Below are 60948 nucleotides of genomic sequence, written 5' to 3'. Positions count from 1 at the left end.
TTCATGCAAATCCCACCAGGCTTCCCTGAAATCTCATCCCTCTTGGTTTCTAATAGAACAGTAGTGTTCCATGACATACATATACCACAGTTTGCTAAGCCATTCCCCAATTGAAGGACATTTACTTGATTTCCAATTCTTTCCCACCACAAACAGGGCTGCTATAAATATTTTTGTACAAGTAATGTTTTTACCCTTTTTCATCATCTCTTCAGGGTATAGACCTAGTAGTGGTATTGCTGGGTCAAAGGGTATGCACATTTTTTGTTGCCCTTTGGGTGTAGTTCCAAATAGCTCTCCAGAAAGGTTGGATGAGTTCACAGCTCCACCAACAGTGTAATAGTGTCCCAGATTTTCCACATTATCCTTTCTGGTCATATTGGCCAATCTGAGAGGTATGAGGTGGTACCTCAGAGAAGCTTTAATTTGCATTTCTCTAATAATTAATGATTTAGAGCAATTTTTCATATGGCTATGGATTACTTTTGATCTCATCTGTAAATTGCCTTTGCATATCCTTTGACCATTTGTCAGTTGGGGAATGACTTTTTGTTTTAAAAATATGACTCAGTTCTCTGTATATTTTAGAAATGAGTCCTTTGTCAGAATCATTAGTTGTAAAAATTGTTTCCCAATTTACTACATCTGTTTTGATCTTGGTTACAGTGGTTTTATCTGTGCAAAAGTTTTTTAATTTAATGTAATCGAAATCATCTAGTTGGTTTTTGGTGAAACTTCATCTCTCTTAATGTAGCCATGGGGTCATTGTTACAATAGTGACATACTGAGATTCCAACAACTGGAAATTCCCAGGTCTCTTTCAGAATTACTGCTTTCTAAACATGTTTTCCTCTTCTGTTACTCATAAAGTTGATTGTGTCATCTGCTTCACCTTCTCGGTCCTTGGGGTCTTGAAATTTTCTATTCTCCATTGTTTTATTCTGTGAGACAGAGGGAGTGGGGCTTATGTTTTGATTACATGAGGCCAAGATGCTGCAGACTCTTCAAGGATCCTTGACTAAAAGCATACCTGAGGCAATGAAGGTGAGGAAGAGACTCATGAGAAACAATAGAAGTAAATCTCTGCTGTGATTCCTTTATGATTCAGCATCAAAGCTGGGGGAGGAGGAAGGAAGTCTCCCAAGGAGAACTGCATTGGACTGTGATCAGTTCACTACACTTTTCTGAACATCCATTTCTTAATTTGTAAAGTGGATATTCTCAGTTTCTATCTCATTGAATCATTGATAATTGTTAATTTTCTCCAATACTCCAAATCACAGAGAGAGAGAAAATCAAAAGTACAGAGCCAGTCAGACAGAAACAGAGACAGAAAGACAAAGAGACAGAAAAGACCAAAAGAGAGAAACACACACACACACACACACACAGAGAGAGAGAGAGAGAGAGAGAGAGAGAGAGAGAGAGAGAGAGAGAAATAAACTTTATTAAAGGCTTGCTATAAGTTAGGAAATATCTTGCTAATTGAAATAGAAGTAAAAAAGATAGCCCTACTTTCATGGAGTTTATATACTTATGAGTGAAGACAATACATGAATGATAGTTGATGGGAGAAAGGGTACCTATGTGAACATGAGATAGAAAAGGCTGGAGAATCAATCAGGAATAGAGCCATGAGATAGCTTGAGCACCTCCTGAAGTGATGGGTCTTCTCCAACTGGAGAACAGGACCTCAAGGGCAAAGACATCTCCAGGTGAGATCATTCATCTCTCTTCACATTTTCTTAGTAAAGAATCTGGATAGGATAGTAAGGGGTGAAATGGAAACAAAGAGACAGGAAAGGGAGAATAGAAAAAATACCCTCATTCAGGATACTGACAGAGTACTACTGGGGTTCAGTATGGAGAAACAGGATGACTCTCCTAGAACAGTTCATGCTGAGAGTGTTCTACCTTTTTCTTCATCCCTATCTTCCTTTTCATTTCAGGTTGCTGTCTTATATTTCTAGACTCTTTTGCTTTTGTCTTCTGCTTTAGGTTTATGGTTCCATTTTTCACATCAATCATGGAAACTCCTTCAACATGGAGATGCTAGTAGTCTCCTGGTCAGACTATCAGACTGTTATTACCTGACCTCAGAAACAGGTAAGTCCAGTAGGTACCAAAGTATTAGAAAGTGGTCATTTAAGTAGATAGATTTCTATTAATAGAAAGAGAAGCCTTCCTTCTGCTACCTAAGATTACGTGGAGTTGGTTCAGATGTGTAAAACAATTAGAAGCTCATCTACAGATTTAGATTTAAGTTGACAAAGATGTTTTTTACTCCCTCCTATTTTACAAAACTAACAAACTTTTCCACTACTGTGTCATTGTTTCTTCTTGCCACTGTGCCTAAGGGAAATAGTTTCATCTCTTTTTTTTCTTGCCTATATATAATCTAGGCCATGGAAAGAAAGAGAGAGAGAAAAAGATCAACAGGACAGAGAGATCAGAAAAAAAGAATAAGAGAGATAAACTGAGATAGACACCAAGAAACCGAGGCAGAGACACCAAGAATGAGACAAACCTGACTCTTCCTCCATACTTTAAGACTCACCCCTGGTCTACCATGTGTATTGTAAGAGACCATTAATGTGAAAATTAATACTTTTTTGCTTTCTGATGCTAATTAAGCATATTAGACTAATTAGATTTTTTTTTTGATATATTTCCTTTGGAAAACAGTCCAAATTTTAAAGGATTACTTTTGCTTGGTTGAAGGCTTAAATGTTGATGTTTATTTTTTGCTTAGTCCAAAGCCTCACATATATTTATTTTGAAAATGTTGATTGATTGATTGATTAATTGATGGTGCCTATTATATAGTCACTCCTCTGAACAATACAGGTTTCACATTCCTTGAATACTGGTATCTAAGCAGCTTACCAAATCACATCATTGGAGCTCAGCCATATTAAGATTTTTTTAAATCCCATTTTCTTATGTATAGAATGAGGCAATCAGGCAAGACTCATTCCACAGTAAAGGATGATATTTAAGGTCAATCAACTCTTTACAAAGGAGTTTTCTAGTTCTATGAGGAGAATGTCATCCTTGGAGATTGATGAGAAAGAGAAAAAGAACTCAAAATATGTGAGAAAATAGCTTTTAACCTTGTCTTTTAAAATCCTTCTGCAGTACAACAGAGGGAAGGAAAAAGATTCTTTTTCTCTTTCCCTCCTAGCCACTTTGACAATAATGTCTTGAAGTAGAGTAGTTGCCCCAGGAAGAGTCAGTAGAAGGCAGTCTTAGGGACTCACTCCACCAGCTTCACTCCATCAACTCTGCAGAGATGCTGTTCCCAGGCCAAGCAACCCAAGTCCATGATTCAAGAAGAAGCAACAAGGAGGTTCAAAGTCAGAAACCAAGACATGATGCCTGGTATTCAGCTCACAGTGGAAAGGAGCAGGTCCTGCCAAGCTAGAAATGATTCTAATGGAAGCCGAATGGTGGATAGATTATGTCTTCCATTTGGGGACAAAGAGATCTAAGTGTTGAAGATAGGATCATTCCCTGAAACTTTTCAGTCAGCAAACATTTAGTTTATTCTTGATATTTACTGGCCAGTAAGACCTTTATTTTTATTTTATTTTATTTTAGTTTGACCTATTGAGGGAGGGTTGTTAACTGTGGGAAAGGAAGAAGAGCACAGAAGAAAGTTGAGATGATTAGAAGTCTTCAGATAAACAACTTCCTCACATTCCTCTGTTTTGCATCCTAAGGATTTAGATGGGATATTGAAATACAATGCACAGACTCTTAGACATGGAGTCAGCAAGCTCTGAGTTCAAATCCAGCCAGAGTCACAGATTAGATGTGATTTTAAGCGCTATATATTATTGTTTTTCTCACTAAATTTTTTTTTCCTGTTTTAATTTGATTCTTCTGTCACAACTTGATTACTTTGGATTTATGTTTAACATAGTTATGCATGTATGACCAATATTACATTGCTTTCTGTCGGGGGATGGAAGAGGGAAGGTAGGGAAGGACAAAAATGTGAAATTCAAAACTTTGCAAAAAAAATGATTGTTGAAATCTTCCACTGTAAGTAGTTGGAAAAAAATATTAGTAAAATATTTTTTAAAAAATTGGAATTAGAAAAAAACTGAGCCATGTGTAATGCAGTAAGCTAGTTACTATAGGAGATACAAGGATAAAGATAAGATCACTTTCACCTAATGAAAGTGATAGTCTTGTGGTAGTCAGCATGTGTAAACAAGGGATAAAATTTACAAATTCAGTAACAAGTTATTAAGAAAAGTTAGGGACAGATAATTTCCAAATTGGAGTGGGGGGAAGAAAAAGAGGTTTTCTGAAGGAGGTATCAGTTGAAATGAACTTTACAGGATAGAGAAGCTATCCATAGAAGAAAATGGGAGTGAGGGGGATGTTAGAGGAGGGTTTTTTTTTAGGGAAGATTATCAGTTTAGGGAATATGAGTGGCAAAGATCTAAAAAGGGTAAAGAACAAGACATCTTTGGGAACAAGATGTGAAGCAATGTTTTCCTTGCAGTATAAAAGACAGTTTCAACCCTTCCCTGTTGGATGTTTCCCATGCTGAACTTGTGAGTAATGACTGGAACTATGGGCAGAATGAGAGGAGCCTGAGATTCATCAAACGCTGCCTCCAAAATTTCCCTGGATACTGTCTGTTGGGTCTAGAAGGGAGTCCCATCTCTTGGATGATAATGGAACAAACTAGTGAATTGAGAATGGGCTATACTCTGCCTGAATATCGAAACAAGGGCATTGAAAAGCAGATGGTGAGTGTTTTTAAACAATCTCTTCAACAGAATTAACATACCATTTTGTAGCCATACTGAGTTGAATATGTGTTTCCCCCAAATACCAAAATCTCTAGGTGTTCATGTTGTTGATTGTGGTTGCCATGAATGGAAATGTGTGTCAACTGAGCTTCTTTAACTCCTATTTTTCTCACTCAACTAACACAATTCCTAAATTCTATTCTTAACTCTTGGTGCGACCATGGGAGACATCTTCCATCAGTGTCAACTAACAATTATTTGGATGTCAACAATTAATTCCTCTCAGTAGATATAAATAAATGAAGATTACTAGAAAAGACTAGCCTTAGAATCAGAAAGGTCTGGTTTGAGTCTTGCTGATTTCCAATAAAATGTATGACTCTGGGCACATTACTTCACCATCCCTGGGTCCCAGTTCCTTAAACTATATAATAAAGGACTTAAACTAGTTAACTGACAAACCTCTTTCTAGCTCTCACATTCTGAACTTGACATTGACAGTGTGGAAGTAGAGTCAGGAGGTGGAGAGAATGGTTTAATTTGTTGCATTGTCATAGCTCTAAGCTGAAAGATCTCTTAATCCTCTTATATATCAAGCCTACAATTTGAAAACCAGTTCTATGCATATAACATAAAGCAAGTCTCTATTAAAGAGAATTGTAGCATAACTTAAAACTTTATTGCTTCTAGTAAATATTATTTATGCCTATTGTTCTATTGAGGGATGGTTAGGTGGTGCGATGGAAAGAATACCAGATGTGGAGTCAGGAAAAATCATTTTTCTGAGCTCAAATCTGCTCTCAGATACTTATTAGCAGCATGACCCTGTTCAAGTCACTTAACCCTTATTTCTTCAGATTTCTCATCTGCAAAATGAACTGGAAAAGGAAAGAGAAAAACACCCTAGTATCTTTGCCAAGAAAAGTCCAAATAGGGTCAAAAGGTCTTAGACATTACTGAAATGTCAGAATATTAATCAACTTTTCAAGGAATTGACATTTTGACAGCATGACCACTTAGTACACCAAAGCAGCTTGAGGAGAGGATTTTTATTTCTTTCATCTTCCCCAGGGGAGCTCATCAGGGTGCATATTCTGTTCAAAATGGTACTTCAAAAAGGAGTTGGGTAGAGTTTTGTCATTGTCAAGATGTTCATCTGGAAATACATCCCTCAAAATTGGCAGGGTCAAGTCACGCTTTCTTTAGCTCGTGACAAAATACTCTAGGGTCTCAACAAGCATCAGAAGAGACTCAAAGCTCTCTTGGAAGTGAATACTGCTATCCTTGACACCTCCATACATTGCCCTTCCATAGCAACAATAAGTCAGACTTTACAATATTTAGGAAAGAATGCCAGGTTTGCATTCTGATTATTTAATGGCTAAAGTATTAGGGCTCTTCTTGAATGAGTAAGAGATTGGTAACACTTGAAATTCCAGTCAGAGAATATAGGCTAAAACTTTGCTCAAGATAGAAGATATTGTTATATCATTTTTTGTGTTTTTTTTTCTAGGCAATGGGCTTAAGTGGCTTGCCCAAGGTCACATAGCTAGGTAATTATTAAGTTTCTGAGCACAGATTTGAACTCAGGTCCTCCTGAGCCCAGGGTGGGTGCTCTAGCTCCTAGACCACCTAGCTGCCCCAGGATAGAAGATATTGAGGAAAAGGCCAGGCTACATCTTCACCTACATTGCCTGCATTTTTTATATAGGTATGACTTAGTTAACTACAGAAATGTATTCACTAAGCTGAAAAATTTCAGATTTTTGCAGTTCAGAATAAAGGATTCTAGGGCTAGGAAAAACTCCAGAGATCATTCAATTTGCTCTCTTTATTTTATATTCAATGAGAGTTCAAACCAGGAGAGAAGAGTAACAAGTTTTATTAACAGGCCACTACATCTCTGCATTTGCAAGCAGACAGTCCTTTTTTATACATGTAAGACTACTCTATCAGCCTCTTTTAGGTATGCAAAACAATCTCATTCAAAGATCATTCCAAGGCTCCCCCCACCCTTTTTTTTAGGTTTTTGCAAGACAAATGAGGTTAAGTGGCTTGCCCAAGGCCACACAGCTAGGTAATTATTAAGTGTTTGAGGTGGGATTTGAACCCAGGTACTCCTGACTCCAAGGCCATTGTTTATTCACCTAGCCACCCCAAGGCTTCCTCTTTCACAATAGATGTTCTCTTTTCTATCAACTTCAAAGGAGTAAGATAATGGTTAAGTAAAGAAGGATCAGGACTCCTTCCTGGGTGCAGAGCACACTCAGATATTTGCTGTTATCAGAGCATTCTGACCTTGTGCAAACATCTGGGTCTCATGTTTTCTCAAGAGAACTTCCTGGCCAACATTCTTAACTTTAACCCTTTACATTGAAGGAATTAGAATAGGTAATAAAGAAACAAAATTCTCACTTTTTGCAGATGATATGAAGGTATGCTTAGAAAATACTAGAAAATCACTTCAAAACTTCTTGAAATGCTTAGCAACTTTCCCAAAGTTGCAGAATATAAAAGGAAACCACGTAAATCATCAGCATTTCTATATATTGCCAGCAAGACACAAAAGTAAGAAGAAAGAAAAATTCCATTTAAAGTAATTGTAGACAACATAAAGTACTTGGGAGTCTACCTACCAAGACAAACTCAGAAACTATATAAAAACAATTACAAAATACTTTTCATACAAAAATATCAGATCTAAAGTAGGCAATTATAAATTGTTCATGCGTAGGCTGAGCTCGTGATAAAAAATGATAATTTATCTACATTAAATTAATTATTCAGTGCCATACCAAATCAAAATTTAATTTATTGAACTCAAAAAATAGTAAAAAAAAATTATATGGAGGAAAAGAAGATCAAGAATATCAAGGGAATTAATGAAAAAAATGCAAACAAATGTAGCCCAGCCATAGCATTTCTGAAATTATATTATAAAGCATCAGTCATCAAAACTGTTTGATACTAAGAAAAAGAATGGTGGATCAGTGGAATAGATTAGGTACAAAAGCAACTGTAGTAAATGATGACAGTAATTTATTGCTTGATAAAAGCAATGACTCCATCTTCTGGGCAAGAAACTCTTTGATAAAAACTGCCGGGTAGGAGCAGCTAGTTGGCACAGTGGATAAAGCACCTGGGTTCAAATCCGGTCTCAGACACTTAATTACTTAGCCGCGTGGCCTCGGGCAATCCGCTTAACCCCACTGCCTTGCAAAAACCTAAAAAAAAAACCTGCAGGGAAACTTGGAAGATGATGTGGCAGAAAATAAACATAAATCAATACCTCACACTGTATAGCAAGATAAGGTTGAAATGAGTACAGCATTCAGACAGTTGGGAGAACAAAGAATAGTTTATCTGGGAGATCTATGAAAAGAGAAGCAGTATATAACCAAAAAAAGAGATAGAGGACATTATGGAATGCAAAATGGATAATTTTGATTGCATTAAATTAAAATGAAGTTTTTACACAAATAAAGCAAATGCAAACAAGATTGAAAGGAAAACAATAATTTGTAAAACAGTTTTTATAGGCACCATTTCTGATAAAGGACTCATTTCTAAAATATATGGAGAACTGAGTCAAATTTATAAAAATGAAAGTCATTCCCCAACTGATAAATGGTTAATGGATATAACAAATAGTGCTCAGATGAAAAAAATTAAAACTCTCTATGGTCATATGAAAATTTACTCTAAATCACCATCATTTAGAGAAAAATGCAAATTAAAATAACTTTGAGTTATTACCTCACACCTATCACATTGGCCAATATGACAAAAAAAATGGAAATTATCAATGTCGGAGGGGATGTGGAAAAATTGGAATAATGCATTGTTGGTGAGAGTTGTGAAGTAATCCAAGCTTTCTGAAGAGCAATTTGGAATTTTGCCCAAAGGGCAATAAAACTCTGCGTACCCTTTAATTTAGCAATATCACTACCAGGTCTGTATAGCAAGAAATCACAAGAAAGGGTAAAAAACCCACATGTTCAAAAATATGAATAGAAGTTCTTTCCTAATGGCAAAGAAGAGGAAATGGAGGAAAATGTTCATCATTGGAGAATAGTTGAAAAACAAATTTCAGCACATGAATGTGATGAAGTGCTATTGTTCTGTAAGAAATCATGAGGGACAAGACTTCAGAAAATCTTGGAAAGAAGTGAATGAACTAATGCTTAGTGTAGTGAGTGGAAACAGAAAAAAACATCATATACACTAACAGCAACGATGTGGTCTGGTCAACTATGATGATGAATTTGCTCTTAGGAGCAGTACAATAATCGAAGACAATTCTAAAGAATTTTTGATGGAGAATGTCATCTACATCTAGAGAAGAACTGTGTAATAATGAGTGCAGACCAAAGCTTACTATTTTCAATTTTTAAGATTTCTTTTATGTATTATGGTTTTGCTTTTCCTTCTCATATTTTCCTCCATTTTGATTTGATTCTTCTTTCAACACAAGAATAATATGAATATATATTTAACATAATTATATACATTTACAACCTGTATTAGATTGCTTCTGTGAGAGGAAGGGGAAAGAAAGGAAGGGAGGGAGAAAAATATGAAACTCAAAACCTTATAAAAATGTTTGTTGAAAACTATCTTTGCATGTAATTGGAAAAATAAATTAATAAAATTAAAAACAAAAATAAAAATACATTGCTTTGCCTTTTAAAAAATCATAGGAGAAAAGCATTTTCATTCCATGCTATGCAATTACCTTTATATAAAGATACACATAATGAACTCTTTTAATTAAATGCCAAAAGAAAGTTTGTCTTTTGCTATGTAAACCTGCAGTTTTGTTTTTGTATAAATCATGAATGATATTTTCAAAATTGCTCCTATTTTTACCAAGTATGTCAGATCATACACAGCCAGAATCAGTTCCAAAGGTTGTATTTAGCTAATCTCATTACTGAGAGAACTAAAACCATCAAAGTGGATCATATTGCAATGTTGCAGGGTTTTTTTTTAATTAAAAAAGTATCCTTCAATCTGTATTCAGACACGATCAATTCTTTTTTTGGGGGGGGGGGGATTGGATAGCATTCTTTAATATAAGTCCTTCGGAGTTGTCTTGAGGCACAGCGCTGCTGAGAAAAGCTAAGTCATTCACAGCTGATCATCTTATAATATTATTTCTTTGTATACAGTACATTTCACACTGCATCAGCTTAGGTATTTCTAGGTTTTACTGGGGCATTCTGCTCATCATTTCTTATAGCAGAATAGCATTCCATCACATACCACAACTTTTTCAGGTATTCCCCAACTGATGGCTATCCCTTCAATTTCCAATTTCTTGCCACAAGAAAACATTGCTATAAATATCCTTATCCATAAAGGTTCATTTCCTTCCCATTTTTCATCTCTTCAGGAATATAGACCTAGTAAAGGCATTGCTAGGTCAAAGAGTATATACAAGGTTTTATAGCCCTTTGGACACAGTTTCAAATTGCTCTACTGAATGGCTGAATCATTTCACAACTCCAGCAATGCATTAATGTCTCATTTTCTTTACATCCCCTCCCATATTTATATTTCCCTTTTGTGTTCTCTTAGCCACTTTAATGGATATAAGTTAGTACCTCAGAATTATTCTAAGTTGCATTTTTCCAATCTCTAGTGAGTTAGAACATTTTTTAAAATATGATCATAGAAAGCATTGATACTCATTTGAAAATTGTTCATTTCCTTTGATCATTTATCAATTAGTTAATAATAATTAGGTAAATAATAATAAATAAAATTTTTTATTTAATCTGACTCAGTTCTGTATGTTTGAGAAATGAGGTCTCAATCTGGAAAATTTGTTGCAATATCTTTTCCCCAAATTTGTTATTATTAACTGTATTTCCCTCCCATCACCATTTATTCTAATCTCTCTCTCTCTCCATGCACCCATTCCCTCTCCCAAAAGTACTTTGCTTCTGACTATTCCCTCCCACAATCTGCCATCCTCTCTATCATACCCTCTGCCCCTTTCTCACTATTCCTTTCCCTTCCTCCTTTCCTCTAGATTAAGATAGATATCTATACCCATTTGAGTTTGCATGATAATTCTTTTCTGAGCTAATTCTGATGAGAGTAAGACTCACTCCTCTTCACTGCCCCCATTCCATTCTACTGCAAAAAACTTTTTCTTGCCTCTTTTATGTGAAATAAATATTCCATTCTACCTCCCCCTTTCCTTTCTCTCACTCATAACTCCTTAGCTCCATCTTTTTAAAATCCCTTCATATTCAACACTTACCTGTGCCCTGTGTATACACATTCCTTCTTATAGCCCTAATGAAATAGCTCATATAAGTTATCAGTATCATCTTCTCATGAAGGAATGCAAACAGTTCAACATCATTAATTCCTTTATGGTTTCCCTTTTCTATTTCCCTTTTCATGTTTTACCTGAGTCTCATATGTGAAAATCAAGTTTTTTTGTTCAGCTCTGGTCTTTTCTTCAGAAAAGTGTGAAAGTTCTTTATTTCATTGAATATACATTTTTCCCCCCCTGAAAGAGTAGGCTCAGTTTTGAGAGGTAATTGACAGTTTGTTGTAATCTAAGATTCTTTGCCTTCTGGAATATCATATTTTAAGTCCTACTATTATTTAATGTAGAATTTGCTAAATCCTGTGTAATGCTGACTGGCCCCACAATAATTGAATTGTTTCTTTCTGACTACTTACAATATTTTCTTCTTGATCTAGGAGTTTTGAAATTTGGTTATTATATTCCTGGGAGTTTTTATTTTGGTATACCTTATAGGATGATTCTCTCAATTTCTATTTTACACTCTGGTTATCAGGGCAATTCTCCTTGATAATTTATTGAAAGATGATGTTTAGTTTCTGTTTTTTAATTGTGGCTTTTGGGTAATCTACTTTTCAGGTCAGTTGTCTTTCCAATAAGATATCTCATATCATCTTCTAGTTTTTCATTTTTTTGGTTTTGTTTTTATTGTTTCTTGACTTCTCACAGCCATAAGATTCCCTTTGCTGAACTCTTTGTGTCCTAAGGATTTTCTTCATTGAACTTTTATACCTTCTTTTCTATTTGGTCAATTCTATATTTTACATCCTTCTCCTTATTGGATTTATGAACCTTTTTTCATTTGACCCAGTTTGGTTTTTAAGATGCTATTTTCGTCAGTAGCTTTTTTTTGGTGCCTCCTTCACCAAACTACTGATTTATTTTACATGATTTCCCTGCACCACTTTCATTTCTATTCCCAATTTTCTCTACTTCCTTTACCTGATTTTCAAAATAATTTTTGAACCCTTCCATGGTCTGACAGCAATTCATATTTTTCTTGGAGGCTGGAATGTAGATGCTTTGAGTGTTATCTTCTTCTGAGTGTGTGTTTTGATCTTCTCTATCATCATAATAACTTTCTTTGGTCAGATTTTTTTTTTCTCTTTTGTTTGTTTATTTTCCCCAGCCTAAGACTTGCTTCTCACTCTCTGTTAACTGTCTCAAAATTTTGGGCTTTTTTGCATCTCTTTTCAGAGATACCACCAGAGGGACCTTCAAGTTTTCAGTTCATCCAAGGTGGTGTGATTGAAGAAAGGATTTTTACTACTCTCCTGGCCTGTGCTCTGATTTATGGATGACAGCAAGCACTGCTTTCTCCCTGGAACCATGAGGAAGTTCCTTTGCCCTGCTGTGGCAAAAAGCTCTGTTGTGTTACTGATCCTCCTTTTCCTGGAACTGGAACCTGGAACTATGACCAGAGCAGAACATGGACAACGAAACAGAGTACTGACTCAGTGACAGCAAAGAGACCCTTGTTGGAAGAGACCTTCCCACTATGTTATCATCACTGGGTTGAGAGTTGCCATGGCTGTTGATTCAATGACTTCCAAAGACTGTTACTGATCATCTGGGGTAGGATATGTGCTGCTGAAGCCTGCCCTGGACTATGCTCCACTCACATCATAATGTGACAGATTTTTCCTGCTATATGACCTTGTTATCCTTGGCAGTCTCTGAACCGAGAGATCTGGAAACTACCTCTGTTGTCACTGACTGCTGAAGCTAAATCAAGGCACTCTTGGCCAAGCCACTCTGAGCTCCTTTCTCATTTGGGTGCCACAGACCTTTTCCTATCTATATTCCAAGTTGCTTTGGGCTGCAAAATTGTTTTATTCCAACTTTTTATATATTTTGTCACTCTAGAATTTTTTTAGTTATTATTTAAAAGTTTTGGGAGAAATTTGTGGGAGATTTTGAGTAAGTCCCTCTTTGCTCTGCCATCTTGTTTCTGCACCTTTGATTTTAACTTCAACAAAAATCACAATCACCACTTAGTCATTGATCACTTGCTTTTATACATATGGAAAAATAAAATATATTAATGCTTTGCATTTGGAGGGATGTTTATTTCAATTTTTCCATCTAATATTCATTAATAATATTGCAACTTATCTATTCATTTGTAAGTTATTGGATCCAGTATTTCAATTTTTCTGTAATGGCTCCCTCTCCATCACTGATTTGGTTTAAGGTTTCCTTCAATACCCAGTTAAACCACATTTCCAGAATCTGAGCATTGGGTACCATCTAGTTCATTGGCTAGCTAAAAAAAAAAAATCTCTAAATCAGATCCAGTTACTGATTATCCAGCTTTTGATTGACAATTCTTTTTTTTTCTTTAGGTTTTTTGCAAGGCAATGGGGTTAAGTGACTTGCCCAAGGCCACATGGCTAGGTCATTATTAAGTGTCTGAGGCCGGATTTGAACTCAGGTACTCCTGACTCCAGGGCCGGTGCTTTATCCACTGTGCCACCTAGCTGCCCTTGATTGACAGTTTTAATGAGAAATATTCTACCTCTCAGGACAACCTGTCCTTGTAAAGAAACTCTTATGTCAAGCCTAAATCTGTAACTTTGAAACTTCAATTTAATTTTCCTCTCTGCCCTTTAGAGACAAGAGGAACACTTGTAATCCTTCAACATGATATACTTCCTATTATTTGAAGATTGCTACCAGAAATTCTTTAACCTTCTCTATCAAGAACTAAAGAAATGTTTACAATTCCTTCAACCCAAGGGTCTTATCACCCATTCATCATATTCACTTTCCACTGAATCCTTCATAGGTAATTAATGTACTACTTAAGATGTGCTGCCCAGAACTAAATAAAATGCTTCAACAGTATGACCAGAAGAGACCATGATTTTACCTCTCTAGTTCAGAATATTATTCCTTTCTTGCCTGTTCTATCAACTTTGACCCTAATTAAGGTTACAGCCTACTTAATAGCACTAGTCCCTTCACAAGTATTATCTAGACCAGAGAATCCATACATGTCCAAGTTTCATGCTGCCACAACACACATAAGGGTCTTACATTTTAAAAGTGTCAATATGAAGTCCACAAGGATTCTGATGTATGCTTTAGTGGTTACCATTTTTTTTTCCCTGAGTTTGGTACTCACTAGCATAGATCATTTTGTATTAGTGAAGCTGATTAATTATGTCAAATAGTCCTTTATCCATGTCACTACTTTTAAAAAAAGTAAAGCTAAATGATCATGGTTCAAAGACTAATAATATTTCTTTCTTATTTGACCTGGACTCAGAATAAGACAACACATATTTGCATCCTGTAGCAGCTCATTCTGCAGTGTAAGCCTTCCGGGAAAAAAAAAAAACAACATTTCCTTCTCTGGCAATTTATAGTTTTGAACATGAAGTTCTACAAAATCCTTTCTATCTCTAACATTCTGTAACGTTGAGCAGTTGGCAGCTGTCCTTTAGGTTTGATTATTGGAAAAGTTCCAAATCCATCTAATTATATTGTTTAGATGTTTTTCCTCTAAGAAAAGAGAGATTGTGCCAAAAATCTTGCAAAACAAAGTAATTCACAGATCTAGTATTATCACTTATGACATTCTCAATGAAGTTATGATGGCTCTGTGATAACCATTCCCCTTTCTAGATGTTCACTCATCATCCTTTTAATGTGTTAGGTTAGAATTTTCCTAACCAATTGAAGTCAAATTTTTTGGTATATTTGATGTAGATTCCATTCTTTACTTTTTTTTTTTAGGTTTTTGCAAGGCAAATGGTGTTAAGTGGCTTGCCCAAGGCCACACAGCTAGGTAATTATTAAGTGTCTGAGACCGGATTTGAACCCAGGTACTCCTGACTCCAGGGCCGACCGGTGCTTTATCCACTACGCCACCTAGCCACCCCTACTTTTCTTTTTTAATAAGCCTAGTGCTCTTTTTTCTAGTTCTATGGTAATTGCTTGGTTCTCCACAAACTTTCAAAGACCAGTGCTGGTATAATGAGCCACATATAAGAAAAGATCTATCAGCATACAAAACAAATTCAGGACTTTAGAAAGAGGAGTCTAAAAGGTCATCCCGAGGGTTTTCAGTCATGTTTGCTCTTGAGGCATAACCATCTAAGGGTTGCCCAGGAACTAGAAAATCAGGGAGCAATGTAGCAGAATTGAGAACTGCCCAGGACTTCAGGGTGATAATTTCTTCATGAAGTAAGGTCAAGTCATAAGTGGTAAGTTTGTGATCTGAGAAGGCTTAAATTTGGTGTTGAAGTAAGAGAGTATCAACTTCATGGGGGCGCTGAACTATTAAGGAGGCAATTCAAACTAAATCATAAGTCTTTTCTACCAAAAGGCTTCTATCAAAAGTGCTTGGAGAAGAGCAGTTCTCCAAGTGTCCCAGAACCAAGTAGAGTTGGATAATTAGCTAAAGGACATAGACCAGGTCTGAATTGGGTAGTAATGAAGCTAAATTATAGGATATTACTTCTCACCTGATGCAGTGAGATTACCAAGCCTCTTGTACCATTGACCTATGTTTGCATACAAAAAAGAGAGAAAACAATGCAGATACATTTCAACATGCTGTTTTGAGAGTTAAGAAAGTGGTGAAGTATTTGTGGAAAAGCTGCAAAAATTCTGGATCAATGTCTTTGGTCAGTGGTACAAGGGACTTGGTAATCTCATTGTATCAGGACAGAAGTAATATACTATAGTATAGATGTGTTACTTTGCACAATTAAAAAAATGTGCTTACTGGAAACTGGATGTTGGTTACAAAAGGCAATATTCATACTAAATATATTCATATATAGCACAAGTTAACCAAAGCCATGTTTAATACACTATACTGATCAATACTACTCTTTTCCCCATATGCAAATGCAAACTGTGATATTGTGTAAATCTTGTCATAGTCTTGTCATAAACTGAAGAGTTCCACTTCCATAGTGAATTGCTGACATCTTTAAATGTTCTAATTCCATATTGTCTGTAAGGAAGATGTTGTTTTAGGGTACATTGTCCAATAGGAAAAGTCCATGGGCAGCTAGGGCTAACTAGTTTTTCTATTATTTGGAGTTTCTATCTCCCTGAGATCTCCAGTCTGTGAGTAGCAGGCGGAAAGTTGAGTCTCCAGATTGAGGTACTGTTAAACCTTTAAAACTTCCTTTTTGATCCCCAATGCCAAAGAATGCCTGGAGATAGGGCAAATCTGGATGGCATACTGCATTGCCTACTAATTCCGTTTTGAATCCTGACCAAGATCATTTTCACATTGATTATCCAGTGGAGATCTTTTCTTGGATATCTACCACAGATGGGAAATTTTGGATGTCTGATCCTTGGCTCTTCATCCTTTAATTCCTTTTCACTTGTTAATCTGAGCATTTCCCTCATGGGCATCGAGTAAGTGCTAAGTATCATCTGTTTAAGACTTCTACCACTTCATACCACTATATTACAGACTAGCATATTTTCTAGTTTCCTGATGTGGTTTTAACTTGTTTTACCAACAATTCACCAACATTCATTGAGACTATCACCCAACTCTATGTCCCATCTGAAGTTACTGATAGTGCACACGAATATTGAGATATTGTTTATTCTGACATCTTTTTTTTCAAAAGTCTCTCAAGTTCTCATATATACTCATTTTTCCATTCTATGATATTTCAATTCATAGGAGCTAATAATTTTTCCTCACATTTCATCACGTAAGGTTTAGATCATATTAGTTACTAGGAATATCTTACTATAAAGTTTTCTAAAACACTTTAGACATAATAATTCACATGATTCTAATGATAACTAGCATGACAAGTTATTTTTACTATTCCTATTTTACAGAAGTAAAATATGAGATTTAGAGAGGTTGTGAATTGCTTGTGGTAATACACTTAACCAATTTCTGGTCTTCCTGACTAGTGGTAAGTACAGTGCTCTAGTCACTTTTCCACACTGCCTTTCAAAATTTGTTGGATTATTTCTTGGTTTGTTATAATGCTTCTATGAGAAATAACATGGATTGCCTTTATTTCTATTATATACACTTACCAGTGTTCCCAGCCTATTAAGCCCGGGTACCATTAAATCCTCCTGAATGAGGAGATTGGCTTTTGGGCTAGTGACAATTTTTAATTCCCCAACAGGGAATTAAATTTGGCCCAACAGGTCAAATATATTTCTCTGAGTAATTTAGTCTCAAAATCTCTTCCCTGATCAGTCATTCTGACTGAGGAATTCTACTCCCAAAACTCCTTTCCAGTAATTTGTCTCACCAATTCTGTGGTGTTATGAGTATACACATTATAAGTCCATGGCTAACAAGGGATTGATTAGACTTGGATGACTTTTTATACAATATGGGGAACCCATCCTTTTTTTTTTCATTATTTGGACTATCCCTCTGTCATGAAAGTTAGACTCTTGTCTTCATTTTACCTTTCTCCTAAAACAAAACTATACCCACTAATTAACCATACATGCTTCTTCTATAGAAAGAAGAATTTAAGAGTCTGTAAAAACTTTTTTTAGTTTAGCAATGAACTTGGCCACATTGTAAAAAATTGCAGCACAAGCACTTGAGCCCACAGGGAAATCTTTAGCTCAGTGACATGCAAGTATATTAATGAAATTAAAATAAATTTTTATCGTCAACAGTGTGAGCTGCTTATAATTGCACCTGATGCCAACATTTAGCCCAGCATTGTAAAAGTGAAATTATGGTTATATTATCAGATATTTAATAATAAATCCAAACCATAGAAAGTCCACACATATTTCTACCAAGTGATTTACAATGAATGGCAATCAAAATCTTTCTGTAATCCTGAAGGAGTATTCCTGTTCAAGGGGAGGTGTGATTATTTTCTGAATTCCACATAGGCTTATCTCTCATTGTTTCTGATTGGTAAGCTCCAGAGAGCCTTTAGGATGATCTTTATTTACTTTATATAGCTTCTTTTACTTAGATTAGAATGTAAGATCCTTGTAAGTAGAATTGTTTCATTTTGTAGACTTGTAATTTCAGTGCTCAATACCATTAATTAGAGTAAATGCCTAAAAACAGGTTACTGATTAAATGAATCTATAGAATGTTCTACTCATAAATTACAAAATTAGATGCAGGTGAATTGAGTAGGGACTGAGACATACCTCTTCCTCCTTTTCTGTGATCCAGTGCAATAGGTTTTAGCTATCTCTTGAGCATATCTACTTGGACAGTACCTAGTAGAGATTATAAAAATAAACCAGCTTTTCTACTGCCCTTGTTGAATGGTTGAAAGAATGCCAGATCTGAAGTCAGAAGAATTAGATTGAAATTCTAGCTTCACTGGCCAATGAGTATAGGATCTTGCTTTACTTTTTTGGATCTCAGGCTCCTTATTTGTAAAAAGAAGAGTCTAGAAGAGTCAACAAATATTTATTAGAGTATATAATGGCTACTATGGACACCTCCATTGACAATGGCAAAACAGACAGTTAATATAGATCAGTATCCCTTTGAATTCAATTATATTCAATTTATTTTTTTAAAAGAGATCATTATATGCAAGATACTATTGAGATACAGCAATATTAAAGAAAATAAACATGTTCCCATCTTCAAGAAACTTATTCTTGTGAGAGACAGCATATTCACTAAAATTTGAGAAGGAAGTTGGAAAGAGAGACAGAGACAGATAGAGAAAAGAGAATATCTAGAAGAGACAGGAATGAGGGAAGACCGGTGACAGAATACAGAGAAGGCGAAAAGAGAGAGAACACCATAATAAACCTTGATTTCTTTAATCAAATAGGAGGCAAGATCCAGTATTGTGAGTGGAATGGCCAGAATACCAAGAATGGAGAAACTAAAAGGAGTAGCAGGATGGGAGACACATACTAGCGTAGTGTGATGGTGTCAAAAATAAGAGAATAAAAATTACCTTATATTTTGTTATTAGACAAATTTGTAGATTACCAAGTTCACAAAATTGTGCAACCCTGCTTAAGAGTCATGGGAAAAGAAGTGGAGAAGCTGGAAGAACCTCTGATTAGAGTTGGAATTGTATTAGATGACAAAGAGTCAAGGTGTTGAAAGAGAAATATTTGTCTAGGTTTTAATATTAAGAAAATGTTATTTGTACCCAGTTGATGTTTTCTGAGGTCTCTCTTGGCTACAGGGGTCCTATTCAGATGTACATTACCTCCTACTGTTCAAGATAGCTCCATAGTTAAATGTAAATTCACCAAGATAAGAGCAACCTCACCTCATCCATCTACCCCTTCTCCAATTTATAGTCTTTCAGAATAAATACTTGACCTTAATCACATAGGGAGGTGGTATTCCCCTCTGCCCACTTTTCCTGTGTCTTCTCTGTCCAGGAAGTGGGCAAGACTATAAAAATATGGTCTAAACTCTCCTTGTGGCAGGACTCTCTGAAGTCTAAGCCCAGCCAGCTCATATGTCTCTTTTCTTTTCTCTTTCCCTCAGGCACTCTTGTCTAGACCTTTGTTATTCAGCTTGTCCTCAAAGAGTTTACTGTCTCTCCAGGAAAAAAAAAAAGTTTTAATCTGTGACCTTTGCAGACTTGTGAAATAAAAATCCTGATTTTATCCAACTCCAGGGTTACTCCGTGAGTTTTTCACTTCAAGAAGTCTCAACTTTGGGAAGGCACCACCAACTTTTCCCAAGTCAAAGGAACTTAAGAAAACTGAACTGGCCAAATTGGGGATCAAAAACTGTGATAAGAAGAAAGTAAATTTGACAAAACAGTGAGAGATGGGGTTGTTATGAGAATAAAGAATGGGTTACAGAGTACTGTGAGAAAGGGAGAGAAGAAAGGGCAGATAATTGTGAGTGGTAAGCTTTAGAATCTATGGTCAGTGCTGACAATAATGAGTTCTGAAAATGTAAATGAATGGTAAAAGTGTGAAATAAAAAAGTTAAGTATGAAGGAGAATACATTGATAAAAGTGGATTCCAGAGCTCAATGGGAAGGGAGAGCAAGGCAGGATAGGGACTCCAAAGAGAAAGGGAAAGCCTGATAGGGCAGGTAAGATCTGTAGACTGAGAAGAAGGAATTAGTTAATGCCTGGAATATAATAGCTGAGTCACAATTGGAAGGGGAAAAGGCAGATTATCATATCCAAACCTTATACAATTTCATTAAAGCTGCTTTCCTTTGGGGTCCTGGTCTCCCTCCAAAGATCAAGATACTGCCCCGACCTGTGGGACAGAAAAGTGGGGTGTCGAGGAGGACCCAGCCTGAAAAGGAATGGGTGAGAATAAGGAGAGTGAGACCCAAGGATGGTGGATAAGGTCTGAGTTTATTTGAGAAAGTACATGCTTATATATTGTAGAGAAGGAACAAGGGGATTAGTTTAGGGGTGGAGTTGGTATGCCTTGGCCTGAGAGAAGGGATAGTCTGTGGTCTGTTTGTTCTTGATAACGGAGGGTGAGGCCTCTTTCCTTTATCTTGGCCCTTGGTATGCCTGGAATTTTGTTTGCTCTTTTCTTATGGGGCTTCTTGGCCCCTGGCAAGATACAATTTTCAAGTTCACATGAAACTCACCAAGCTTTCACTTATTCATCTCTTTTGCCTCATCTCAAACTGGAGGGGATTGCACACACCCAGAGGTTACTCTTCATATGAAAAATACTATCAGATCTTGCTTAGGGTTGGTGTTTGAGTCTGCTAGAAACAGCTTCTAGAAGCCAGCAGCCAGGTCTCTGAATGTTTGATAGTTCTGGAAAGCCTGAGGGCTAAGGTGGTTTGAGTAAGGAGAGTAGAGCGTAGATGGAAGGGAAAATTTAGTCCTTGAGAGAAGTTCCACCCTCACAAGTCTAGTTGTGAAAGGACAAATAACAAAAATCTGCCTAGCTCTAACTCCCAGAAAGTTGTACAGTGAAGGAATGATTATTTTCTCAGACACATGTGAAGAATATATACTACTGTTGTGATATTATCGTTCAGACTAGGAACTCTCTAAACTGAGTACATTATAGAGATGGGACTTCAAATCCAGTTGACCCTCTTTGAATGAAATAGTGAAAAGAGCACTGGGCTGAAAGTAAGGACATTCTGAGTCTTCTATTTCTTTAGTACATATTTTGGGGCACGTCAGAACACTCAGTTTCATTTTTCTAATCTACAAAATGAGATAGGCTTAATGAATTCTAAGATCCCTTATAACTTTAGAAATGTATAATATGGTTATCCAAATCCAATAATAATATCATTCATCATTTTATAACTTTGCAAAGTACTTTACATTGTTTCATATTCTTTTTTTTAAATTTTTAAATTTTTTTTATTTTTTTAGGTTTTTGCAAGGCAATGGGGTTAAGTGGCTTGCTCAAGGCCACACAGCTGGGTAATTATTAAGGGTCTGAGGCTGGATTTGAACCCAGGTACTCCTGACTCCAGGGCCAGTGCTCTTATCCACTGCAGCACCTAGCTGCCCCCATGTAATTTTTACAACAAATTTGGTAGACAGGAAATTATCTCTATTTTAAAAATGGGGGAATTCTACCTGTCTCATTGGTGAAACAAATTTGCCATGGAAATATGATGGAAATTCTCAACCTCTGAGCTTGGCACATTTAAGAGAATAGAAAAGCACTCAGAAAATGTTGGCAAGGGTATATCTCTCATTGCCCTTGTGATCCAAAATTACCCCTGATTTGATTATTTTGTGCCTAAGTCCTCGACAACTTTCAGAATAGTCTTCCTAGCTCCTGACACATACAAAATAGGGGAACTTAATATCAGAGGGAAAAGCCATTCAATGATCAGACATATCTACCACTCCATCTTGATTCTACTGGCAATCATATACACATCCTGTCAGTTCCGACAATCAGAAGGTGATTCTATTAGTCGATTGATGAGCCAACACTTTTTAAGTATCTCATTAGGATAGGTCATGTTTTCTAACACTTGATGAAAGAACATTAAGAAAAAAAGAACATTTCCATATACCCACAGATCTTACTAGCAGGTTAAACAAGCACCTTTATAAATAAAAACTAAATATATTCAAAGAACATTATTAGAGGGAGAAAGTACTAGTAGCTAAGGAATGAAGAAAAGTCTCATGCAGGAAGGAGGGTGAGCTCAATTGGAGCTTGAACTGAGTTTATAAAATAATCGAGAATTCTAAGAGGAAGAAGTAAAGAGAGAATCCTTGCTGAGGATTGGGGGATGGCCAGTGTAAAGTATGATAGGATTAGAATTTAGAGGACCACCCTAAGTGTTCCCAGGGCTTATTTGTGTCTAGCCTGTGGCAGAGCATACAGAATTTGTATTGATCTGATCAGCCATAGTCAGACACACCATAAGCTGACCCTAACATATAGTCATTTTGGTCCTTTTCAAGAATTAAAGACAATAATTTTATAAGGAAGAGAAGAAAGAGGGACAGTTTGACAGGATCATAGAATGTAAAACAGGGACCTGAATGTATACAAAATCTGTAAAAGTAAGGCTCAGAGATTCAGACCTGAAAGATATCAGTGAGGGCATCTAATCCAACACAGATTTTGCCATTTATATATTTATGTATTTAGGATGTATATATTTATGTATATATTATACAAATTATACAAATCTATCCAATGTGATCAGGAAAAAAGTAGGGAAACTGGATGTTTCCATTCTGAGTCAATTTCATGTTGGGTTTAGTCTAACTTTATTCAGAAAGCAATGCAAGGTAATAGCAAACTATAAAATGCAACTCTTCCAACATAATCTTTTTGACTAATGTTTTTACTGAAATCTTGATTTTCTCACTTTTAGATAAATAAAATAAGTTACATCCTAAAAATTTATGAAACTTGATCACAAATACAGAATGTCGATAAAATTAATATTATGTTGACAAAAATAATTGTTCTTAGTTCTCCATATATATATATATATATATATATATATATATATAATATATATATGAAACAGTGATGAATGAAGGGAAAAAAGGCATGCAGAATGTGCTTATACAGGTGCAGTTTTCAAATATTCTGTGAACAGTTTGGTTGGAAAGTGGTCTGGAAATAAATTGTGGTATAAATATAAAACTTTAAATAATTTTGCAAGCAATATATGGCAGTACTTTTTTTTTAAAGATGAACTGTTCAAGGCTTTGATTAGCTAGGAATTTTTATTTATTAAAAACTGGTAAAATGTGAATATAGGGAAACACCCTTGTCAGAAACATGCATGACTAAATAGATCCTCTTTGAAAATTACAGTGGAGCAGAAGGGTATTGTGGTCTCTCAATTGATTTTCATGTGACTATTTTAAGACTTAAGAGAGTAAGACTGGAAAAATAACTTTGAGATAATAAAATGAGCACTCTGGTCTCATAATGGACATTTGTTGAGTTTTGCTTCATAAATAAAGGCTGAGACATTGAATATCACAGTGTTTTTATTTCAACCATTTAAAATAGTGAATTAAGAATGAAGAGAGTTTGAAGAAGTTTGACTGGAGTGAAGTGGGAGAATGAAGAGTCAGCATTAGGGAGAAAAACCAACTCTTTCGGAGCTGTGTAGAAAAACTAAGAATAGTAACAGTTAGCTGAAGAGAATTCCAGTTCAGCTGTTGCTCCTCAGCATCATCTGCAATTTGAGTAGTCTCTCAGAAGTGTGTGGCTCTCTGTAGCACTATTTTGAAAGTGAAAAACAGAAAAGTGAAAGGTTTTGTCACAAATTAATTGTATAGAAACAGGTTCTGATATCAAATTGGACAATGCAGAATCCTGTTGAGTGAAGAGTTGGACACCTTGCTCAGAGAATTAACCTGAGCTATTTTACTGTGTCCAACAAAATGAGTGGACAGTGCAATATTTTGGTGAATGAACAACCAACTGAATTTGCCTTTTTTGCCCAGATAGAGTTGTTCTGATGAACTATAGAGTTCTCTGACTTAAAAGAAGTAGGTTTCACAGAGCTGCCAAAGTGATTTTTCAATTCAGGTATGGCTATGTCACTGCCATACTCAATTAATTCCAGTAGCTTTCTATTACTTCTAAAATGTAACAAAATCAATTCTGTCTGACATTTAAAGAACTTTACAATCAGATCTCAACCTGACTTGTCTTTTTATTTATCACTAACATTCTTTTTTAATTTTTAAATTTTTTTTCTTTTTTTATTCAAGATTTTATTTGTTTTACAATTTCCCCCCAATCTTACTTCCCTCCCCCCACCCCACCATGGAAAGCAATTTGTCAGTCTTTACTTTGTTTCCATGTTGTACATTGATCCAAACTGAGTGTGATGAGAAAGAAATCATATCCTTAAGGAAGAAACATAAAGTATATGAGATAGCAAGATCAGACAATAAGATATCTGTTTTTTGTTATAAATTAAAAGGAATAGTCCTTGGTCTTTGTTCAAACTCCACAGTTCTTTCTCTGGATACAGATGGTATTCTCCATTGCAGACAGCCCCAAATTGTCCCTGATCGTTGCACTGATGGAATGAGTGAGTCCATCAAGGTTGATCATCACCCCCCATGTTGCTGTTAGGGTGTACAGTGTTTTTCTGCTTCTGCTCATCTCACTCAGCATCAGTTCATGCAAATCTCTCCAGGCTTCCCTGAATTCCCATCCCTCCTGGTTTCTAATAGAATAATAGTGTTCCATGACATACCTATACCACAGTTTGTTAAGCCATTCCCCAATTGAAGGACGTTTACTTGATTTCCAATTCTTTGCCACCACAAACAGGGCTGCTATGAATATCTTTGTACAAGTGCTGTTTTTACCCATTTCATCATGTCTTCAGGGTATAGACCCAGTAGTGGTATTTCTGGATCAAAGGGTATGCTCATTTTTGTTGCCCTTTGGGTGTAGATCCAAATTTCACTCCAGAAAGGTTGGATGAGTTCACAGCTTCACCAACAATGTAATAATGTCCCAAATTTCCCACAATCCTTCCAGCAATGATTGTTATCCTTTCTGGTCATATTGGCCAGTCTGAGAGGTGTGAGGTGTTACCTCAGAGAAGCTTTAATTTGCATTTCTCTAATAATTATGATTTAGAACAATTTTTTATATGACTATGAATTGCTTTGATCTCCTCATCTGTAAATTGCCTTTGCACATCCTTTTACCATTTGTCAACTGGGGAATGGCTTTTTTAAAAAATATGACTCAGTTCTCTGTATATTTTAGAAATGAGTCCTTTGTCAGAATCATTAGTTGTAAAGATTGTTTCCCAGTTTACTACATTTCTTTTGATCTTGTTTACAGTGGTTTTATCTGTGCAAAAGCTTTTTAATTTAATGTAATCAAAATCATCTAGTTTGTTTTTGGTGATGTTCTCCATCTCTTCCTTAGTCATAAACTGCTCCCCTTTCCATAGATCTGACAGGTAAACTAGTCCTTGATCTTCTAATTTGCTTATAGTATTTTTTTTTGTAAAGGGTTAAAGTTAAGAGTGCTGGCCATGAAGTTCTCTTGAGAAAACATGAGACCAAGATGTTTGCACAAGGTCAGAACACTCTGATGACAGCAAATATCTGAGTGTGCTCTGTACTTAGGGAGGAGCTCTGGTCCTTCTTTATTTAACCATTATCTTACTCCTTTGAAGTTGATAGAAAAGAGAACATCTATTGTGAAAGAGGAAGCCTGGGAGTAATCCTTGTGTTATACTGTTTTACATACCTAAAAGAGGCTGATAGAGTGGTCTTACATGTATAAAAAAGGACTGTCTGCTTGTAAAGGCAGAGATGTAGTGTCCTGTTAATAAAACCTGTTAAGCATCTCTCCTGGTTGAACTCTCATTATTGAACATGCTGGTCATGTCCGTTTGGCTCCAAGAAGACCTTGGAACTAAGGTAGGACCCGGTTGCCCAAAAGGAAAAGTCAAAGGACTTTTCATTTTTTATGTCTAAATCCTATATCCATTTGGATCTTATCTTGGTATAGGGTGTGAAGTGTGGTCTAATCTAAGTTTCTTCCATACTAACTTCAAATTTTCCCAGCAGTTGTTATAAAAGAAAAAGTTTTTATCCCAATAGCTGGACTCTTTGGTTTTATCAAACAGCATATTACTATAATCATTTCCTGCTAGTGCACCTAGTCTATTCTACTGGTCTACCACTCTATTTCCTAGCCAATACCAAACAGTTTTGATGACTTGATGTCTTATAATATAATTTTAGATCAGGTAGGCCTAAGCCCCCTTCTTTTGTGCTTTTTTTCATTAAATCCCTGAAAATTCTTGACTTTTTATTTCTCCATATGAATTTACTAACAACTTTTTCTAACTCATTAAAGTAATTTTTTGGTATTTTGATTGGTAGGGCACTAGGTAGTTTAGTTTTGGTAGAATTGTCATTTTTATTATATTAACTCTACCTATCCATCAGCAGTTGATGTTGCCCAGTGATTTAAATGTGATTTAATTTGTGTGAGAAGTGTTTTATAATTGGTTTTCAAAAACTTTATGAGTCTGCCTTGGCAAATAGACTCCCAGGTATTTTATATTTCCTGAGGTTACTTTGAATGGGATTTCTCTTTCTAGCTCTTCCTGCTGTATCTTGCTAGACATATATAGAAAAGTTGAGGATTTATGAGGGTTTATTTTATAACCTGCAACTTTACTAAAATTGCTAATTGTTTCCAGTAGGTTTTTTTGGATGATTTCTTGGAATTCTCTCGGTAGACCATCATGTCATCTGCAAAGAGTGAGAATGTTGTCTCTTCCTTCCCCAATTCTAATTCCTTCAATTTATTTTTCTTCTCTAATTGCTGAAGCTAACATTTCTAATACAATATTGAATAGTAGTGGTGATAATGGGCACCCTTGTTTAACCCCTGATTTTATTGGGAATGCTTCTAGCCTCTCCCCATTGAATATAATGCTTGTTGATGGTTTCAGATAGATACTGCTAATTATTCTCAGGAACAGTCCATTTATTCCTACACTCTCCAGTTTAATAGGAATGGGTATATCAGTAACATTCTTGAATCCTACTGATTAAGAAAGATGACTTTGGTACACTTTACACAGGTGGGTCAATCCATCACCCATCTCTGAGCCTTTTCTGCATCCTATGCTGAACCTCATGCCTACAAGACACTCTCTTCTCATCTCCCTTCTTTCCTCACTCCTTCCCTTTTGGTCTCTCTCTATCTCTGACTCTGTCTTTCTGTCTCTTTTCTTTTTTTTCCCCATATTCCCCACCCCTCTCTTTCACTAACACCTTACCATCTAAAAGACTTAGCTCAAACATCATATTCTACATGAAGCCTTTCATGGTTCCTTCAAAGTCCAGTTCCTTTCTTCTTAACACTATTGAATAGGGGGTGGCTAGGTGGTACAGTGATAGAGCACTGGCCCTGGAGTCAGGAGGACCTGAATTCAAATCTGGCCTCAGACACTTAATAATTACCTATCTGTGTGGCCTTGGGCAAGTCACTTAAGACCACCTGTCTTGCAAAAACCTAACAAAGCTCCCCCAAACCCATTGAATAATATTACTTTTGTATATAGTTTATGTGCAGTGTGTTTAAGTAAAATCCTGCACTATTGTAGCTTACTTTACTACTCCCCACTCCCATAGACAAATTAAGTTTTTTTAAGGTGGTGGACTACTTCTCTTAGTGTTTTCTCATCAGGTAATACTTAAGGTACTGGTATTTCTAATGCTATTTACTCATGAACTCCCATGCAGTATGCTTCTCTAATATAAATCTACTAATCACTTAGCTTTCACAAGAAAATAAAATAATAACAAGCAGATTTACATCACTATATGACAAATATCATAAAAACTGATCAGGTAGGATTTAAAGAAAAGTTGAAAACTTTTCCATCATAATCTATTTGACTAATCTTGATTGTCTCACTTTTAGATAAACAAAAAATTACACTTTAAAAATTAATAAACCTTGATCAAAAACACAGAAAATGTGAGTCACATTTGCATTAGAATATGGGTACCTAATATAGCAATCTACCAGTATCAATCTACTAATCAGCTAGCTTTCACAAGACAAAGTATTAGTAAGCAGCTCACATCATGATATCACAAGGATCATAAAGAGTGACCAGGTAGGATTAATATCAGGAATGCAGGTTGTTTCAATATTAGGAAAACTTTCAGCATAATGGAACACATTAATGACAAAAAAGGAATCATATGATTTTCTATCTCAATAGATGTTGAATAGACTTTTGAAAAAATGCAGCATTCATGCCTGTTAAAATCCTCAGAGAAAATAGGAATAAAGGAAATTTTCCTCAAAATGATAAGTAGCATCTTTCTAAAACCATCAGCAAGAATTATCTGTAATGGGCATGAAAAAGAAGCCTTCTCAATAAAACCAAAGCTGAAGAAAGAATGAACATTATCAGCACTGTAATTCAATATTGTACTAAAAATGTTAACTCTAACATTGGGAAAAAATGAAATGAAAAGAATTAAAGTAGGAAATGACGAAACAAAACTATCACCCTGCAGTTGATATAATGATATACTTAGAGAACTCTACAATTAGCAAGGGACATAGGACCAAGAAGGTGAGGTAATGACAAAATAAACTTTATTATTAAAGGAAGGGGGAGCCATAATTATCTGGGAGGTTTCAGGTGCTGGAATTTCAGTATATCAGTTTTGTGATGTGGCAGAACCCCAAATGTAATGACAGTGTGGCTAAGAGAGATGAATCTTCCAGTAATGATGTGGGAGAGTGGGGAGCGAGGATGATCATTCCACTGTCCTCCATCTGTATCAGATCTCATTTGGGGTGTTGTGGCAGTTATGTACACCAGAATCTGAAAGAGTTAGTAATCTACTGAGTGTCCAGAGAGGGCAACCAGGATGGTGAAGAGCTTTGAATCCATATCATGTGAACATTAATTGAAAGAACTGGTCAAAGAACCTGGAGAAGAGGAGACAAAGGGAAAAGGAGGGTGGAGATATTTGACGTATTTTTCATGTGGAGGAGTGACAAGGTTTTTTCCATCTGATTTTTTTTTCCTCTTGGAAAATTTCCAAGTAGTTAGGCATTGGATCATATGTATATTTCCAATATGAATAGTTTATGTTTTACCTCCAAAGAGGTGGAGCCCAGAGGAAACATAACTAAGCCTAGGACCTATATAAAGCTGAAGTAGTAAGAACTTCTAGAAATTTGACCCTTAGCCTATTCAAGTCATCCTTTTGAAAAAGCTTGAAGACTCTGCTCCTTTGTTCCCATTCCTCTGGTGAGCCAAGAGAATTCTCCCTTTAAAATTTCCTTCCTTGCTAACCTGAGTCTGCCTATTTGTCCTCTCTTCTTTTCTTTCTTGTCTTGACCTGCCTTGCCCTTTTTTCTCCTCTCCTCTCCTCTTTTCTATTCTTTCCTCTTTATTTCATTTACTTTGTTTTTGTCTCTTTCATTTTTCTCTTGACCTCTCTGATTTATTTCCTTTCCCTCTGTCTATCCTCTCCTTCTATTATGAATTCAGATGATGATCCTAATTTACCTTGATTCTAAACAAGCCACAGAAATATTTGTAGACTTCATATGTTTAGAATATATTTTTATATTTAATAGAATATATTTATATATTTAATTCATTACACAGACCTAATTTCATATTTGCAATTGAGGATGCTGGAACACTTCTTGGCATCAGAGACTATTCTCTATAGCCCTCACTGCTGATGATTAAAAAAATTCTTCATTTCATAACTGATATTCTTGCATGTTGCTGAGATAATGATTTCCCTGTTGGCTCAAGTATTTATAGTTCAATATTTACCATATTACCATATTCATTATTGAGCTAAAAATCTTTATAGACATTATTAAATACTTCTTTTTCTAGGAAAAAAAACTGTATGGTTATTTAGTAGATGTGGATTAATAGTTGTTGTAAGATAAAGCCAAAGATGCATGGAAATATGATTTCCTGATAGATGGAAAGTTCAACCAAAATCACAGTTTATGGAAATAGAAAGTAGGTTTTGGTCTAGTTCCTAGAATTGTAAAAAGGTCATCAGAGCATGAGAAGACTCTGGAAGGCATGGACTTCTAATGTCTTTAGTTATGTCCAACCCCTGGCCAGGGTGATAGGGAAGAGAATTTCTCAGGTGATGACTCCTCAGCCATGATGCCTGATCAGGGTAGGGGTTTTGACAATAGATAACTCAAAAAAATTTGACCTGCCATGAACTAAGAAATGTATGTCTATAAGATTACCACAAAAAGAGGTTCCCAATTTAGAAAGTTTTAGTGGCAGGTTTGGGATACTGGTAAGAGTATAATTTAAGTGGAGACTTCATGCATCATCTTTCCATAGAAGCAATTTAATATCTCTAGAAATAATGCCATATTAGGGACAATGAGGAATAGAAGCTAGAGTTCTGTGGTTCAACTCTCTAGCAGGAAGAGCTGGGTTCAAATCATGCCTCAGAAATTTATTAGCTGTATCACCCTAGGCAATTCACTTGTCTCTGAATCTCCATTATTTCTTCTGTAAAATAATAATAAAAGCAACCTGTCATATTAAGTTTTTAATAGGATGAGTTAAAGAGTTTTGCAAAATTTTAAATTTTATTTAATTGGTAACAATTATTAATCTACACCATATTTGATGACTAATGAGAGATAATATTAACTACCCATTGAGCTGTGACTTGAAATATAGAATGTAAGAGATCTAAAAATTCAAAATGAGTCAGACATACAACCAAGTTAAGAGATGCATGAAAAAAAATTAGATCAGAATAAACCCTTTGCAATATTCCTGTTCACTACCAAGAAATTTAGATACAATAGAGTCCTATTATATTCTTGGTGACAAAACAAATGTTGGAATTTCTAAGCAATCAAAAAGAAAATGACTTTAGAGAATGTTAAGGCTGGGAAATATAACAGTCTATAAGAATAGTGATAAGTAGGGGAAGTCCTGCACAGGTGACACAGTGCAATTCCTTGTTGCCTTTGAAGGAAGTGCTTGAACTATCAAATAAAGAGTCAAGGATTCAGATATCCCAAACCTTCCCATTTGTGGTATGTAGCCTAGTAAAGATGTTCTGGGGATAATCAATGTAAAAGGTAACTTGGTCAACATTCCAATATGAGAGTGAATCTAAGGATATTATAGACAATTTAGAATGCCAGCTGACTTTACTCAAACTCTAGGTAATCTTTGGCATTATGGGATTAAGGAGGAAATTTAATAGATTTAATAGAAGTTAAATCTGTAGGTATCCAACTTTCTGTCAGCTACTTGCCCATTGGAGATCTTAGAGTGGTGGAAACTCTCTATCATTTTGCCCTTGTTGCCCAAGGAGCTAGACTTTATCTGTTTGTCAAAATACCCTAAAACCACTTCTTAACCACTCATGTTGTGGAAATAGAACATTTAAAGGTGGAAGCAATTTATAGCAGAATTTTAACATTTCAGCTAGTGAACATTTATAAGACTCCTGGTTTGTATGCAAAGAACTGAAGGGACCAAGGACTTAACCTCCTTACTTCCTTTTTAGTAAAATGGGGGATTAGACTAGTTGACCCTTGAGGTCCCTTCCTCCTTTTTGACCATGATTCTGTAACCAGGTCTTCAATAGAGGAAAATGTCTCTAAAATTGCTTTATCTGAGAGTAGACAACTCTAGTGATCAGATAGGTTCAAACTGGCAGACAATCAGAACTTGGGCTCTCCACAGACAGGAGCAAATTCTGTTCATTTGCTATTTTCAACATTGTTTGAAAGCCAAGCTTCTCTAGACAAATATAAAACTGATCTTGATTGCTATTGGGTGTGTGTCTTTAATTAAAAGCAGAGAATAAATGAAGAGTCTGTAAGTGATTACTGTTAATGCAAAGAATTTTAATTAGATTTGCAATAAGCTGCACCTCTTTCCAAAGAACCAGGATCATCATCTTGGCTTGGGGACTCAAAGGAATCATGATAACATTTATTATTATTAATCGTTGATAATAAGCATCATAAGAGATAAGAAAAGGGAAACCTTGTGGACTGGATTGCTTCTAGATCACATATTCTTAACCCTTTTGTATCAAGGATCCCTTTGGCCATCTTATGAACCTATGAAATCTTTCTCACAAGCATTTTTTTAGGCTTTTGCAAGGCAAATGGGGTTAAGTGGCTTGCCCAAGACCACACAGCTAGGTAATTATTAAGTGTCTGAGGGTGGATTTGAACTCAGGTACTCTTGACTCCAGGGCTGGTGCTCTATCCACTGTGTCACCTAGCTGCCCCCATATTTTTTAATATACAAAATAAAAACAGGATTATATTAAATAAACAGTTATATTAAAATACAATTATCAAAATATAGTTTTTAAAAGAACAAACACACAGATCCCCAGTTAAGAATTCTTGAGGTTAACAGGAAGCAATTATCTTACTGAAATGTGACTGGTCAAATGAGGATCCCCTAGTTAGACCTTATCCTCAACCCAAGAGAGTAGAAAGAAACAACAGAACAAAGGGAAACTGCCTTAGTCACTTCAGTGGGAGGAGGCATATTGGTCTATGGGGAGGAGTGAAATCTTCATAGAAAATACTACAGAGACACTTATTGGCTACAATGGTTAACAAAAGCAGTAAGTGTAGAGATAACTCCTTTTTCTTCTTGTTCCATGAAGAAACCATGTGTCATGAGGTGATGATTCTTTCTCCTCTAACACATCTGACTTCCAGTGATCTAAAACTTCTCTTTAAAAATATCCAGAGGAGAGACCAACTAGCTCTAAAGGTAGTACTTTTAATTTTTTGTACATTGGAATATTTTGGAATATTTGCTGACATCAAACCTAAATTTGCCTCTTTGTAATTTTCATATATTACTCTGAATCCTCTGGAATCAAACAGAACAACCTTATCCCTCCTCTGCATGATAAATCCTCCAAATATCTAAACAGAGCTCTATCCTCCCCCAGTCCCCACTATCTTCTCTAGGTTAAGTTTCCCTAGTTATTTCAATAGATCCTTAGATAACATGGACCCAAGGTTGGTCACTCTCCTAGCTGCCCTTCTCTGTACACTCAGAAGATTTCTTCTGGTTTAGTTCTGGTCCCCAGAACTAAACACAATACTCCACACGAGATCTGATATAGGTTGAAGACAGTGGAATAATCATCTTCCCTCTTCCCATTCCTGGGGAATTTCTCTGTCTAAACATAGTCAATGGTTCATTGCAATTTTGAGACTGCTACATTACATTATTGAAATACTGAGATTCCAGCACCCCAAAACACCCATGCCTCTTTCAGAACTACTATCTATCTAATTATGGCTCCCTCTCCCTTTATTCATTTGTTTTCTGCTTCACCTTCTAGGTCCTAGGTCCCTTGAATTCATCTGTTCTCCACTGTTTTATTCTGAGAGCCAGAGGAAGTGGTTCATATAAAATGATTAGATTACATGATTTCAAGATGCTGCAGATTCTGCTTCAATCCCTGACCAAAAGCATTCCGGAGTCATTAAAGGTAAGAAGGGGAGAGAAGCATAAAGGGCAAAGAGAGAAATGCAGCTCTTCTATGATTACTTTGACTTTCAGAGAGAAGTGGCATCAATTCTGGTGAAGTAGATGGCAGGTCTCCAGAGGGGAACTGCATTGGACTAATTGGTTTGTCAGACTTTTCCGAGCCTCTTTTTCTTAATTTGTAAAGTAAGTACTCAACAATATCTGTGTTCGAGCGCCATGATTATAATTGTCCTAGACTCTAGATCTTGGGGGGAAAGAGAGTCAAAGCCACATATGGACATATAAACAGAATCACAGCCATACAGAGCCAGAGATAAGACAGAGACAGAGAGAGAGGGAGAGAGAGTTCTATTTAGTGCCTGCTCTATGCCAGAATTCAAATATAAGGAAAAAAGACATCCCTTCTCCTAAGGAGCTTAATATGCTAAGGAGAGAAGAAAATACATGAATAATAATTGGTGGGAGAAAGACTATCCACATGAACACGAGCTAGAAAAGCCTGGAGAATCAGGAGTAGAGCCATGGGATGACTTGAGCACTTTGTGAAATGATGAGTCTAAGCAGGACCCCAGTGGAGGTAGGAGGCGACCTCAGGGACAAAGACATCTTCAGGGTAAGATCATGCATCTTTCCCTATATTTCCAAAGGATAGAATCTGGATGAGATGTGAAGGGCTGTTCTAGGATGCCAACAGCACTATTGAGGTTCAGTGTTGAGTCATGGGATGCCACTCCTAGTACATCTCATCCTGGGAAGGTCCTATCCTTTTCTTCATCCCCAACTCCCTTTTCCATTTTAGGTTGCTGCCTTACATTCCTAGACTCATCTGCATTTCTCTTCTGCTTTAGGTATATGGCTCCATTTTTCACATTATTCGTGGAAACCCCTTCAACCTGGAGGTGCTAGTAGATTCCTGGCCAGATTATCAGACAGTCATCACTCGACCTCAGAAACAGGTAGGTTCAGTGAGTAGCAAAGTATTAGAAAAGGGCAATTAAGAAAGAGAGATTTCTACCACTAGAGACAAAAGCCTTCTTTCTGCCGCCCCAAATTACACAAAGTTGCACCAGATTTGTGGGACAATTAGATCTAGTTCATTTTCATATTGAGGTTTTGCTTGATTGTGAGGCCCTTCTGACCTCTTCTTCCTTTACACAACCAAACTAACAAAATTCCCCATTATTGTCCATTGATTCTTCATTACTTCCACTCACCTTAATGGATACATTCTCAACTCTTCTTTCCTACCAATCTGAATTTAGCTAATTACTGTCAATTATCTTCTCTGATTCTATAGCTTCTCAGGTCTTGTAAAAATGATTGTTTTGGTTAATACAGTTTGTTCTTCTATCATATTCATTTCCATATATATATCTCCTTCTCCTTTGATACCCAAGAAGCCATCCTTTGAACATGATATAAGATGACAAAGAAAAAAGTGTTGCTTATCAAACCAACCAATACATCAACCATGAAAGAAAGTTCTATAGATATCATTATGGTTATCTATGAACACATACTCACATATATACATGCAGTAGGTGTCATTCACAGTTGCACAGTATTGCAATTTCAGTGTACAGTGTTCTCCTGGTTGTGCTCATTTCACTTTGCCTCATTTGCCTCATAAGTTTTTGAAAGATCTTCTGAAAGCATCCTATTCCTCCTTTCTTACAGCATGAATATTTCATATATACCACAACTTGTTCAGTCATTCCCTTACTGATGAATATTCCTTCAATTTGAAATGTTTTGCTACCACCAAAAAGATCTAACATAAATAATTCTCTAACATCTAGATCTCTTTCCTTTTATTTTATCTTTTTCTCTACCCAATCTTGATCTCCCATGAAGGAAATGATGGATGACAAGGATCACTACGCAAACACCTACCACATCTTCTCCAAGGATCTTCAGAAGTTGCCAGAGATTTTAACATCTGATGATGTTATCAACTGGAGACAAAATCTCACAATCCAAGGTAATAGCTTCAAGGTGAAAGGAAAAACTGGTTTCATTTAAACCTCACTGCAAAAAGATTGAGGCTGGCACTCCTTGGGAGTATGAAGGAAAAATACTTAGGTTCAGAGTAACTGACTTTTCCCAGAACTTCACATAGAAGGAGCTTCAGAAGCATGATTTGAGGCACAATCTTTCTGAGTCTAAGGTCAGTGCTATATGCTTCCAATTATCCTTATCCTATTTATGGTACCATATTAGTATTGGATACTATTGGATGCTACCAAGGTGAATAGAGTATTATGTAGGTTCTGAAGGAATTTGCAATATGGATGAAATGGCAAAAGAGGTATATACACATGATTTTATATATATATATATATATATATATAAAGTCATGATAAAAGAAAAGGGGAGTGAACTTATTATTTTCATTTTGAGATAGGGAAACTGAGGTTTAGGGAAATAAAATGACCTGGTCAAGGCTACACAGTGGATAAAAGATAGATCTGGTATTTGAAGTTGGGCCTATTGACTTCAAATCAATTGGCACATAATAGGCACTTAGAAATATTTGTTCCCTTCTTCTGCTCTCATTTTACATAGAAGGAAACTGAGACTCAGAGAGGAAAAAGCTCTGAGTCAATTTTTATTTTTTTGAGCTTGTCAGTTTAAATGACTTGCCCAGAATCACAGACGTAGCAAATGGCTGAGGTTGATTTGGAACTCGGGTTTTCTTGGCTGGAGTGTTTGTCCTTTGGTAGAGAATCTCGTTTTTGCTTCACTCCTTGTACTTTTAGTAAAGAATCAATATCATCCAGTTGATAGGATATTTGACATGAAATCAAGAAGACCTGGGCTTAAATTATGCTCTCACATTAGCTTTGCAATTTGACTTCTCTCACTCTAATTTTCCTTATTGGCAAAACTATCAACTTTGAAATTTATTTAAATTTTAAATCTCTGAGCTACTTTTGGGCCAGAACCCAGTCAAGTATGTCACCATGAAAGCAAGGTACAATACTGATGAATTTCTCTGGGCAACCAAATTTTAATATAATTTTTTTACAAGCCCTCATGCCTGAAGGTATCAAAGGCTTTGGTCAAGCCTACAAACCTTTATTCTATTACTGTCATTTTTCCTGGAGTTATTTGGTGGCAAATACCACATTGACTATTCCTCATCCCTTTCTGAAGTCACATTGGCTCTCAGGGAGATGACCATCTTCCAGGAGAAGGATTGAGGAGGATTCTGGAAAGAATCTTAACAATGACCGCCAAAGGACACTCTATTCCTTTTACCTTTACAGAGATGGACACTAGAATAACCTCTTTTTGCTATATACCCTGGAAAATTTCAGTCAGCTTTTGGATGAACATTGGAGTCCCCATTCTGTAAATCTTTATTGGAATTGAATCCATACCAGATGCTTAGCCAGTGAAAGGAGCCTAATGGCATGGAAATCTTATCTTCATTTGGAGTTTCAACTAGGGATGGATTGACTTCAACGTGAGATAAATGATTAGTGCTATATCTTGATTGATGATGGTCTGTTATGAACACTGTGGAAGTGTTCAGCCTATTTCTCTAGGATCATATCCCTATTAATAATCAATGTGGCTGCATCAAGCATTGGATAGTTGAGATCCAATATATTTCTTTGACCCATGAATACCCTTCAAGGTATCATTAAACATTTTAGATTGTTACTATCTGCATAAAACTTAATTTCATTTGCTTTCTTACTAAGCCAAGAAACCTGAATCTCTCTAAGATTCACTTTTGTTGGAAGTTAATTTGCTTTTTCATCAGAGAGTGGGATCCCCTCCTGTTATGACAATCAGGCCAATGTTGGGTAAGCAGACAGTTCTTTGGACAACTTTTGTAGCCCCTTCCTCTCAACAGGAGGAGAGCAATGTGATCCTTAAAAGGGTTGCTCAGACACCCAGGGGCCTACTGAATCCCACTGCTGCTTTCATTTGGAAAATGACACTATGGTCTGGGCTGCCTGTGTGCAGGGTTGTGCCTACAGCTACCAGTGTATACCCACCTGCTGCTTTGTCACTTGCCTGTAGCCAGATAGTTTTGAGATAGGGATGGTAAAGTGATATGGGTGGTATACTTTGATTCATGCATAAATTGGATTTCAGTGAGTCAGAGTTGTGCAGAGTTATTGGTCTCACTCTCTTTTCCAAAGTCATCGTGGTAAAATGGCAAGACAGAGTCAAGACAAGATGGTTATAGATGTGGCATCTTCAGTATCTGACAAAGCTCTATTCTTGCTTTAGTTTTCTTCATGATCTTTGGAACTAATTGCTCTCACCTGCCCATTTCACCAATGGAAGACTTCAGATGCTTGGAGTAGATTCAACAATGAATTTGAGATTCCTTTAGTTACCTTCAATCTGGTTTACTTGTCTACTGAAACAATTTACTAGGGTGCGGCCACTGTGCATGCAACAGCTTCTTGGAGTCACAGGTAGAATTAGGTGAGTCAGGTGGGTATCAAAGTTGGAATGCAACCTGAAAAAGACTTGGCTGCCTATACACCAGAAGTATTAGCCATTCTTGAACATACCCTATATCCCAAATGTCTTAGATACTTAATATATGGAGGTCTTTAATGAAGTCATTTAGCCTCTTTGGGTCTCAGTTTCTCTCTGGGTAAAGAAAGGGAGTTCTCTGAATGGCCTCTAAAGTCTGACAAAGATCTAATTCAATGATTCAATGAGTCTTTGTTTTGGGTTATGCAATATATATATATATATATATATATATATATATATATATATATATATATATACGTGTGTGTGTGTGTGTGTGTGTGTGTATTTGTATGTACTGTCCTCCATATATTTAATGTATGGATGTATGTATATATGTATGCATACATTTACTGTCCTCCTTTCTCCAGGTTGTCAAAAGGCTTTAAATGAAAAGATAAGCGATATTGTGGTTTCCAAGGCAGTACAGGTGGATTACTCCAACAGAATTCTCTACATAGCAGATACTGTTCTGAAATCTATTACCTCCAACACTAGCAAGCTGATGACGTCACATGAAGCAGCCAACTCAGAAAATTGGGCATTCAAAAGGTAGAAAATTATCAAAAACATTTAATAATCATGTACTCTGTGATCAGCTCTGTCCTGAGAGTTGGATATAGAAACAAAGTGAATCAGTGCCTTTGCTCAAGGAGCTTATGCTCTATAGGGGAGCTTATATATTATTAATCAAAGGGTTTGTTCTATGATATGAGGCTTTTGATATGAAAGGGAGTTGGTAAATTAATACCCTGGTTCACCACCTTCAGTTAATCCTGTGGCATTTCTGTGATTTTGGATCCTTGAATGTTATACCCAAAAAGAGAAAGCTGGGGAAGAGCTTCCAAACTGGATAGGTTTTGAATATGACTAAGAAATAAACTAAATACATGTCTTCGGAAGACTCAGGTAGCTAAGTAGGAAAATGCCTAAACCCAATGGGTTCACCCTTAAAAGATGATTTTTCATGGGGGTGAGGAAGAGTAATAATAGATGAACTAACCCACTGATTAAGTTAAATCTTTTGAAATATTTAAAGTCAGTATTGAATAAAGAAATTAGTCTATTTTTCCAAACCAAACTGAACCATTTGTAAAGCACTGAGCAAGGTGCTATAGGAGAAGAAGAGATATAGCTCAGATTGCCTTCACTATAATGAAATTGATCTTATGATGGTGATGAGTGATGTACACAAGAAAAAATAACTAAAATTCAAAACAAATTGCTAAACCATATTAGAAAAATTTTGTTTTGAATGGGGGGGCAAAGACACTTTCTGAAGAAGGTATTACTTGAAATAGGCTTTGAAGGATAGATTAGTTATCAATGGATAGAAAAAAGTAAGATGGAGGTTAGAAGTGGATTTTAGGGAGATCACCAACCTAGAGAATATTTGGAGCAAAGATCTACAAATAAGAAGGACCTCTTTGGGAAACAAAAACAAAACCATTCAAGCTAATGTTTCCTTTGCAGAACAAATGACAACTTCAAACCTTCCCTGATGGATGTTTCCCATGCTGAACTTGTGAATAATAACTGGAAGTATGGGAAGAATGAGATGAGTCTGAGATTTGTCAAACGCTGCCTCCAAAATTTCCCTGGATGCTGTCTGCTGAATCCAGAAGGGAGTCCCATCTCTTGGGTGATAATGGAACACAGTGGTGAATTGAGAATGGGCTATACCTTGCCTGAATATCAAAACAAGGGCATGGGAAAGAAGTTGGGGAGTGCTTATTTTCAATATCTCCAGAAAAGTGATATACCATATTATTGTCATGCAGACAAGATAAATATACAGTCTCACAGTATATCAAAGTCACTTGGTTTACGGGTCATTGATTGTGGTTGGCATGAATGGAAATGCATACCAGCTAAACATTTTTAACTACCACTTTTTTTTAGGTTTTTTCCAAGGCAAATGGGGTTAAGTGGCTTGACCAAGGCCACACAGCTAGGTAATTATTAAGTGTCTGAGACCAGATTTGAACCCAGGTACTCCTGACTCCAGGGGTGGTGCTTTATCCACCATGCCACCTAGCCATCCCAACTACCACTTTTCTAACCCATCTAATAGAATGCCTAAAATCCAGTTTCAACTCTTGGGAAGTTGTCATCTATGAAAGTCAAGTAACAATCTAACAATGCCAGGTTCACAGTCTATTCCTTCTCAGTGGATATCAACAGATGAAAATTACTGGTAAAACTGCCTTAGAATCAGAACGATGGGTTAAAGTCTCACTTGTTTCTGTTAAGATATGTGATCCTAAGCCAGTCACTCCACCCCCTCTCATTCCTAAACTTGTAAAATAAGGGATTCAGACTGGTTTAATTGACAAAACTCCTTTTAGATTTCACATTTTATACATTCCCCAAATTTACATTGGCTGTTCAGAATTAGTTACAGGAGATGGAGACATCTGTCTAGTTTGCTTCATTCTCACAGTCAAATTTCCTATATGGCAATCCAAAATGTCATAGTGCTAAACTGGAAGATCTCCTAAACCTCTCCTTTATTAATTCTGTAATATGAAAAATAGAATTCAGTCATCAAAGGAATTTTACCCTTTCAAGTTGCAGCATTACTTTATATTTTATTGTTTCTGATAAATAATATGTATGCCTATTGTTCCATTTAGGAACAAGTAGGTGATACAGTGGACAGAGCGCCAGGTCTAGAATCAGGAGTTCAAATATTGTCTCAGTTCCTGTCAATGTGACCCTTCAAGTCCCTTCACTCTGTTTGAGTTTTCTCATCTGTAAAATGAGCTAGGCAATGAATAGGCACTCTAGAATCTTTGCCAGGAAAAGCCCAAATGGAGTCACGAAGTGTTGGATACTACTTTAAAACCTGAATAACACCAACACAGTGTTCAATTTGTCAAGGAATTTAATGTTTATTGACATTTTGACTACCATGACCATTCAATACTCAAATATTAAATTAACTTGATAAGAAGACTTCTATTGCCTCCAAATCATCCAAGTTAAGCCAATAAAGGTTCAGATTCTACTGAAAAAGGAACTTACTAAGGAGCCATCCTAGAGCTATTTCATGTTCAAAATGTTCAAATGGAAAGATGTTCCTCAAAATCGACAGAGTCATGCCATGCTTCCTTTGGCTTATGGGACAAAACTCTAGGGACTCAAGCAAGCACTAGATAAAACTCAAAGCTCCCTCTGAGGCCATTACTGGCATACCTTTACACTTCCATGGGAGTGCATATTGCTCCACTTTAAAAACAATCAGACAGACTTTTCAAATGTTTGGGATAGATGTCAGCTTTGAATTCTGATCATTTCATAACTAAAATATTAGGGTTCTCCTTGAACCAATAATAGCACTTGGAGTTCCTATCAGAAAAAAAGCACTTGTGACTGGCCAAAAGATTTCTCAGGAAAGATGATATTGCAGAAAGGGCTAGAGTACATGTTAACTTACATTATCTACAATTTTATACTTTAGTAAGTTTGAATATTTAAAGGAAAAATAGCTGTGGTTTATATATCATGTATAACCATGTCATCATTAACTATGGAAAAGAATCCACCATGCTGAGAAACTTCAGATTTTTGCAATGTGGAATAAAGGATTCTTTTGGTTAGAGGAGTCTTGGAAATCATCCAGTCTAATCCCTTTACTTTATAGGGTAAGTAGGTCCACAGAGAAAAAGAATGACTTACCCAAAGCACTAAATTAAAAAGTGAAAAACATCAGAATTCAAATCTAAGTCTACCTGTAAAAGGGACACTCTTTTCACTATATGACACTCTTTCAACATTAAAAAATCTCTATCTCCTCTGTCTTGTGAACAAAGTAGAAAGTTATTTCTATTCTGTATACAGAACCTCTTTTATATAGATTCATATAATGAGTTCTTTTAATTAAGTTCCAGAAATAGATTAGTCTTTCCCAATGCAACCTTGCAGTTCTGTCTTTGAATAAACCATCAACTTTATAATCAATTTTTTTCATTTTTCCTTTAGCTGCCAGGACCTTCATAAGCAAATTCAATATGAAATGGTAATGATTAACTCATCTCAAATCTTTTGTAACCAGTATTTCTCTATTCCCTTCATTTGATTGCATTCTGTTTCTGTTTTCATGTATAATCTTTTATTTAGCTGTATAATTCATCTTTGCTTGGGTACTTTATGATACCTCTTTCTGTTTATAAAACTGACTTTATTCTGTTTTTATGGTCATAACCTTATATTTAATACTTAATACTCAATTTAGGGCTTAATATGTAACAATCTACTTCAAAATCTTTTACTTTAAACACTTTAATAGTAATTCTATCAACTAATGCATTTTAGTATGCCTATAAGAGATATTCATGTGATGTTGAAAAGAAAATGATAAATAATTTTGGATTGAATTTTCATTACAGATTTGAATCACCATTTTGTCATTTATCACTTGCCTTTGCAATTTAGGAAAAATAAAATATATTAATGTTTAGCATTGCCTTCTTAATCTAATACTTTTATTTCTTCATCTTATATTCATTCATGGTATTGCAATAATGATCTTCATATCTTGTTACTTAGAAGAGCAATTTTATTGTATCCAGGATCTCATTTTTTCCTCTAGTGGCTCACTGTCCACCATTGAGTTGGTTTAAAATTTCTTCCTTCAATACTTCAATAAGATTAGACTTCCAGAATTTGAGGATTGGAAGTGTTCTCAAACATCATGAAGTTTGATGGATAGCTGAACCATAAAACCTTTCTAAAACATATCTATAAACTGAGAATCCAACATTTGTTTTACAATTCTAATGAGAAACAGTTTAACTCCCAGCTGAACATATCCCTCTTTTCTACAACTCTATTTTGATAAAGATTTTCCTTATGTCATTTGATTCTATCCCTTTAAAACACCAGTCTCTTATTCCTAATTCTATCCCTGTCCATTTGGGACAAGAGAGAAATGTATAATCTTTCAGTATAATATTTTTCGATTATCTGAAGACTGCTGTCTTGACTCTCTTTAGTCTTCTCTTCCCAGGGCTAAATATTTTCAACTAGTTCACCCCATGCAGGGGCTTTTCACCAATTCATCATGTTCACTGTCCACTGGACCTTCCATAGCTCCTTAGCATATTTCCTAAAATGTGTTACCAAGAACTAAATACAATGCTCAACAGTCTGGCCAGAGGGGTGGACAGGAGGCTTTCTTCTTGCTGGATCAGATTCTTTGCTTATTGTATCAACTTGTCTTATTAAGATCACAGTACACTTAAAATGCCCTGATTCTTTTCACAAGTACTGTTGTCTGGACCAGAGTTGTCAAGCACACTGCCACCAGGTGTCATGCTTCCCCAACACTTTGAAGTGGACTAGGCTCTAGCTTAAAATGTAATCAGAAAATACTTAACATAACAAATAAAAATGTAACAAAATATAGACTGGTGTTCTTTAAAAAGCAGTTGATATGAAGTCCACAGGGTTCCCAATTTTGCTTTAGCAACCACCATTTCTATTTTAGTTTGATACCCCTGGCGTAGACCATTTTATATGAGTGAAACTCTAAAGCATGTCTTATTTGTTATCACTTATTATCACTGATTTAAAAATAATAATTACAACAACAAAAGTAAAGCAAAATAACCACAGGTCAAGGACCAATAAGATTTCTTTCCAAATTGACTTGGATTTTAAACAAGAAAATAGAAGAGTGAATCCTGTAGCAGCTTTTCCCTTATTGTAAGGCTTCTGGAAAACATTTTCTTCCTCTGACAAATGATATGGACATGATGATCTACAAAATCTTTTCTAGATCTAGCATTCTATAATACTCTTGAATAATTTAAAACTGTCTTTTTTTAGGTTTCGTCATTTGACATTTTCCAAATCTATCTAATTCTGCCAAATATTTTACAAATAATCTAAATGATTTATTACTCTAGTATTAATCTGGTTTACTAATCCTCTATGACTTTTTTTTCCTCAGTGATGGTTTTTTCATAACTGTTCCTTTTTCTAGATCTTCACTAACTCTTTTAATAGATAGTCTCGAATTTTTCTAGGCATTGAAGTCAAGTTCTTTGGTCTATTTTATGCAGACTATTTTTTGCTCTTTTTTGAAAATAAAAATAGTGATCTTTTTTACATTTCTGTGGTGATTGTTTGAATCTCCATAATCTTTCAAAGATCTGTGCCATTGTGATGATTGCCACCTATTAGAACAGAAGACTCATCATTATATAAAACAAAGTTAGGACTTTGGAAAAGGGTATCAGAAAGATCATCATAAGATTTTTTTAGCCATGCCCACTTCTGAGGCATATTTATCTAAAGACTGTCTAGGAAATCAGAGAGCAATGTAGCAGGATTGAGGACTGCCCAGATCTTGAGGATGACACTTTCTTTATGAAACAAGGTCACTTCATAAATAGCAAGTCTCTGATCTGAGAAGACTTGACCTTGGGGTTTAAGTAAGAGAGTATCAACTTCATGGGATTACTGCACTATTAAGCACTTAAAACTAAATCATAAGCCTTTTCACCCAAAAAGATATTGGCAGTTACTGAGGGTAGGTAAGACAGATCTCCATCTGTCACAGAACCAAGTAAAGCTGAATAATAACCTACTGGATATACAGCAGATCTGAATGTATGTATGGATAAAGACACGAGAAGTCACTCCACCTTTGTTTCTGTTCAAAAAGAGAGAAAGATTTACGATAATATGGAAACCCCAATGCAGGTGCCTACAACCAGGCTATTTTAAGGGTGACAAAGTATTGATGACCAAGCTGCAAAGGTCCTGGAACAGTCTTTGCCCAGAGACACAAGGGCTTGATAATCTCACTAGATGAAGAAATCCAAAGTCTGTAGTATTTAGTAAGACTCAATGTTCATTCCACTTTACCATATGTGTAAGAGTCCATAGTGAAAATGCATTTTACACCCCAGAATTTAACAAAAAAGTATTTACTGGAAACTGGATGTTGAGTACTAAAAAAATTCATGCAAAACATATGAATACATAGCTTTCTGTTATATGTAGTTTACAACTACCTGAAATCTTCAGTGTGTGAGTAGTAAGCAGAAAGTTCAACACCTCCAGGTTGAGCTCCTGTTAAATCTGTAAGATTTCCTTTTGGACCCCCCAATGCCAAAGAGTGCTTATAGGCAGAGCAAACCTGGATAGCAATCTGTACTGCCTACCAGTGTCTTTAGATTTGGTGCATTTTTGAATCTTGGCCAAGGTCATTTTGATAATGATAATCCCCCTGAAGGTCTTCTTTTGAAGACATAAAACAGATGGGAAATTTAGCTTCTTCATTCTTTCTTCTGATAATCCTAGCAATTCCCTCAGACATCAAGATTGCAATGCTTTATCTATGCAGGGTTTTCATCACTTCAAATCACTGTCACTACTTGTAGGATTTCTAGTCTTTTAGTTTCCCGATGTAGTTTGCCATCTGATTGATCAAAAATTCTTGCTATTATTGCCAAGAATATAACAGTCCTATGGCCCATCTGTAGTTTCTGGCAGAGCATGAATATTAGGATGTTGTCCATATTGACCTCTTTTTTGCAAAGTTATCTCAAATTCTCTTAGTTGTATGACATACTCATTTAGAAGACTCATCTTTCTATTCTATAACAGTTCAAGTCACAGTCAAATTGGAAGCTAATTCTTTTCTCACATGTCATCATTTATGGTTTGGATTAATAATATATAGCAATAATGTAAACTTTTTAAGTTTTGCAAAACTCTTTAAGGACATAATTCATATGATTCTAAGAGTAACCTAGTATTACAGGTAGCTACCATACAGAGAACAGGACAAACATCATCATTTTATAGAAGACAAAACAGATATAGAGAGATTGTGAGTTCCTTTGGGTAATACAGTTAACCAGTCTCTTAGGTATGATTTGAACCCAGATTTTCATGACTAGAGAATAGAGCATAGTACTTTAATCACTATTCTACAGGGCCTCTCAAAAACTTGTGGCTTTATTCCTTGGTGTACTGTAATAATCCTTCTATGAGAAAAATCATGTGCTGCCTCCACAGATTTATTGTGTCTCCAGTAAGACAACTTCCATTAAAACCTCCTAAAAGGGGACTGCTTTTGGAGGAGTGACATAGATTTGCCATTTTTAATTCCAAACAGATCATATATATTTCTCTGAGTAACTTATTCTCAAAATCTCTAACTTATTAGTGATCATGGCAGAGTAGTCTTCCCTGAGAAAAATCTTATTCCATACTACCATGGACAGTGGTTTATTCCACCAATTTTGTGGTGATTATGACTATATATTACATGGCTACCAAGGGAGATTGTCCAGGATCTGATGACACTATTATATACTAGGAACTCACACTCTTTTTTCATTAGCTGTGATTGTGCCTCAACTCCCCATCTGTTATGAAACCTAGACTCTTGACTTCTTTTGACCTTTATCTTACATCATTTACAAAGCCATATCCAACCCAGACATGGTTGTTCTATTGAAATAAGCATTTAATATGATCTGTAAGCCCTTTTTTAGTTCAGTAAAGAATGTGGCTGGGTTGTATATATTGAAACAAAAACACTTGAATCAACGGGGAAATCTTTAACTCATAAACATGTAATTGTAAATATGATGAAATTAAAGTAAGCATTATCATCATCAGTGACAGCTGCTAAGAACAGCACCTGCTGCCAATAAATGACCTGACATACTCTACTTTTAAAAATGAGTCTATGGCTGTAAAATTAGAAACCTTAAAAATAAATTTAAAGCACAGAATGCCCACAAATATCTTACAAAGAGGATTTCAAGGAATGACAGTCAAGATCTCTCCTAAATACTATAGGATTATTTGGATTCAAGGGACGGTATGGTTATCTTCTGAATTCCATCCAAAATCATCTTGGTGGAGTCTCATGACTTCTGATTGGTAAACTGAAAAGAGCCTACATGTTGGTCTTTATATACTTTTTAATATCTTTTTCTTATATTAGAATATAAAATCATTGAAAGTAGGACTGCTTCATTCTGTGGGCTCACCACCATTCTTGGGACAGATACAAATAATTGTTTAATAAATGTTTAATCAATGGTTATTGCTTTACTGACTCTACATAAGGCTCTATTCACAGACACTGAACTATTTCTCCTCCTCCTTCTCTGTGATCAAATCTAATAGTATTAATTGTATTTTGAGCATATTTATCTGGTCAGCCCTTGGTGGAGATGATAGGAAGAAGTAAAGAACTAAAATCAAATTTTAGTTTCACTATTTACATATCAAAGATTCCTGGGTAAGTCCTATTTTGTAAAAAATTGGATCTGGAAGATTCAACAAATATGTTGAGAATAACAAAAAATATCAGAATTTGACAAAATAACTGGGGTATGCTATTAAATGTCATTAAAAAGAGGCAATTATATACAAGATGCTATTAATAGACAACAATAAAAAGCAATGAATCCCTACCTTCAAGGCGAGATGCATCATGTTCACTAAAATTTAATAAAGAAATAGGAGGAAAAAGAAAGAGACTGATAGAGAAACAGAGAATATTCAGGAGAGATAGGCATTAAGGAAGACCCCAGACAGAATTCAGAGAAAGGAGAAAGAGAGAGCTCACCCTAGTGAATCTTAGTTTCTTTAGTCAAATAGGAGGAAAGATTCAGTGCTGTGAGTGGAGTAGATAGAATTAGGATCTCTGCTAAGAGGGAAGTAAACTAGAGGGGAGAGGAGCAACTTTGAAACATGTACTAGGGATAGTGCAATGCTATCAAAAAGAAGAGAATTAAAATAGTTGTCTTATATTTTCTTTTTTAGATAAATTTGTAGACAACCAGTCCATACAGTAGGGCAATTCTTCTTAAGCATCATGGGAATAGAATAGACCTGAAGATTTTACAGTTCGGAAAGATTTGTAAACCATCTACAGAAGTGCATTATCATCGCCCCCCAACCCCCAACAGTATGATTAGACTTTGGAAAAGAACATTAAAGAAGAATGATTATAAGATATGGGCTGTTACTGATTCTCTTAAAAAGATTCCATTGTTCCTAATTCAAAATGTGCCTATGTGATCTGTCCCCAAATTTTTACCATGAAGTTTCATCATGGTATGTGAATGAATATAGTTTTCTTAAAGTTTCTTCAAAAGTATCATATTTTCAAGAGGAGCACAGTGTAATATATTCTAAATGAAGCAATTATTTCAGTGCTTTGCAATATTTTTTATCGAAAGACATGAGCTTTAATCCCACCATTTTGTTTAAATTAAGAAGACCATTCTCTCCAATTAATAACCTCTTCCTAGGAAAATATATTGGCAACCTCTGATCAGATCGGACAAGTTATGAGGTGACAAGGAGTCCAGGGACTTAAAGAAATTATGAAGTGGCCAATTGGTGGTCAAAGCTGTGATGGAAAGAAAGGAAAGTCAAAGTAGTCATGATGAACTGGGAAAGCAGGGAGAAATGATGTTGCTATGAATATAAAGAACAACTTAAGGAATACTATGACAAAGGGAGAGAGAAATAAGGGCGGGTAACTTGGGATAAATTTTTATAATCTCAAATCAGAGTTGGTAATTATGGTTTTTTAAATATAGGAGGGCAGAACGAATACGAAATAAAATGTTTGAGCATGAAGAGGTGATTGACAAATGTCAATTCCAGAACCATAATGTAATGAGAGATTAAGGGAAGACACATAAGAATGAAAAAAAAAAACTGACTGGGAAGTTGAGATCTGGAGTCAGAGAGGAAGGCTGGTGGTTAACTCCTGGAAGATGACTACATAGAACATGCTATCATATCCAACTTAATCTTGCTGACATCATCTCTGGTCCTAGAAATGGCTTCTGGCAATCAATGGCCTAATGCATGTATGCCTGATGGTTCTGGACAGCTAAATGGATAGTAACTTTTCTCAGATGGAAATAAGGTTTCTACTAGTAGTGATACAATATGGGCTAGGAAGTCTCTAAAAATATGATATAGAGGCTGAGACTGAAAACCCAACTACTCTAACCCTCTTTGAATGAAATCATTGTGAAATAGTGAGAACACTGGGTTGAAAGTAAGGACATTCCTACTCTTCCTCTAGCTCAGTGTTTGTTTTGGGGCAAGTTTTAGAACTTTTAGCTTCACTTTTCTAATATACAGCAAGCTTCAAAATGAAGTTAAAGATCCCTTATAATTTCAGAAATGTATAGCCTGGCTATTCAAATCCAATAATAATGTCATTTATCACCTAGTATTTTATAACTTTATCCATTGTCTCATGTGATTCTCACAACACATTTGGTAGGCAAGAAGCTCAAGAAGTATGAGGCATGAAGAAGAGGATACTCTATATGTATCAGAATGATGAAATAACTTGTCAGTGGTCCGAGATGTAAATTTTCAACATAGAAGAGAATAGGAAAGGACTGAGAAAATGCTGACAAGGGTATATCTTTCATTGCCTTTGTGGCTCAAAGTTATCTCTGAGCAACAGTATGGTGCCTAAGACTTATGCCTAAGTCTTTAGACACAGCCCAATGAGCATATCTACTGAATACTTCCCTCAATGACACATAAAATATAACAAAACTCAGTAAAGGAGAACAGCTCTCCACAGACAATCATTGATACAACCTTTTAATTCTGCCAATCAATAAATGATATATCAGTCTATCAATGAACCAACTCTTATCGAGTACCTCCTTGTGACAATGTGTTCTAACACTGGATGTAAAAGCAAAAAAAAAATGAAAGTACTTATATACCAAAGATTATTATATAAGATCAGGTGAAACAACATGTATACATCCAGGTAAGCACAAAGAACATTTTCACATGACTTTTGGAGGGAGAAGATATCAGTAACTGGGGGATGAGGAAAAGAAGTTGAGTGAGCTAGACTGAAGCTTAAACTGAGCTTTAACAAAACTAGAGATTTTAAGAGAAAGAAGTGAAGAGCGAGTCCATGCAGGAGTTAAGGATGGTCAGTGGGAAGCCTCAGAAGGTGTTTATGGAGAATAGAATCAGGACAATTTGATTGGACCATAGAATGTATAACAGGGAGCTGAATGTGTATTAAGTCTGTAAGAGTTGTTATTGGGTCTTCTCTAACCTAGATGTGGCAGAGCAGGCCAGAGATAGAGTGCCAATAAATCAGATAGTGATGTATTATTCACTTTCTTTGCGAGGAATCAATTGGCAAGTCATGTGTATTTTCTTGATTGCATCACTTGTTACCAATCAAAAATAGGAGTTCTTGAGTTCTGTGGGAATGGCTTAGGGATGCATTATTATTGCTTGGGTACATTACAAGTTAGATGATATGCTTCACTTGACACAGACAAGCACAATTCAGGGGAAGATGAAGGACCTGTCATGACTAAAACAAATTACTTTTAACTATTCTGTTTTCACTGTTTCCCAGGCTCAGAACCTGCCTATGAAAAGGATCTCTAGAAACTAAATTATTATTATTATTATTACACATATATTTAGGAATATAAAAATGATAACTCCTTACATTTCTGTCTTTTATTCAATAAGGATAGAGTCCCCTATAGGCTAATAATTTTGATTTTCATTTATAGCAATTTACAAAGCTTCTTGATTATAGAAATTTGCTATACAAGGAAAAAGAGGTTCATAGTTATTGATAACAGGGACAAAACTCCCTCAACTCTATTTGATTACAGGCATGAGTCATATCTGACAATTAGGTCGCCCAAAAGTGTTAAAGGTAAGGCTCAAGATTCAACAGGTGAAGTAGTTTCCTTTTCCAAAAAGGAAATAGCCTAAGAGGAAAATAGAGTCAAGAGAATCCTACTTAATCCATGTCCCAGATCATCCTCATATCTCTTTCCTCAATACAGACAACTTAGCAGTCTTCAGACTTTGCAGATTTCAGATAGCTGCCATTCTCTGTTATTGGCTTTAAGACAATTCATACATCCATTCTGGTAAGCAAAACTCAAAACAAATTACAGGTCCAGGAATTTTGTCCTTAAATAGCAAAAACAGCATTAATTACATCTTAAAGTCTAGTTAGATATTTGGAAAATCAATAGAAAATGCTACTTCCATGAATCTCTTAAACTAGGTGAACAGTAGTAGAAAGGAGAAAGAAAAGTTTTAGTTCATAGATGGAGAAACTGCAAATCTCAGCTCATGTCAGGTTTTTTGGATCCATAGACTACATGAGATGTCAGCATGAATTCAGCCTTGGAAACAGCAGTCTACCTCAGATGTTGCTCACTTTGAACCCTGTTTGATTTTAAGGCAGGTTCCACAATCCAAGCGAGTGGAACTGTCCTTTAAAGTGTGACAGAAGGATCCATAACTCCAACCACCAGAGCTTGGCAGAAGTAGGTGGTGAGCAGTACTTCAAAGGGATTTTTGCACCAGGGCTTCAATGAATGGCTCTTCTTTCCAGTTGACCCATTCACCAATTTGGAGCAGGGGCTGAATCTCAACTGTGCTTTCTTATTAAGGAGACTGTGAGACAAGGTGGTATCTGATATTTTCTATGCCAAATCAACATAGTACTGAAGGAAGGAGCCTTTTGTTGCTATGCTTCTCACCTACAGATGCAGTGGCATTGGGTGTCCAGTTACTGAGCTTATGAGAACCAAATGATCTGAAGCTTAGCTAGCAAAACTAAAGCCAGGGTATAGCTAGTTCCCCAAAGAATCATATAAGTGAGGATTTAAGTATTCCATTATTCCCCAATATTGGGGGTCTTAGCAAGTTCTGCTATGGAGGTATTGCAAGCTTAGATACTGAAGCTCCTGAACAATGGTTACCTCTATCATGTGTATTTCTCTAGCAAACCTCCCCCATAGTGGAATAATTTTTCAAAACAGGATTTTTCTACTCCAGAGACTTCTCTCCACTCACTGCGAAAACATACAGACCATTTTTTATAACCAAAGACATTTGGCAGTTGGATGAAGTCAATCTGCCAGGTTTTAAAAGACACATCTAGCAAAGAGGAAACTGTCCTCAAGCTGCTTGAATACATTCTGCTTGGAGCAGGTGGGGCACATCTCAAAGGCAGTGATGGCAGCCTTGTAAAAACTCCCCATCAAAATTTTTAAGCCAGTTCTCCCAGGTTGTGTTCCATCATAGGGAAGGAAAAGTTCTTAAGAGAGTATCACAAGTTTGCTTGGGTTGATCTATAGTCTTATAATCTTATTGAGTTTACCTTCCTCTTTTTGAAGTATTTCCTGGTTTGTGCTTTAAGATGATTTTTCAGCCAAATTTTTCTAGGCCATGAAAACTTTTTTCTGGACTGTGCCCTGGAAATTGAATTAATATTGTGGTCTGGAGAAGCAGTGTTTGGTCTTATAGATGGGAAACCTGTTCCTCATTTTAAATGGATTGCCATGAAGAGGTAAGGAATACTCTTTATTTCCATTACATCTCAAAGTCATATGCTACCACTAATGCACACCTGCTGTCTACTGCCTAAAGATTGACTTGTGCTAGATGGGCATCAGGTAATGATGTAGCTTCAGTTGCTTCTGCACCAGTGGTGTTGACATAACCAGCAACCAAGGTTTCTTCTTCATTTCTGAAGCAGGATTCATCAATATAACAGCCCACTCCTTCTAAAGGATTTTCCTTCAGGACCTCTGTGGGGAAAGCAAAGCATCCAGGTATATTATACAGTCATTTTCCATGTCTTACTTTCCACCTCAGATAGATAAATGACAGAATTTAGTGTGTTTACACCAGCTTTCTCAATAAATATATAGTATGGGGGCAGCTAGGTGGAGTAGTGGATAAAGCACCAGCCCTGGAGTCAGGAGTACCTGGGTTCAAATCCGGCCTCAGACACTTAACAATTACGTAGCTGTGTGGCCTTGGGCAAGCCACTTAACCCCATTTGCCTTGCAAAAACCTAAAAAAATATATATAGTATGTAAAATCCACAAACTGGAGGGAACTTGGTTAAGAGCTAGATGGTTGAAGGGCATTAAAAAGGGTATTAGGGATATAGGAAGGATATAGGAAGTGGTCCCTCCTGGGTCAAGTAGAATGGCCTGTCTATGGGCTTCAGGGAGCAGGACTAGGGATGAAAGTCATTGGTTCCTCCAGTAAAAAGGGTCAGTTATTTTGAGATACTGACTGCAATGTCTCACTAGCAATATCCACAACTGAGATATTCTCTTGACTCTAGGGGAGGGAAGTAGGGAAAGCAGAAAGGTTTTAAACTGACAGTGTGATACTGGTGTTAACAGGAGTCATGGGGATAATGTCCCTCTCCTTTTGCTACACCTCCTTCTAGCCTTCTCTGGAGCTTAGTCATGTTGAGTGATTGGGATTTTAGGGAAGGATCCTTCATTCCTTCCTTGTCTGCTTTCTGGAATGAACTTCAGTATATCTTTTCTTGATTAATGTAATCTTGAGTTGACACAGATCCAGATATTCATATCTCTATAAACACTGAATGAGTTGGAACTACTCAGCAAAGCCTATGGAGGTCTCTGTGGATCTAGGATACTCTTTGGCCAAAGTCTGGAGTTGTCCACATTCCCAAACTTTGAAACCACAGATTCTGATCAAGCCTCTATTTTGTGCTTTGAACGGGAGCAAAGAAGTTGGGTAGCTGATGGAATCTTTTGGGAAGGATAGATATATTTGGAGTAGTTGGTTAGATTAGGGACTATTAAAAAGGTTTTCAAATTAAGTTTTTCATTCATCAAGTGAAATTCAGAACTATCCTTTCTCTTACCTCTGTCAAAGTTGTAGCACTCAAAACACTGAGTTTCAAATATAATTTCTGGGGACTTGCAAATTGATATTGCTTAACCTCTCTTTTAATTTTACATGATGCACCATTTTAAAAACACTCACTCTTTACCTATTTATATGTAATGTATTATATATTTTTTCTAGAGTTACATGTAAAAAGAAGTTTTAATTTTTATTTTTAAAATTTTGAGTTCCAAACTCTCTTCCTTTTTCCCTCCTATCCCCCTTCTTGAGAAAGCAAGCAATTTGTTATAGTTTATAAATGTGTAGTCATACAAAACATTTTTATAAGTCAAGTTATGAAAGAAAATATAGACCCCCCAAAAAGAAATATCAAGAAATATAAAGTGAAACAAATATGGTTTAATCTGTATTTGGATACCATCAGTTCTTTCTCTGGGAATGGATAGCAATTTTCATAAGTCCTTCAGAGTTGTCTCAGATGTATTAACTGAGAAAAACTGTTATTCACAGCTGATCATTGTACAGTAGTCCTGTTACTGTGTATACAATTTATTTCACTTTGCGTCAGCTCATGTAAATCTTTTCAGGTTTTTCTAGGAACATCCTACTCAATATTTCTTATAGCAGAATAGCAATCCATTATAACAAACCACAATTTGTCCAGTCATTGCCTAACTGATGGACATCCTCTCAATTTCCAATTTGTTTCCACCAGAAAACAGTTAGTATAACCCCCCTTTTCCTTTTTGTTTAACATCTCTTTTTGGAATACAAATCTAGTAGTGGCATTGCTAGGTCAATCATTTTTATAACCCTTTGGGCAAATTTCTCTGCAGAATGTTTGAATCAGTTCTCAACTCCACCAGCAATGATTAACGTCTATCTCTACATCCCCACCAATATTTGTCATTTTCCTTTTCTATCCAATTAGTCAATCTAATAGGTATAAGGTAGTAGCACAGAATTATTTTAATTTGCATTTCTCCAATCAACAGTGAGTTAGAACATTTTTTAACTATAGCTATAAATAGCAAGGAAAACCTCATATGAAAACTTCAAATCTTTTCATTCTCTATCAATTGGGAGATTAATTTATTTTTTATAAATTTTATTCTGTTCTCTAAATGTTTGAGAAATGAAGTCTTTATCAGAGGAATTTGCTTCAAAATATTTTCACAGTTAATATTATGAACAGTATTTCCCTCCATCCTATTCCCCCTTACTTTGTCTATTCTATTCTCTCTCTCCTTTCACACTGTCCTTTCTCAAGTGATTTGCTTCTGTCCATCCCCTTCCTCAAGCTGCCTTCCATCACCTCCCCCTCTTCCACCTATGTCCTTCCCTTCCTACTTCCCTGTAGGATCAGATAAATTTCCATATTCAATTTACTGTTTATATTATTTCCTCTTTGAACCAATTCTGATGAAAATAAGATTCATTTGTTCCCCCCTGCCATCTCTTCTACTCAACTGTAAAAGCTTTTTCTTGCATCTTTTATTTGAAATAATTTGCCTCATTCCACTTCCCACTTCCCCTTCTCAGTACATTTCTCTCTAACCACTTAATTTTATTCTTTTTTTGGATATCATTCCTTCATATTTAACTCACACCTGTGATCTCTCTCTCTCTCTCTCTCTCTCTCTCTCTCTCTCTCTCTCTCTCTCATCTTAGCATGTAGGAATGCAAACAATTCAAAAATCACTAAGTCTCTTTTGATTTCCTTTTCTTGTTTAGCTTTTTATGATTCTTCTGAGACTTGTATTGAAAGATCAATTTTTTTCTCTTCATCAGAAATTACACTGAATGTTTTTTTTTCTCCCTGAACAAGTATTCTTAGTTTCCCCCTGAATGAGTTTTGGTGGGTTTTGGTTTTAACTTAAGTTCTTTTGCCTTCTGATATATTCCAAGTTCTACAATCCTTCAATGTAACTGCTGCTAAATTTTGTATTATTTTAACATAAGTATCATATGGTTCCATGATACTTGATTTGTTTCTTTCTGGCTGCTTAAAATATTTTCTTCTTGACCTGTGAGCTCTGGAATTTGACTGTATATTCCTGGCAGTGTTCATTTTAGAATCTCAGTATGTGGTTGGTGAATTATTTCCATTTCTATTTTATCCTTTAGTTTCGTACAACAAAGTTTTCCTTGACAATTTCTTGAAAGGAAATGTCTTGGTGTCTTTTTTTAATCATGCTTTTCAAGTGGTTCAATAATTTTTTAACTTTTTCTTCTGACTCTATTTTCCATAACAGTGTTTTGTTTTTTTTCCAGTGAAATAATTCATATTGTCTTCTGTCTTGATTCTCATATCTGAAGATTTTTAAGTTTTACATTTTTCATCAGGAAAATTTGAAAGTCACCTATTTCATTAAAAGTTCATCATTTCCCCTTTTGGTATGTTTACTTTGCTTTGGTTCTAATCCAAGTTCACTTACCCTCCAATATCATATCCCAGGCCCTTTAATCCTTTCATATTGATGAGGCCAAGTCCTGTGTAATACTGACTACAGCTCCTTGTTATTTGGATTATTTTTTCCTGCATTGTTTTCCCCTTGAATTGAAATTTCTGGAATTTAGCTTCAATAGTTCTTGGTGTTTTTATTTTGGGATCCCTTTCAAGAGATGTTTGGTGGATTTTTTCAATGACTATTTTACCCCTTGGTTCTAAGATATTAGGGAAATTTTCCTTGATGCATTCTTCAAAGATGTTGTCTAGGAAATTTTTTGGAATTTTGATTGGTGGGGCACTGAATAAGTAGTTTACTTTAGTTTGAATTGCTATTTTTTATTATATTAGCTTAGCCTATTCATGAAAAGTTGATATTTCCCCAAAGTATTTGTGTGACAAGTGTTTTGCAATTGTTTTCAAAAAGTTTCTGAATCTGCCTTGGCAGGTAGACTCCCAAGTATTTTATATTTTCTGAAGTTACTTTGAATTGGATTTCTCTTTCTAGATCTTTCTGTTGCATCTTGCTAGTCATATATAGAAATGTTGAGGATTTATGAGGTTCTATTTTATATCTTGCTACTTTGATAAAGATGCTCGTTATTTCTAGGAGTTTTTTAAGATGATTTTTGGGGATTCTTTAGGTATGCCTTCATGTCATCTGCAAAGAGTGAGAGTTTTGTCTCTTCCTTCCCAATCTGAATTCCTTCAATTTCTTTTTCTTCTCTTATTTCTAAGCTAATATTTCTAACTCAATATCGAATAGTAGCAGTGATAATGGGCATCCGTGTTTCACCACTGATCTTACTGGGAATGCCTCTAGCCTATCCCCACTTTATATAATGCTTGTTGATGGTTACAGATAGATACTGCTCATTATTCTAAGGTACAATCCATCTATTTCTACACTCTCCTTTGTTTTTAGTAGGAATGAGTGCTGTATTGTCAAAATCTTTTTCAGCATCTATTGATATAATCATATGATTTCTGATAGATGTGTTATTGATATTAATTATACTCACAGTTTTCCTAATAGTGAACCAATCCTGCATTCCTAGGATAAATCCTACTTGGTCATAATGTATTTAGTGATAAATTGTAATCATTTGGCTAAGATTTTATTTAAGATTTTTGCATATATATATATATACATATACATATATATTTACATATACATAATTTTCCTTCTCTGTTTTAACTTTTCCTGGTTTAGGTATCAGCATCATATTGATGTCATAGCAAGAATTAGTTCTGTCTTCACATATTTTTCCAAAGAGTTTATATAGAATTGGAAACAATTGTTTCTTAGATGTTTGATAGAATCCACTTGTGAATCCATTTGGTCCTGGAGATTTTTATTTAGGGAGTTCAATAATGGCTTATTGAATTTCTTTTTCTGAGACAGGGTTATTTAGGCATTTAATTTCCTCTTCATTTAACCTGGGAAATTTATATTTTTGTAAATATTCATCCATTTCACTTAGATTATCAAATTTATTAGCATAGAGTTGGGCAAAATAATTCCAAATTATTATTTAAATTTCCTCCTTATTGATGATGAGTTCACCTTTTACATTCATGATACTAGCAATCTGGTTTTCTTCTTTATTTTTTCTTAAATCAAATTAGCCAGAGGTTTATCAATTTTATTGTATTTTTTAATAAATTTAATTCTTGGTTTTATTGATTAGTTCAATTGTTTTCTTGCTTTTGATTTTATTTATTTCTCCTTTAATTTTAAAAATTTCTAATTTGGTATTTAATTGGGGATTTTTGATTTGTTCTTTCTCTAATTTTTTTATTTGCTTGTTTAGTTCATTGATTTCCTCTTTTTTTTTGTGATTTATTCATGTAAGCATTTAAAGATATAATATATTCCCTGACAGCTGTCTTGGCTATATCCCATAAGTTTTGTATTGTTCCAATAATGTCTTTATCTAGGAGGAAATCATTAATTCTTTCTATAATTTGTTTGATCTTCTCATTCTTTAAAATGAAGTTATTTAGCTTCCAATTAATTTTGGGTCTATATATCCCTGGCCCAGTATTGCTTGTCATTTTTATTGCATTACGATCTGATTGTTTTATTCACTATTTCTGCCTTTCTGCAATTGATTGTTAGGTTTTTATGCCCTATTATATGGTCAGTTTTTGTGTAAGTGCCATGTACTTCAGAAAAAAAGTATATTCCTTTCTATCCCCATTCAATTTCCTCCAGAGGTCTATCATGTCTAGGTTTTCTAGCAATCTATTTACCTCCTCAACTTCCTTCTTGTTTATTTTATGGTTAGATTTACCTAAATCTGAGAGTGGGAGGTTGAGGTCTCCTACTAGTAGAGTTTTGTTGTCTGTGTCTTCCTGTAGCTCTTTCAACTCCTCCTCTAAGAATATGGATGCTGTCCCATTGGGTTCATACATATTTACTATTGAAATTACTTTATTATCTATGGTACCTTTTAGGAGGATATAGTTTTCTTCTTTATATCTTTTGACAATATCTATTTTTTGCAGCTGCTTTGTCTGAGATAAGGATTGCTCCCCTTACTTTTTGCACTTCAGCTGAAGCAAAATATATTTTGTTCCAACCTTTTAGCTTTACTCTATATATATTTCTCTGGTTCAAATGGGTTTCTTGCAAGCAGCATATTGTAGGATTCTGGCTTTTAATCCACTCTACTATTTGCTTACATTTTAAGGAAGAGTTAATCCCATTCAAAGTTTATAATTACTAACTCTTTATTGCCCTCCATGCTATCTTCCCTCTGTTTGTATTTTTTACCTTTTTTCACTTTATCCATATTCCCGAGTATTTTGTTTCTGAATACCACCACCTTCAGTGTATTTTTTCTTCTATATCTAGTCTCACCTTCCCTTTCTTTCCCCTTTCCCTTTGCCCCTTCTTCCTTCCCTTCCTTCTGTTGGTTCCCCTTTTCCTCCCCCCCTCCCCTTTCACTGTTTTAATACTTGAAAGGTGAGATAAGTTTCTTAATTGAGTATATGTATGTTAACTTTAAGCCAAAACTGATGAGAGTAAGATTCAGGCTGTTCTCACCTCCCCCATTCTTCCTCTTTATTACAATAAGTCCTTTGTACCTCTCAATGTAATGGTATTTACCCCATTCAGTCTCCTGAATCTTCACATCTCTTTACTGTCCCCCCTTTTAAGGATATATTGTTTTTAAATCATTCTATCTGAGTCACAGAAAAGTCACGAGTATCCACCACTTCTGACTAAGTATCTTCTCTCTAATAGAGTTACAGTTCTTGAGAGTTATTAGAGTCCTTCTCCCAGGTAGGGATATAACCAGTTTCATCTTATGGGACAGCAGTTTTTTTTCTTTACCCTTTTTTTTTTTACCTTTTCATGTGTCTCTTGATTCTCCTGTTTAAAGTCCAAATGTTTTATTAAGCTCTGGTCTTTTCATCAGGAAAACTTTGGAATTCTCCTATTTCATTAAATTCCCATTTTTCCCCCTGGAAAAGAAGGCTCAGTTTTGCCAGATGGTGAATTCTTGGCTGCATTCCAAGCTCCCTTGCTTTTCAGAATATCACATTCCACCCTTTGATCCCTTAGTATTGATGCAGTCAGGTCCTGTGTAATCCTTACTATGGTTCTTTGGTATCTAAATAGTTTCTTTCTGGCTGCTTGCAGGATTTTCTCTTTTATCTGATAATTCTGGAATTTAGCCACAATATTCCTTGGTGTTTTCAGTTTGGGATTGCTTTCTGAAGGGGATTGATGTATTCTTTCAATAACTATTTTGCCCTCTGCTTCCATTATGTCAGGGAAATTTTCTATCACTAAATCCTGTAATATTAAGTTCAGGCTCTTTTTCTCTTCAACATTTTCAAGGAGGCCAATGATTCTTAAGTTGTCTCTTCTAGTTCTATTCTCGAGGGCAGTGGTTTTGCCAGTGAGGTATTTTACATTTTCTTCTATTTTTTTCAAATTTTTGATTTTTGCTTAACAGGCTCTTGCTGTCTCATGAAGTCATAGACTCCATTCTTTTTTTGGAGGATAATTTTCTTCATTTATCTTTTTGCAACTCCTTTTTCAACTGGTCAATTCTATTTTTGAAGGAGTTTTCCATTTGTCCAATTGAGGTATTGAGCAAATTATTTTCTTTATGTATTTGTCCAATTGTCTTTTCCAAGGATTTGTTTTCTTGTTGTAAGATGTTAATTTTTCTCTCCCAAATTTTCCAATTGATTTTTAAACTCTTTCCTGATTTCTTCAAGGACATCTTTCTGGACTGGAGAGCAAATCATATTCTTCTCAGAGGTTCTAGGTCTCTCTGAGTTAGGCTCTTTAACATCTAGGTAATTTTGTATGGACCCCCCCACTTTGGCATTTCTTCATTTTCCTGAGATCTTGTGTTGGGGAGGGGCTGGTTCACAGAAGTTTGGTGTTGAGATCCCTAGAGGCTTTGCTCACTGAGTTTAATAACTCTAAATGGGTGGGCCAGTAGTGGGTGCCAGAGGCTTTGCTCAGTGGACTTAATAATTCCAAGTGGGCTGGCCAGTAGTGGGTACTGCTTGCTTTCTCTTAGAGTGTCTATGACATTGATTTGAAGCTCTCTCCCTTGGCTTGGAGGAGGTAGGGGTCACTGCTGGATACTTTTATCCTTGAACAATGGTCTGGGTCTGGGGGGGGGGCGAGATAATTACTCTCCCTATTCAGCTGAGGGAGCTTTGCTGCCACACCTGAGCTCGGAGGGTGGGGGCTGTTACTGTGTTCTCAGCAGAGGACTCCACTGAAGTGAAAGTATTTAGTCTAAG

General features: G+C 35.8%; 1 protein-coding gene and 1 pseudogene across 1 annotated transcript; both read left to right on the top strand.

Annotated features, from left to right (window-relative positions):
• Nucleotides 1-966: 966 nt before the first annotated feature.
• Nucleotides 967-13485, top strand: LOC141519488 (glycine N-acyltransferase-like; annotated as a pseudogene).
• A 19890-nt stretch (nucleotides 13486-33375) lies between these two features.
• On the top strand, nucleotides 33376-40453 carry LOC141516662 (glycine N-acyltransferase-like protein 2). Its single transcript, XM_074227659.1, has 5 exons — nucleotides 33376-33519; nucleotides 34367-34474; nucleotides 35373-35499; nucleotides 38393-38573; nucleotides 39495-40453. Exons 1-5 carry the CDS (start codon nucleotides 33442-33444, stop codon nucleotides 39904-39906), a joined length of 906 nt encoding a protein of 301 aa, XP_074083760.1. The 5' UTR covers nucleotides 33376-33441; the 3' UTR covers nucleotides 39907-40453.
• The last annotated feature ends 20495 nt before the right edge of the window (nucleotides 40454-60948 follow it).

This window comes from Macrotis lagotis, chromosome 3 (genome assembly GCF_037893015.1).
Source record: "Macrotis lagotis isolate mMagLag1 chromosome 3, bilby.v1.9.chrom.fasta, whole genome shotgun sequence".
NCBI classification, from domain to species: Eukaryota; Metazoa; Chordata; class Mammalia; order Peramelemorphia; family Peramelidae; genus Macrotis; species Macrotis lagotis.
Note: the sequence above shows the minus strand (reverse complement) of the source record. Positions and strands in the feature narration are given on the sequence as shown.

Bases quoted from the DNA above. Each gene is read 5' to 3' on its own strand.
- LOC141516662 (XM_074227659.1), top strand. From the start codon at position 33,442: ATGATTAGATTACATGATTTCAAGATGCTGCAGATTCTGCTTCAATCC. The intron at 35,500-38,392 runs GTAATAGCTTCA...TCCTTTCTCCAG, and splicing joins ACAAAATCTCACAATCCAAG to GTTGTCAAAAGGCTTTAAAT. The intron at 38,574-39,494 runs GTAGAAAATTAT...TTTCCTTTGCAG, and splicing joins GAAAATTGGGCATTCAAAAG to AACAAATGACAACTTCAAAC.